At 45.2% G+C, this 71,340-nt stretch overlaps 2 protein-coding genes across 2 annotated transcripts in view; one reads left to right on the plus strand and one right to left on the minus strand.

Annotated features, from left to right (window-relative positions):
* Positions 1 to 4,877: 4,877 nt before the first annotated feature.
* On the plus strand, positions 4,878 to 59,097 carry STRA6 (signaling receptor and transporter of retinol STRA6). Its single transcript, XM_051982261.1, has 17 exons — positions 4,878 to 5,068; positions 20,173 to 20,239; positions 21,251 to 21,336; positions 22,000 to 22,109; positions 30,006 to 30,172; positions 32,887 to 33,009; positions 39,700 to 39,767; positions 40,169 to 40,245; positions 41,137 to 41,198; positions 42,865 to 43,027; positions 46,997 to 47,072; positions 48,559 to 48,692; positions 49,290 to 49,407; positions 49,526 to 49,627; positions 51,421 to 51,584; positions 55,701 to 55,847; positions 56,363 to 59,097. Exons 1-17 carry the CDS (start codon positions 4,956 to 4,958, stop codon positions 56,530 to 56,532), a joined length of 1,947 nt encoding a protein of 648 aa, XP_051838221.1. The 5' UTR covers positions 4,878 to 4,955; the 3' UTR covers positions 56,533 to 59,097.
* A 10,416-nt stretch (positions 59,098 to 69,513) lies between these two features.
* The window catches only part of ISLR (immunoglobulin superfamily containing leucine rich repeat), a 6,446-nt gene continuing 4,619 nt past the window's right edge, over positions 69,514 to 71,340 (minus strand). Inside the window, exon 3 of the mRNA XM_051982262.1 lies at positions 69,514 to 71,340. This exon is cut by the window's right edge and continues 574 nt beyond it. Coding sequence (XP_051838222.1) covers positions 70,651 to 71,340 — 690 coding nt within the window. The 3' untranslated portion in view covers positions 69,514 to 70,650.

Consider the following 71,340-nt stretch of genomic DNA (forward strand, 5'->3'; position numbering starts at 1 on the left):
AACACTGAGAAATGAATGTGAACTATTTGCATTTTTGTTTTTCTTTCCGAGTTGTTTTTACCTTCTGAATCCAATTCTCCCTGTGCAACAAGAGAACTGTTTGGTTCTGCAAATATGTATTATATCTAGGATGTACTGCAACATATCTAACATATATAGGACTGCTTGTCATCTGGGGGAGGGGGTGGAGGGAGGGAGGGGAAAATTTGGAACAGAAGCGAGTGCAAGGGATAATGTTGTAAAAAAATTACCCTGGCATGGATTCTGTCAATATAAAGTTATTATAAAATAAAAGAAAATATAAAAAAAAAGAAAATGGAATTCAAGTAAATCCACCAAACATTTATTAGGTGCTTAATATGTGTGAGTGCTGAGCAAGGTGATAGAATTCGTACTGGGGTTAGAGGTGGAAGGTGAGGGGAAACTCCCCAGGGAAGGAGGCCCTCTGGGGCCTTGGGTATTGGGAAAGGAGGACGAGGCCTTTGTTCATACCTGGAAGGAGGGAAGGGACTGGGGGAAACTGGACAGACTCATAATTATTCTGAGATTGGTCCTGGCCCTGAAGGTGGGCTGGTAACAGATCAAAGGTAGCAGGGGCACAGAAAGAGGAAGGTTGCTGTGTTATTGTTGCATGATACCATCAGCATATTATAGAGAAAGAACAAGGTCCGGAAGCAGGAAGATTTCCTGCTAAAGGATGGTGGAAACCAGCCTGGGGGTAACTGAATGCTGCAGAGGCCAGGACTGCTGAATCTGGGAACCTCCAGAATAAAAAGAAGTGCCCTCGGCAGCACATGTGAGGAAGAGCCTGGCACTTGGGGCAGTGGGGGCTGCGAGCCCTGCTGGGCCATGGGGCAGATTTGGGATGAGAGGATAAAGGAAGATGAGAGGAAAGACCCCTGCTTGTGCAGTGGTATACCAGATACAAGGAGAGAGGGCCTGGGGTGCAGGAGAGTTTGTCCCAGTTGGTGAACTCCTGGTGGGTAACCCTTTGGCAGGAGCAAGGGAAGGGGATTATGGAGGCAACAGTGACATTTAAGAGAATAATTCTACCTTCATGGTGCAGTTAAACTGGACAACTCCAGGAAGAAATCTGGGGTCAATCTGGGAGCAAAGAGGAACGGGGTCTTCCGGATGAAGGTGTGCCCTCAGGACAGGGATCAGATTCTCAGGGTACAGTTGCATCTGACAGCCTCCCATAGGAGATATAGGTTAGTCCAGTACAGTTGTATTGAGTGATTCCCCCTAAAAAGAGGGTGGAGGAGATGGGAGTGTGACCCTCATGATCTATGTCTAAATGGGACTCAGAGAACCCAAAAGCACTGGAAGGGGAACAGGGAGCAACCTACAAGAAATTCCAATAGCCAGTGGAATAAAAACCCCCTCAGCTAAGATATTTTAATATGAAGGGTCTAATAGAGAACTTTGTAGGATTTTTCTCTCCTTCCTTAGTTTCTGAAACGTTATTATTGAATACAGTTGCATCCCGTTGTTGGTCACCTTTCCTAATCAGAATTGTTCTAGACAAGTCAGACCAACAGACATATCTGCTTAAGATTTCTGTGGCTGGAGGCAGGGAGTCAACCATGATTCACTAGAGCTTAGCTGGGAAGACTGACTGGAATTCCAAAAAATTGTACTGCTCAGGGAGATGACAAGGAAACAGGGGAGACTTTGTAGCTCTAACTAGGAGACTGGGAATCTTCCTTTAAGAAGAGAGGGACCAGCAAGATGGCAGGTACCATTCATCTACTGGGACATTGTAGATGAAAATAGACTTGATGCCCTTGACAGAATCACAGCCTCTGCCACTGGAAGAGAATTCCCAGGACACTGAGAACCATCCTGGCCTGTTGGGTGGAACCTGGACTTTTTGTTCCAATGATTTGCTCCAATGAACCCTACCAGCAACATGAAATCGCTGCTGGAGGATTTGACTGCAATGCTTCCTATGTAACTGCAGCCCCAGTCAGTTGATCACGTTGAACTTCAGGGTATAATCAGTAAGGTTGGAACAGCAAGACCCACTTGCATTGCCGATGTTCAGGAATTGTGAGTCCTCAAGTGAAGTAATCCTTGTGAAAGCCTTAATGTGCTCTATAATACTGATTATTATCAGGAGTAGAGTATAAACTTGAGAGCAAAGCCTGCTTTTCATTTCATCTCTCTATCCCCATCATCTAGCAACATGCTTTGCATATAGATGTTTAGTGAATGACTCATTGACTGACTTGATTACAGGTAATTGATTATTGATTAATTTTGATAATATAAATAATTGATTAATACTTGCTATACTCTGCCATCAAAAGACAGACAGCAGGAATGAGATGTACACAAGTCTCTGCAATGTCCATTGCACTGATCATCAGAGCCCATCAGAATGGGCTCCTTCCTCCGGCCCTCTCTTTTCCTTCAAAGTCCAGTTCCAGCAATATCTCTACCCCAACCTTTAAAGTCAGAGGAAGAAGCACAAGATATTGAGTCCCAGGGCCAAGGATGGATTCAGACCCAGGTCACTGAACCTCCTTGAGCCTCCTTTTCCTTCCTGTAAAATCTCTAAGCCCCTTCTGGCTTTCTGTCTAAATCCTATCAGCCTTTCTCCATTTTTCACAGGCTTTGGATGAGGTTTTAGTTGGATTCCTTTTCCTTGCTCTCTCTCGGGCCACCATCTTCCTTTCCCCACTGCTCTCCCTTCTCTTTCCCCATAAGTTCCTCTTTCCATCCTTCTCTTTTCTCCTCCTTAGGTAGTCTCCCTTCTTCCCACCTCCTTTTCTTACTACTTATTCTCTACAAAGTTTTCTCTCCCCTTGCTGGTTTTCTCCCCCCAGCCCTCACACGCACACTCAGCCTTTTGGTGGTGATGCTCATGGGGTGGAGCAAATGGCTTGGGAAGGGGAGAGAGGGAGGAAGGACAAAGAGTTCCATTGCTCTTCCTTTGTGGGCGGTTCCTTGTCCTTCTGGTCTGCTTCTTATTTAAATCTGTTTTCTGCCTTGGGGGCGAGGGGCGGGGAAGGGAGGAGGGATGTCAGTTTATCTTAGACTAGTGGAAGAAACAAAAAGGTATTTGAGATTCTGAACCACCCTTGGAGGGAGAGCCCAAAAGGTGGGGCTCACCAACTGGTTTCCCTGTGTCAGAAGGTCCCAGGAGAGCTGATCTCCTCTTCTTGTACTTTCTCCTTAAGTGGATGTTGTAAAAGTGGTCACTACAGAGTGAGCAGCCGGAGGCCCAAAAGGTTCTTCTGTGTGCCTGTTATTCCGAAGCAGAAAATTTCGTCTCGGGGGATGTGGAGGCCAGAAAGTCAGACAAGAACCTTGGATTTGAGTAGGAAAATGTGGATAAAAATTCTATCTCTGCTGCTTCCCATCTGTGTGACCTTGGACACATCATTTAAACCGAGTGTCCTTAAAACTAAGTGTCCTTAATCTTTATCTATTAACATCAGAGAATGACTTATAAGGTTCTCTCTAGTGCAAAATCCTATGAATATTTTTCTGCAATACAGATCGGTCTTCTGGCTTGGGAAAGTCAAATTGTCCATGTCTGAGCATTAGTGTGGCCGTGACTTGTGGGTGCTTTTGATCAAAACAGTCAAAAAGTTTGCACTTAGCACAGTGACTAGCACATAGTAGGCACTTCATCAGTCATTTATTAAATGTCTACTATGTGCCAGGCACTGAGAATAGAGATAAAAATGAAAACCTCCCTACCTTAAAGATCATGTATTTTATGGGAGACACGTGAATATACAAGCCCCCCCACCCATCCACAGTAATTTTTAAAGCATATAGAAACAGTACCTATAAAGCAAATACAAGGGAATTTTGCACTGAGTGTGAATTCTTTGTGCATGGATATTAGTGTGGATGGATGAGTTTGTGCACAAAAAATGTTATCTTTGCAAACACATCTGCAGCTCTGTGTGCATGCTCATTTTGTTCATGGCTCATTTGTACAGATGTGTCCCGTGTCCTTTCCCCATAAAACACTGGCTTTAATCTGATAAATCCCTGAAAGCATTTGGATCGTAACATCTTAAATTTAGACCTGGAAGGCACCTTAGCGACCATTTTTCTGCCTTCTTCATTTTACAGCGCAGGAAACCAAGTCTCACTCAGGACTCTGCGTGGGGTGGCAATTTGCTATGTCAGATCCAGGCTAGGGTCCATGGACCCTAAATTCAAATTCATCTCTTTTTCCCACTACAATCGACTGTCCCTCCCCTTTCCCCTTAACTCGGGAGAGAGGGGAGAGTGGGACCGTCAACTTTGCGGCTTTAGCCCCTTAACGTTAGCCCCCTAACGTTTCCTAGGTAAGGTTCCCTTCCCCTCCTTGCCCCAGAGACCTATTTAACTCTGTTTCCCCTTCCTGCCCGCCTCCTGCAGCCGAGGTGTTTAGGGAAGGCAGCCCCAGGGCAGGTCGCACCCCCCCCCCCCAGGGAGGTGGAGAAGAGGGGGGAGCTTGGAGGGCAGAGGCTGGACCCGAGGCTGAAGCTAAACCCGCCTTAAGTTACTGTAATCACTTCACTTCTAGTCCCGACTGGTTTTCTCCCTGGGGCTGGGGGTGTGGGTGAGTATGTAGGGATGCGTGCAAGCTGAGTGGGACAGGGGATTGCCTCCCTGTTCTGTTTCCAGGAGCTGGGGAAGCTCCGCAAACTCCCTTTGGAAGTCATTCCCGAGCAGAGGGGATGATGGGTGGATGAGCCGGGGGGCTATCCCTGCCCTGGCTTGGAGAACAAACTTTTCCTCTCTCTAGCCCGGAAGGCATCCCCCCTCTCAGGACGCTTGCATCCCACAAACAATACCGTTTTTGTTTTCTTTTATTTGTATGCACACTTTTTTTTTTTTTTTTTTTTTTAAGACTACGGGGAGGTTTTTGCTTTCTTTCCAAAGCTCCTTTTAACTTTTTGCTTTTCGCTTTGTGTCTGGGGTCAAAAGGAACATCCACTGGGAAGATGCCATCCCTGGCATCGGCAAACCAGAGCTTCGGGGAGCCCGAGGATTATTCCTACGGGGAGTGGTACATTGATGGACCCACCTCAGGTGAAAAGGCACCGCAACCAGAGCCGTAAGTTTGGACACTCCCTTTCCTAGCTTCCCCGGGGGGATTGGCGTTCCAATAGCTCCTCTGCTCCGGGGTTAAGTAGCAGTTAGCGCAGAGCGAGGAATTCTAGCCCTAACTCGGCAACTGAATTGGCTGAATGATCTTGGGCTTGTCATGAACTTTTCCCGGAGTTTCAAGATTTTCCCATCTGTAAAATGGGTTTAAAAAAAAATTCTCCTCCACCTATGTCAAAAGGACTGGTATGGAGAATTATTGAATTGTAAAAGTTGAAAAAGTGTTTTGCAAAATATAGCAGGTAATGAGAGTACCCCCCCAAGCCATGTTTTATGTTATCCTGAGAGACCTTTTATTCAACCTCTTTAATATAATCCATCACCTCCTAGCTGGAAAGTTCTGTTGAGATTCAACTCTTTCTGTATTTATGATCGGGTAAATTGCCTCTTCTCTCTGGGTCTCAGTCTCATCCTCTATAAATGGGAGTGTTGAAATTAAGAGTCATAAGCCTCAGGTTAAAATCCTGCCTCATCTCCACCATCTGTGCGACTTAGAGAAAATCACTTAGTTCATTTGGGTCTCAATTTCCTCAATTGTGAAATGAGGGACTTGGACTAGATGATCCATGACCCTATGATTCCCAACGCCCCCAATGTCCTTTCTAATTCTGACAATCTATGTAGAAAAGTTTTATTCCGTGTAGAGAAAACTCTATTGAGTAATGTCTGGTTTTCTGCTAGAAAGTGGATAAGAAGAAGGGAGATTCAAGAAACAGCCTTGGAAGCAGAAGTAAATTATTCTGGAAATACCGAGGATCTTTTTATTTGAGGGGTCGCTTTCTTAGCTGTTATTAGTGTTATTCTGGGTCCCTGATCTTTTAATATGTAAATGAAACGATAGCTTTACTTTGTTAGAAAGCTGGATGGGAGGAGAGAAAGGTAGAAACGGCCTCATTTATCTTCACTCTGAAACTTTGATGTCATTATTTAGACCAAGCATGTCAGAAAAGTGAGGGCTACACCCGATAAATCATCTCCACTGGGGCAGGTCTTAGAGTAGGGTTCTTGTTCTCTTCCCATTCTTTTTCCCACAGCCAGCCTCCTGCCAAAGCCTGGCCCCCTCCCCACTTCGAAAATCTGTTTTATGAGGTAGGAAACGGCATAGGTGAGGTGAGGGAATTGCAGAACCAGCTGTACTCACATCTGCTTCACATCAGCTTGAACCGGAGAAACTAGAGATGGAAAAAACAACAACTAGTGAATGTTAGTCCCTGGGGCCTCGGGACTGGGTTATTCGGGCAAGGGAGATTATCCGCGGCTGGTTATGAGAGAGGTTTAATAGTTCCAAGAGGCTCCAGTCACCCTGCTTATTGGTGGGGGCAAAGGAAAGGCTGGATGTGGAATGGTGGCCAGGACTCATAAGCAGGGCTTTGTCCCATTCATTTCTCCTTCTCTTCTTCTGCCCTGGCTAGAATACGGGGAGAAGCTTGGGTTTGGGGAATAAAGAGAGGAGATGAATCGTTTGAATCAGAGTACGTTTTGGGAAGAAGCTAAAGGAGGAAAGAGAATGAAAGATGGAGAAAATGAATGCAGGAGAAAGTAGAATCTCGGAATAGAAGTTGAGAAAGGGGGAAAAACATTTCAGGAACAGGAATCCCATCCCTACAGGGCAGGAATTTCCCAAAATTTACCCCAATGCTATCCAGGGTTCTAGGCTAACTTTTGCTATCTGACCACAAATTTCTGTGGCGATATTACATCACCCTTAATTAAGAACCGAGGAGAGTTCTGTCTCTTCTTGGGCTGCTGGGAAACTGTAAAAGTCTAAGGAGCCTTGAAGAGAATCCAGTCTCCTACTGAGTCACTGAGAGACTCTGGGTAAACCAAATGCTTTTTAAAGGCTTTGTTTCCCTATCTGGCAAGCTGGCAATGTGGATATTGTATTAGGGAGTCACCTTCAGGGCCGGGACAAGGTAGGAGGGAGGGAGCTTCAATGGCATCCTTCAGTTTAATCTGGATGTCAAGGAGTTACCTCTGCCTCGGCTCTTCCTGGCTTCTAATCCATCAATGTCCCAATGCATCCGTGACATGTACCATATGGGAACACATTCCACTGATGTGTCTCCTCATCCCTCCATGATGCTTCATGTCCAGAAACCCTTCACAGAAGGCTCCGTCCCTATCCCCCAAATGCTGGGACTTTTTCTCTATGTCCCCGGATCATAGGACCCAGAATTGTAGGGGACCTTGTAGGGGATCCCTCATTTTGAAGATGAGAAATCCAGAGATATTAAGTGACTCATCAAAGATAAGTCAGAATTTGAACTTGGATCTTCCGACTCCAAAACTGGGTTTCTTTCTCCCTATATCACATCTGATTCTCCTTGCAATTACTGAAGCAAAATCAAGAAAATTAAGTCAAGACTATGACGGGAGGGGTTGGGGGTCGCTGGCTGTTGGATGAGGAGGGATTGATCACAAATGTGACAGTGGGAGTTTTTAGGATTCTTAAGCATCCTGCGAGGTATGTGCCGTCATTAAGTAACAGTCTGAAGATGAGGTCGTGACCGGAGTCCAGTCACTTTGCCAGCTTTCCAGCATTCAGATTCCCCCCGCTGCTCTTGGGAACAGGCTGGGATCCTGTGGGTTTTACCCCTGCTTGACTCCTTTTTTGGAGAGGAAATTCAAATGAGTCAGACAGGTGGACACTGAATAAAGTGAATCAATGACGGCCCAGCCCTGACCTTGCCACTGATCGCCATTATCATGATGGACCTTGACCATGACCTTGTGAGTAGATGCAGCCCCATTTTTGCAAATGAAACCAAAGAAGTGAAAAGAAGGCGGTTTTTTGGGTGTTTTTTGCCTTTCTCTGTATCCCCGGCACTTTAGCAAGTGGCTGGCGCTAGGAAGGGCCACATAAACATGCCCTGACGGCCTGGGCTCCTGGCTCTGCGCTTTCTATAACAAAGTCAGGCTTCCAGTTAACGGTAGTAGTGGGACTCCATCCTTGGTCTTCCGCCTGTTAAGTCCCATATTTGTTCCACTACACAAAGTGATGACAGACGATGAAAGGGGATTGAGGGGGGGAGACTAGGGCTCCATAGCTCTCTGTGAGGCTTGGAAGCAGCAACAGAGAGCCCAGGGCTGTGGAGCGTATCCCATTACCAAAAATGCGTGGTGGTGGCCAGATCCTGAGCTTACGTTGGACTTAAATAGAGGGGATGTGGCTCAAAACAAATGAATCACTGGCCTGGGACTATGATATTTTGTGGTTGCAAGGAGACATTTAAAAAAAAAAAAGGATTATTATAATGCTGTTGGACCTTTGGGAATCGGCTTCTATCACTACTTTTGCTTCTCCCCAGCTGTGATTTTGAAAGGGGCGTGTAATCTACTGATTTCTTTTTTTGGGGGGGGAGGTTCACAAGTGACTGAGGGCAGTGAGGTGCAAAAAGTCTTTCTCGATCCACCTTAATCTAAACGTCTGTCATTCCTCTGAGATGATTTATGCTGCCCCCATTTATCCGGCTGTTATCCTATTTTTGTGTAGTTTGCAGATTATCTCTTGTGAACTCCTCCAGGCCAGGGATTTTTAATTTTTTGACTTTTGCCTTTCTTTGTACACCCAGTACTTTAACACGTTATCTGGCACAAAACAGGAGCTTAATAAATAAAACTGGCTGACTGACTGGGTTCAGATCCTGGCTGTACTTGCCCATAATAAAATGATTTGGGGCACCATCATCAGAAGGCAACATGATTTTGTGCCTCAGTTTCTCTAGTTGTCTAGTTTAGCATTTTTCTACCACAATTAGGTCATAGTTGATCCTCAGAAAAAGCCATCAAAATACGGAAAAGTTACTATTCCCTCAGCATTCATAGACAGTTAGAATCACACAATCATATGATCATAGACTGGAAGGGACCTTTGAGATTTTCAAATGAAATCCTCTCATTTTACAGATTAGTAAATCATCCAGAAAAGTGAAGTGATCTGCTCAAGATTACACAAATAGTAAGTGGCAGGTTTAGAATTAAAACTTGGTCTTTTGACTCGAAGCACCATGTTCTTCTTTGTCTACCTTGCTTGATCAGCTATTCTTTATGCATTTCCTTATACTTATCATTTCTTTTAGAAATGGCAATGGCATTTTAAAAATCTTTCTTTGTATTTTATTTCTCAATATCAAGCATTTATTTTTCTTTTGCTCCATTCTCTCTCATTTTAAAGACAAACAACCATAGTCTAGCAAAACAAATTTCTACCTTGTCCATACACAAAAATGTATAAATGGTTTCATATCCCAAGTTTATCACTTCTCTAACCAGAATGAGGAGCAGAGTTTATCACCAGTTCTTTGGAATCATCCTTAATTGCTGCGATGATCAGAAATCTGTCAATGTTGCTTGTTCTTATAATATTTTCATTCAACAAATTATTTTCTTGATCCAACATCTGCCCTCTTCTCTCCCTTCCCTTCTTCCTCCTCTTCTTTCTCATTCTCTTCTTCCTTCTCTCTTTTTCTCTCTCTCTCTCTCTTCCCTCCTTCCCTCCTCTTCTTGCTTCTTCTCCTCTTCCTCTTCCTCTTTCTTGCCTCGGCTTTTTTTCTTCTCCCTCTCCCCTCATCCTTTCACTATCTTCCTTCCTTCCTTAGGCTAGCAGGAATCTCAGAGATCATCTAACTCAGGGATTCTTAATTCATGGTCTGCAAACCTCCAAAAGACCCATGACTAGATTTCAGAGATCTATATGAATGTGGATGGAAAAAAACCACACCTTTATTTTCAGTGGCTTTTGAATCTTTTGTAATCATAAGTATTTTATTTTATGGATTTAAAACAGATACATAATGATAATTGTAAAGATATATATAAAGGAATTGCACATGTTTAACATATTGGATTGCTTGCCATCTAAGGGAGGGGGTAGAGGGAAGGGAGGGATAAAAAATTGGAACACAAGATTTTGCAAGGGTGAATGTTGGGAACTATCTATGCATGTGTTTTGAAAATAAAAAGCTTTAAAAAATGGAGAAAAGGAAAATTCAGTAACACTGAATGTCTTATGAGCAAATTTACATTTTCTGAAGCATCTTATCTGCCACAAGGACATTTTTTCTTACTGTATAAGAGAATTTTAAAAGTTTAATAAAATTATTAATTTTATCAATGGAACATAAGAGGAAAATAAATTCAATGAAAAATAAGTACATAAAAATGATTTTCCTATAACTTTTTTCTTTAGGCCGGATGATTTGTATCTCGCTTATGCTCTTATCACATTATGTTTTGCTATAATAAGAAAAAAACAAATGCACATTTATTTTAATAGATTCATTATTTGAGAAGGGGTCCACAGGCTCCCAAAGAAAAGGAAGACTCTCTGATCTAATCCAATGCTTATTTGACAGGGGAGGAATTGGGAGCCTAGAACAATGAAATGAATCATCCCCATCTCCAGTAGTTGAGAGTCAGCCATATGTATATGTACAGGAGCCCCAAGTCCTGATTCTAAATTTTTTTAAGGTAATTAGGCTTAAATGATTTGCCTAGGGTCACGTAGCTAATCTCCATTCTGGATTTGAACTCAGGTCCTCCTGTTTCTAAACTCAGTGCTCTAGCCACTGTACTATCCAGTGGGTCCCCGACTCTAAATCTGATTGTCTTTCTAAGTACCACACTGCCCTTGGTATCTGTCCCTGCCATGGAGGAACTAAAATTCTAATTTAGAGGTATGATGTCTTGTAAGATATTCTCCTAATCAGAGCCATAGGAAGTCCAAAGATTTCCTGTGAGGTCTCTTCTAGTCATGGGATCTTAAAATCCTGGAAAATAGCAGTTTCCCTGCCAGGGAGCCTAGATACATGCTCATGGTTCTCTGTCCTAGGCTGCATCCCTCATCAAGCCCTTAGGAAAACCTAGCCCAGCTGCACTCCAGGTGAGATCTGGGATGACTTGGCAATGGCCATTAGCACAAACTATTTCCTTCCTTTGTGATGAACGCAACGCTGTTGAGGACTGGACAATATTCTCTAAGTTCATAGAATGAATGTATTGCCCTGCTCTGGGGTCTGCATTTTAAGAAAAGACCTGCTGGATGGGGGCAGGGAGAGGAAGAAGGGAAAGGGGGTTGTTCTGTGGAGGCCCACAGACCATCTGCATAATACATGCTGGGATTTATAAGGCAGAGAGTAATTTCTGTAAATCCAATCCTGCTTCCCTCTGGGGAGACAGACTTGTGGTGAACATTGAGCCTGGTTTTTTTCCCTTGAATGCCTTCTTCCTGCGCAGAGAAACCTGCCTTCCTTTCCTTAACTCCTTTTATTCTGTGCTGGGATGAGGGGGAGGTGGGAAAACTCAGCCAGAGGGCTTTTTAATAGGTTTCATAGTAAAAAGAGCAGAAACAGGATCTAGTGCTCAGGGGGATGTTGGGAAGCGTCTCATCTCAACCCTCATTTTACAGATGAGTGAATGGATGGCTATATGAATGAATGAAAGAGCAAAGAAATGAATGAAAAAACCTGTTTCATTTATTAAGCACTTACTTTGTACCATAATCTGTGCTAAGTGCTGAGAATACACATTTTTAATTAACTTTTTTTTAAAACTGGCCATTTATTTACTCAATTGGAATTTATTTTTTCCAATCCCATGATAGACACTGAAAAAAAAAAAGCAATTACTACCCTGAAGTAGCTTACACTCTAAAACATAGAAGAAAGTGGTTGCCAGGGAGGGGTAATTTTGGTTTGGAAAGTTACAGGGAATCTGATTAGAATCAGAAGAAAGAAAGTTAACATATCCTTTCCAGGATTAATGGCAGTATTGATTTGATTATAGTTCTAAAGTTCAGCCAGGCAGCTGGCAACAAAGTAGTGGGAGAGCTGAGTGGGGTTTGGCCAGGGCTGATCTGAAATAGTGAGTCCTGGGAGGGATAAAACAGATGGCCCTTGGAGAGGTTCAAATGATTCCCCAAACTCAAGTCTTCTGGATCCAAATCAAGGAGATGATCTATGTAAGCATTTGCAAATTTTAAAGTGCTGTGTGTGTTAATGATTATCGCTCTTTCTTTTGTATCATGATTCTTTCTTTGTACACAGACCCCAAAGTGAATCCAGAGCCCAGGGCCCAACTTGACTTTCCAGACTTCTTACTCGCCCTTACCTGGTTCTATTGGGCCCTGGGTTCTAAAGCTCACCTATTATCATCCATCTTTAGTTTCCTGATTTTCAATGTCCTGTTTTCCACTGGGTCTTAGTGATAGCTAATGGCTTCGTAATCAGATAAAACATATCTTAAAGAACAGGACACTGAACCTAGTATAACGAACAGTGCTTGGCACATGATAGGCAGCTAACAAATGCTTGTTGATTGTTTGAGAGCAGAACGGTTTGATGTCACAGAAGTATTAAGTCCCAGAGTTAAGGTTCAGACAGAGGTCTCCTGACTCCAAATCTTACCTCCTGCTCTTTGTGCCATCTATTCCATCCTTTGCTTGAGAACTCCAGGCGAAGGAAGCTCCTGAAGCAGCTTTGGGCAGCTCACACTGGGCAACTTCATCCCATTGTGGTGATGGTTGTTCATCCTTTGAACCATGACATCAGGGAAGTGGTCCCATGACCATGATTTGAGGGAGGAAGGGAGGAATGGGCAAGGTCACCTGCCTCATTTTCCCCTCCAGAGCCTTCTGGGCCCAGTGTCATCTGTAGATCAGGATGATTGGAGATGGTCCTGGTTGAAATTGGAGACTTGAGCCTTTTTAAGCTAATATCTTGTACAGCTCTCAGTTTGACTGAGGTCATACTCATTCAAGTGATGAAGACTAAATAGAAATTGAGAGAAAGAATGGCCTCTTTCACTTATTCCAAAAAATTTAAGTTAAGTGAATGAATGACTGACTGAATGAATGAATCTGGGAATGTAAAGTCGGGGTTTCTGGCCAAAGCAGAAAAGTTCAGTCTGAGTTGATCAGGACCCAAATAATGACCAATTGAAATTCGGCCTAGGACCTACTGGAGGCCAATTAGAATCAGATTGGTTTTAGTTTAAAGCCTGATCCTTAAGAAAGAAATCTAGCTAATAAACCCCAAGATTTAGGGGGGGATTCAGAGGTAGAAAAGACAAAGAAAAATGCTTTTAAGAGCATTTTTAGATAAGCATATGGTACCCTATGTGGACAGAGGGAGGAAAGGAGGGAAGGATAGCAAATAATCAATAACTCAAATAATGCTTGGAAGGTGGGTGAAATTCTATTTATCTCAGCTACCATAGACACTTCCTAGTGGTAAGATTAGTCCCTAAATCATAAGTTTCTCCTTAACTCCTTCTCAAGGTACTTTGCTGCAAAATTGTCCTAGGAACTGATGTCATCTTAACCTTTATTTATTTTTTACCTAGATTTATTTGAAGCTGAGACATTATTTTTACAAACATGTCATGGGAGTGACTAAAATAAAACACATTTAACCCAGAGGGGAAAAAAGTCTGTCTCAGGAAAAGTGACAAGGGCATAGCCAATATTTTTCTGTCCTACCCCCTCCTTAGGGATATAAAACCTCTTCTTTGAGGAACTATAAAGCTGTTTTCTGACTTCTGCCAGTCTTTTAACACCAGAAGTACCAAGCATCCCTCCAAGGGCAGGACAGTGAGACTCAGGGCTGCTTGTGCTACAGGATGGCCACAAATAGAAGGCAGGATAGAGAAGAAGGAAAGGAAAGAGGACGGATGGAAGGAAGGGAGAAAGGAAGGGAGGGAGAAAGAAAGGAGAAAATGAGCATCATTAAGTGCTTATTATTTGCCAGGCACTGTGCTAAGTGGTTTACAAGTATTATTTCCTCACAACAACCCTGAAGATGTGTGCTACATTTATCCCCATTTTACAGTTGGGGAACCTGAGGTACACAGGCCCGGGTCACACAGCTAGCGAATGTCTGGGTCAGATCAGAACTCGGCTTCTGGACTTCGGGCCCAGCACTCCGGCCACTGCACACTCAGCTGTCTCTCAGGGCCAGTGATAATGGACAGCAGGGCTGCTGTAGCCACCAGGTCCTGGGTATCCATCAATACACATCGTTAGCCTTTTAAGTCGCTCATCTCAGTCACTTCTAGCACTCTGTGTTTTAAACCATCACTCTCTGCTCTAAAAGGCTAATGTAATACAGCTCATCAAATGGCTCTGGCCACCAAGCGTGGGGTTTCTCTGTCCCCCCCAGGAGCCTCCCCCTGCCTTTCTCCACCATCTCCCCCTCAGCTGCCCGGGGGCCCAAGTTTCGGAAGGCCCACTAATGGCCCATGATCCTGTCGTCCCTTGCCCCCTAGTCTGATGAAATAATAATAAAATCCCCAAACCTCGGAGCTAGAAGGGTCCCTAGTACCTCTCCATCCAGTAGAACAAATCACAACAAACCAGACAATTGTCTCAGTTCCACGTGGGGACATGTGGCCTGGAAAACTCCCTTCCTCCCAACACAGCCCATTCCATTTGTGACAAGTTCACAACTTTAGATCTGGGAGAGACTTTTCTCACTCACCTAACGCTGCCCGTCCCGTTTTACAAAGGAGGAAAATGGGGCCCATTGAGATTGTTCCCTGTCCAAGGTCATTCAGCAAGTGGCAGAACCAGGAATTACCCAAACTTCCCTGACCGAGCCCAGCGCTCCCCCCGTACAGCTGGCCATGAGACGGGCCTGACTGTTTGTTGTGTGGCAGAGTGGACAGCGGATAAGAGATTTGTTCTAATTTTGCCCTTTGGGGCTAAAAAAAACAAATCTAATCTCTCTTCATGTCAGTCCTGGTAAACAGTCATCACATGCCCCAAGATTTCTCTTCCCCAGAGATCAGGGCAAACACTCACAGTTCTTCCAGGGAGTCCTTTCCATACTCAGGCACACATTCCACTTTCTCACCGCCCCAGACCAAACAAATAATCTGACTGAGATCTGAACAGGACGGAGCAGGATGGGACTCTCCTCCTACCTCACCTCAGAGCATTGGGACAGGGCAGCAGCAGCCTTGGGGTCTGGCCAGGCAACTACTGGCAGTCAGATGCTGGGGAAGTCATTCAATTTCCTGCCTCAAGAATCGGTAAGCTCTTACAGACAACTGTGTCTGGCTTTCCCACACCAGAAGTCCCCATATTTACATTTACAAAATCACAATCTTTCATGCATTTACTTAAGATCATATTTCCCTTTTTTTTAGACGTCATATCACAATGTGGATTCCCACTGAATCTGTTGTTGGGATCATTGTCTAGCTACTTTTCTACCATCTTTTACTTGGACAGTTCATTTTTCAAACCCAAACACTTTAGAGAATTCACTATTAAATTTCATCTTATTAGGTTAAGTCCATCATTCTAACCTAGGTCTTTCTGAATTTCAAATCCATAATCCAAGATATCTTTCCTAGCTTTGTGTTAGTCACATATTTGGTAATTAAATACTGTCCTTGCCTTTATCCAACTCATTGCTAAATATGGTGAGTAAGATAGGACCAAGCATGGATAATGGAACATTTTATCAGGGATTTCCCTGAAGGTTGACAGGAGTCCACCAAAAAGTCATTTTAAAGATTTGTAATATGTATGTGTACATATTATGTGTGTATATATGTATATAGTGTTTATATTTATATCTTATATATAGAGAGAGACATTTGTTATTCAGAAATTTCAGTTGTGTCTGATTCTTCATGACCCCATATGGGGTTTTCTTGGCAAATTGCTGGATTGGTTTATCATTTACTTCTCCAGCTCATCGTATAGACAAAGAAATTGAGCCCTCCAAGAAATCTAAGCCCAGTTCCCCGTGGTGCCCCTCTCTATGTCCCCCTCTCAGCCTTATTTCCGAACTAAGCATCTTCGTTTCCTTCAATACTCTTCACATGACATGATATACCAATATACCATCTGCAGTCTGACCAGGGCACAGAGCAGGGAAGATCTTCCTCTGGACTCTCTCCGTGCAGCCTAAGATTAAATTACCTTTTGGTTATCACATCATACTCTTACTTTATATTGAGTTTACTGTCTGGTAAAAGCCACAGACTTTTTTTTCTTTTTAACATGAACTGTAATTGTCTACCCATATCTCTCTCCTCACCCCTTTATATATATACAATTGAGTTTTTTCAACCTTTGTTTACAATCCCTATTGAATTTCTTCTTCTTAGATTCAGAATATTATTTTAACCTGTTGAGATATATGAGGAACACAATTCTGTTATTCAACGGCCCCTCCTGGTTCATGCCATCCACAAATATGAGAAGCGAGCTATCTATGCTTTTATTCAAGACAATGGAAAAATTGCATTTAATGAACACTTCTGTGATGCTCACCTAGAGATCTCCCTCATAGTCAATATTTTTCATCACTTTTTGGTTCTGTCCAGTCACGTTTGAAATGTGCCTCCATATACAATCTCTCAAGCACCTCAGTGGTAAGGAGCTCAAATACAATCTTAGACAGTTAAGAGCTGTGTTCCCCTGGGCAAGTTATTTAACCCCAATTGCTTCTAAAAGCACCCCCCAAAAAAAAAAAACTTAATCACTCTCACCTCTCCTATCTTTTCATCTGACCATGTCTCTTCCATCTGGTCTATGGAATTGCTGATAAATCAGATAAATTTCAACTCTGGCAGCTGCAAAATTCGTGTGGCAGGTTGTGTTGTTGTTGTTGTTTGTCCTTCGTTCTGGAAGAGGACCATGACATCATGGAGGTGATGTTCAAGAGGATTGGATTGAAGTGAGGGAGGGCTGGGCCCCTCCAGAGTCCCCTGGGTCCAGTGGCCAGATATAATCAGGATGACTGGAGATGTTCCTGGATGCAATGGGAGACTTTGCCCTTTTTAAGCTAAGTTCCAAAGATCTCAGTTTGACTGAGGTCATACCCATTCAAGTGATCAAGACTAAATAGAAATTGAGGGAAAGAATGGCCTCTTTGACCTAGTCCAAAAAAATCTAAATAAATAAGTGAATGAATACATCTGGAGGGTTTCTGGCCAAAGCAGAAATGACTGCTATTCACATTCAATCTGAGTCAATCAGGACTGAAATGATAACCAAATGGAACTTGGCCTAGGACCTACTGAAGGCCAATTAGAATCAGATTGGTTTTGGTTTAAGACCTGGTCCTTAAGAAAGAAATCTAGCTAATAAACCTCAAGATCTCTTGGGAGGATTCAGAGATGTAAAAGAGAAAAAAAATGCTTTTAAGAGTCGGTTCTTGGTCATCCCATATTAAGTCCTACATGATCACTGCTTCTCTGGTTGCAGACAGACAGGAGTCCTAGAGAGACCTCTCTGCTGAGTATCTCTCTCCCTGAAGAGCAGAAATCAAAAATGCTAGCTGGAAAGGAATTATAAAACTACTGACTGTGGGAGTATCGGGGCTGGCTGACTCTGTAGGTGATGAGATGGTGGAGAAATGTCCTTCTCTGGATTGATCTACTCTGAATTTTATCATGAGGAAAACATTAAAACTTCCATTTGCACATTGCTCTATGCTTTCTAAAGCATTTTCCCATCTGCCATTTGGTCTTCACAGTATCTTTGCAAGAGTATCAGGGCAGGGATTATTATTATTATCCCATAACACGCTTGAGAAGACTGAGACCCAAAGACAGGAAGCATCTTGCCCAAGGTTATGCCCCAAGAATGAGTTAGAACAAGGCTCACAGCTGTGGAACCCAGACTTCCCGAGTCCCCCCCCATTGCACCAGATGTCCCCCAAAGGCCTATGAAAGTATTTGTTACGGGCACATCTGGAATGTTAGGAGCATCTCAAGTCCAGACTGTAGATACCTGCCTGGGGTGGGGGACAAGGACAAAGGGGAATCATTGGTTTGGTGTGTGAGCGGAGCCCATACAGTGAAGGATAGTGGGGGAGGGAGAGAACAAGCATTTATGAAGCACCCACTGTGTGCTAGGCGCTGCACTGAGTGCTTCACAAATGTCTCATTTGATGATACAAGGTGTAAAATGCAGGAGGATATGGGAGTGATCCCTCTACATGGGGAGATGTCACCAATTCACTGCAATATAGCAGGAAAAAATACCGGATTTGGAATCAGAAAACGGGTTTCAGTCCTGCTCTGCTTATCGAGTAAACCTCTGCCTTTCTGAGGCTCAATTTTCTCATGTATAAAATGAGAGAGGGGTTTGACATCTCAAATCCCTTTGGGGTCTAAACCCTATGGTCGAAGGGACACTCCAGGGTCAAGTCCCTGTCCTTGAGGAAGATGAGACGGGGGAAGTTCCACTGCACAAACCATAGAAAAATAATTCTTTTGTAAGTGATGAAGTTTGTCTTTCATACTCCTGGCATCCCCTGCTTCCTGCCTCCTCCCTGGTCTGTACAGTCCCCTTCCTATCAAAACCTGCTCTCAGGAGTTGTTTGGGCATCATTCACTGTGACTCAGGCCCTGGGCTGTGACTCCGAGGGTGCCAGAGTCCCCCTTGGGAAGTCTCAAATCCTAGACTTTTCAACGTTCAAGCTGGTAGGAACCTCCGAGATCCTTGAATCCATTTGCCAGCGGGGACATTGGGGAAAGAATCTATCTGTAGGGATATGTTTGGTAAGCATCAAGGTAGGCGGATGGTCTTTCTTGGGAACCTTAGAAATCACAGCACCGGTTATGGAGAAAAGGAGTTCCTAACTCCTTCCATCCCCTCCTAAAATCCCTGCCAAAGGAGGGGGCCAGATGACTTGCTTTGTCAGCGCTCACTCCCTAGTATTCCCCTGTGGGAGAGAGGGGAAGGGGTGGTTCTGGCTGCAGGCAATGAGGTGCCGATGTTCCCGGTTATGGGCTCACAATGTTCTCCGTCTCTGGGGCCAGGCTGCTGGAGGCCTTCCCCTGCCCTCTGCGTTGTAATTTCCCAAGCGCAATGTGAAGATGTCCTGGTGAATGTGCTCCGGGATCCAGGGCAGATGAGGGTGGGGGAATTAAGAATTGGGGCAAGAATGGGAGGTGATGGATGATGGCTCTCTTACAGCCTTCTCTCCTCCATCGACCCATCCAGTCCAAGGCCTCCTCTTTTCTCTCAAGCTGTGTTCCTCTCGAGCCCCCTCTGCCCCAATCCTTCACTTTTATAGAAATAGTTGGATTTAGGAACCCATCCAAGGACCCCGGGTCTTGTTCTTCCGAGTCATTTTTGCCAGCTAGGACTATTGAGCTATAACTGCCAACTCTACGGAGCAGCTTCTGTGTCTACAGAGATGAGGAGGAAAAGGAAGAGGAAGAGAGATTCTCTCACTGTGTGATCTCACAGGCTAGTTGGTGATGTAGAAAACCTTGGATCTGGAAGCCGCCTTAAGAGAATTATCTCATCTGACCACCTGATTTTATAGATGAGGAAACTGAGGCAGAGAGGAAGGAAGTGACTCAAAGTTTTATAAGTAGGTCTTGAAGCCAGAAGACATAAGTTCTTTGGAGGCAGAGAAACTTCCATTCTTGCCTTTGTATCGGTAGTTCCTGGCACGTCGCAGAAATTTAATAAATAACCAGTTAATTAACTTGATTTCTTGCCTGCTGATCGTCAGCTGTCCCCTGGCTCACACAAAGGGCGAGACGCGCTGGTGTAAGGTCCCGAGTGAGAATGACGGTCAGACTCTGGGGGCTGCAGAAGGGTGTGAACCCCAGGGAAGGCTCTGGGAGGAGATGATCCTGAGAAGGGACAGATTTTAGAACGGGAGGACACTGGGGGAGTGCCGTGAGGAAAATGCAGAGCCCGCAATAGCTCTGTTTGTAGCATCATGGGAAGTAGATTGACAGTCCGAAGGGATCGTAGCGGTCATGGAGGCCCATTCCTCCATTTAACCTCCAAGCCAACCGAGACCTGGTAGAGGGGAGGCGATTTCCCCCAGTGTCAGGTGCAGAATTTGAACCCAGATTCCCTGATCCCAGATCGGACGTTCTGTCCCCCTTGGGGAGGGTGAAGGACCCCACGGGGCTGGAGCATGTTGGGAGCCGTGAGAGAGGAAGGTGGCAGGGGGCTGGGAGTCCGGGAAGCGTTCCCAGAATTGTGGCCCGCAGGCACTTGTCTCTTGTTCTTGGGGCTGGGTGACTTCTGCTCACGTCTCTGCGTCTCTCTCTTTCTCGCTGTGTCTCCAGAATTATCCCAGCCTGCTACCACAGCTTCCCACCCAGCCTTTACCACACCTGCCTGGCCCCGCTGTCGGTGAGTATTCCTGGGCCTGGGACCCTCCAGAACCTGCCCTGGCCCGGGATGGGGCCTGAAGTCCTGCAGAGGGGGTGCTGAGGGCCTTCCACTCGCTCACTTGCCCCATCACCTCCTGTGGCATCAGAGGGACCCAGGGAAGTGGAACAGTCTTTGTTCTCGAGCCTATAATTCATTAGGGGAGGTGGCGTCTGTCCATCTGTGCAGACGTGTAAGCGTAGGGGGGGAACACATCAGCAGCTCAGAGGCGGGGGAGGTCTCGGGTGGAACTTGGGCTGAAAGGAAACAGATCCGAGGGGAGAAGGTGAGGAGGGAGGCAGAGATGGAGCATTACACTGAGTGGCAGGGAGAAGGCTGAACAGAGACGCTACGTTCCCCCCAACTCCCTCCTCCTCTCCATCCCTCAGGATCCTCTTCCCTTTAGATGGGGCCCTATGAAGCTAAACTATGAAGTTTAGACCTATATGTTAGGCTGGCTCCATTTTGAGGAACGACACTGGGCTTAAAGGGGGATGATCTAGGAGAAGGGAAAGAGTTCCTGGGATAAGAGGAAAGAACCCACAGTAGGGTCCTGAGTCCTTGAATACTTTAGCATCAGGGCCTGGTTTTCTGGGACAGGAGTGGACAGTTCAAGGTTTGTATAGGATTGCCCTTCCTTACTTCTTTTATGTGGTATCTCTCTTTATTAAAATATGAGTTTTTTGAGAACAGAGACTCTTGCCTTTCTGGGTATATTCCCAGTGCTTACTTAGTGTGATACGTGGCATTCAGTAAGCACTAAATAAATGCTTTTTCATTCATTCACTCACTCACTCTGTCCCCACTGATATCACATGAATTGTTACCAATCTTAGGAGTCTCTTGTCTACTCTGGATGACTACTTGTCAAAACACTGCACAGGTGATTCCTGTTCGGTACAAGTAAGTCTAAGTAAGCTCTCTTGCAGCTCTGAAGTACTGGGATTCAGGGCTTGCAATCACCCCGGGGGGACTTGCCTCTCTCTCTTGCAGCTGGCCACCGTCTTGGTGCTGTCCCTGCTAGTGAAACGCCGGAAGCTCTGCCTGAAATGCTGGAATGGGACCTTTGGACTTCCAAGGTACAGAGAAAGCTCTGGGATGGAGGGACACAGCTAAGAATCTGAACCTGCAGGACCAAAGACCAGAGATCATGTAGTCTCCAGCAGAAGAAGGCCTGGATTTAAGATCCAAGGCTAGGGGTTAAATCCCCACTCTGCTAGCTGCTTTTTGGGTGACCTTGAATAAGACTCAATTTTTTAATCTATAAAATGACAATGATAATACAGATCACCCGTCTTCAGGGATATTGGATCAGAAAGTATTTGATGAGTACGATCTGTTATTCAGAGCATTGCTCAAAGTTCACTGCCATTGGGCACCTCTCAAAAGTTAGGGGAATTTGAAGGGAGACAAGGATCTGTGACTGTCGAAGACTTGCCTGCATCCTTTGGTCCTGCAGACGCAGGTACATTCATTTGAAATTCCTAGAATCGCTTACAAGGTTTAAAAACCCTGAGGGGGGAGAGCAACCCGGAGTTAGCTGTGTGTTCCAGGGCATGTGACTTCACCTCTCTCAGACTCAGTTGCTTTAGATAGAAACAGCCCCGTCCCAGAGGGGGGTGGTGGAAATCTGGGGAGATAACAAGAAAGGTGTGAGCATCCTGTATCTAATTTAATATTTCTCTTCATCCCTGCTCCTATCCCCCAACCCCATCCCATGTATGTCATCCATTTGGCTGCAGTCCTGTGGATTTCTTGGCAACAGAAAGTGGCCGGCTGGTGCCCGTGGTTGTGTTTGGGATCCTCCTCACGAACCTCTACATGCTGGGTTTGGATGAAGACTTTTTCCCAGGTAGTCAAGGCAATACTCTGTGTGTTTGTGTATTATGTATATGTATATTTTATATGTATATATTTATATATATGTATATGAATGACATCCCTATGTTAGAGTTAAGCTACAGTGCACTTGACTGAACAGTCTTGGAATGTACTGCCCCAGCTTGGGCACAAATAGTCCATTTGAACACTTGGGGTGGATTCTCTAACTTCTTCAAATCTGCTTTGCTTGTAGAACACAGCACCTTCCCTGATGAGGGCACTTTATACAGGGTGACTTTGTACTAGGGGTCACTTCAGGGATGACCATCCTGTGCCAGTAGGATTAGGGAAGGTAAAACACAGAGGGACCTACCTATAATGGGAAAGAAGGCTCTGCTTGTAGGAGATGATGTGAGATGCTTGGAGAAGGCCTCCTTGCCAAAAAATAGTTCCCTATTTACCTGTTACAGTGTCTGAAATCTCACCATTAATACTTTCTACCCTCTTTGGGTTTAGCGTTAGAATAACGGTAATAATCGCTGATGTTTATAATGTTGAAAATAACTTACATATTGATAATAGCTATGCTATTATATAGAGCTAATGATATTATATGGAATATAATGCATTATATGTTAATGAAATATATATTATATATACATGTTTATTTATAAAGTTATTTGAAAACTTAAAATGCTATGTAAATACTAGCTATTAAATTTATTATTTATTATTATAACATTATAAATGTTGGATATAGGTAAGTAAATGGAGAACTAGAAAGGTAGATAGATAGATGCTACTTACAACATCCCTATGAGGGAAATGCTATTATCATCCCATTTTACAAATGAGAAAACTGAGTATGAGACATCTGGAGGAAAGTCACATATCTAGTAACTCTCCGAGCCAGAATTCAGACGCTAATTTTTATGATTCCAGGTCCATTGGCTATCTGGTTGCCTCTAAGTTATCCTGTATTATCCTTTTTTAAAGCACTCTCTTTTAAACAAAATTCTGGGGAAAGGTGAGGAAGTGTTACACTTAGTCACTCCTCCCTTGATGCTTTGAATTCCTTCTCCAGACTTTTGCTGTCAACTCCTCCATGTCACTCACCAGAGTGCTAGGAGTAGGCAACGTTGCCTCTCTAGCATAAGCTGCCTCTCCAGGCTTCCCTGGAGCAGGATGAATTAAGGTATTACATTTCTAGTGATTTTTTTCCCATGAAAAATAAATAAATGAGGAACTGGTGGAGCCTTGATTAAATGTCTCAAATGGGAACCAGAAGACACTGGTAAAGCCAGCAATTAGGCAAGAGTGGTCAATGAACTAGAAAGCCAGGTTTGTCTTGTTCAGCCTACAAGTAGCTGATCAGATTTGGTGATTAGCCAATAACAATTTGGATGATGCAAACCTGCCTTTCCAGATCTATGATCCAGGGACACTGAGTGAATACCAACACATGGAATCATTTTTCTGGCCTCTGGCCTTTTATAAATAGTCCATTTCAGGCTAGAGGAAGGTAGTAAGATGTGTCCAGGAAAGGGATAGGAGGGGAATGTGTAAGAAATTCCTAGAATAGGGGTAAGATATCTCACCTCTATTTAGGAGAGCTATAATCATAAATGTCAGTCTCCTGGAGAGCTGAGTTTGAAAGACTGCAGGCCGGGGGGAAAGTCATTAACCAACTCACAAGCATTTAGTGAGTCCTTCCCAGCTACGTGCTTGGTGGTAAAGAAAAAGGTATCTGCTGACTCAGATACCTGGGGAATATCAGTGAATGTTAGATTGTAGACTGCAGATGGGTTTGGGGTCAGAGAATCTGATTTTATTATTGTTCAATCATTTCAGTCATGGATGACACTTTGTGACCCCATTTGTGGGTTTCTTGGTAAAGATACTGGAGGGGGCTTCTCATTTCCTTCTCCTGCCTATTTTAAAGATGAGGAAACTGAGGCTAACAGGGTAAAATAACATGCTCAGGGTCACACAGCAATTTTCTAAGACTAGATTTGAACTCTGGTTGTCTCTCGGCACTCTATCCACTCTCCCCCAGCTGCCTTTGCTTTTGCCCTTTATTAGCTGTGTAACCTTGGCTATATCAGGTAAACACAAGGAGCCTGTTTTCTTCATATGTAAAAGGAAGGCATTGAACTCAATGATTTACAAAGCCCCATCCAGTTTTATATCTATGATTTCATGAGCATAAAGGGATGGAGTAGTCAGAGGGAGCTTCCTGGAGTAGTCACATGATATGGAAAATGCATGAGATGGCTTCTCTCTGCCCATTCCTGTCCAGAGCTCATCTGGAGTACCTGTCCAGTGTACCATGCTGGAGCATGATGCTAGCCAGCTGGAGTACCCGTCCAGTTGTGTCATTGTAGAATGGTGTGAGCCAGCTGGAGTACCCGTCCAGTTGTGCCCTGTTGTAGGATGGTGTGAGCCAGCTGGAGTACCTGTACAGTTGTATCACGGTGTAAGATGGTATTAGCCAGTTGGAGTATCCATCTAGTTGTGCCCTGTTCTATGATGGTGTTAGCCAGCTGGAGTACCCGTACAGTTGTGCCCTGTTGTAGGATGGTGTTAGCCAGCTGGAGTACCCATCCAGTTGTGCCCTGTTGTAGGATGGTGTGAGCCAGCTGGAGTACCTGTACAGTTGTACCATGTTGTAGGATGGTGTGAGCCAGCTGGAGTACCTGTACAGTTGTACCCTGTTGTAGGATGGTGTTAGCCAGCTGGAGTACCTGTACAGTTGTACCATGTTGTAGGATGGTGTTAGCCAGCTGGAGTAGTGTCCAGTTGTGCCCTGTTGTAGGATGGTGTTAGCCAGCTGGAGTACCTGTACAAGTGTACCATGGTGTAGGATGGTATTAGCCACCTGGAGTAGTGTCCAGTTGTGCCCTGTTGTAGGATGGTGTTAGCCAGCTGGAGTAGTGTCCAGTTGTGCCCTGTTGTAGGATGGTGTTAGCCAGCTGGAGTAGTGTCCAGTTGTGCCCTGTTGTAGGATGGTGTTAGCCAGCTGGAGTACCTGTACAGTTGTACCATGGTGTAGGATGGTGTTAGCCAGCTGGAGTACCTGTACAATTGTACCATGGTGTAGGATGGTGTTAGCCAGCTGGAGTAGTGTTCAGTTGTGCCCTGTTGTAGGATGGTATTAGCCAGCTGGAGTACCTGTACAGTTGTACCATGGTGTAGGATGGTGTTAGCCAGCTGGAGTACCTGTACAATTGTACCATGGTGTAGGATGGTGTTAGCCAGCTGGAGTACCTGTACAATTGTACCATGGTGTAGGATGGTATTAGCCAGCTGGAGTAGTGTTCAGTTGTGCCCTGTTGTAGGATGGTGTTAGCCAGCTGGAGTACCTGTCCAGTTGTGCCATGGTATAGGATGGTGTTAGCCAGCTGGAGTTCTTCTCCAGCTTATCCAAGTTGTGGAGTAGAAGTAGCAAGTAGGATGGTCCAGCTGCCTTACAAAGTAGGGGGTTCCCCTTCCTTGAGGATGCTCAAAGAGAGATTTCTGTGCAGAGTTGGGCAGATTGGACACTTACGTCTTAATCTCCTTCTGTCTGGGAGATTGTGTAGTTGAGGGGCCTGAGCTGGTCCTTGAAGGGCATGCAGACAGAGAGGATCCCAGAAGCCATCCCAAACGGGGGACTATGGCATGATATGCATTGGGGAAAAGCCAAGGGAAAATAGGTGCTGAGGATTGCAGAGAGAAATGTGTTGCTGAATGGGCATCTCAGACTATTGAAGACTTACATACCATCCTGAGCTCAGCTAGTCAGGTATGTGAGGTCTTGGGATCAGCCTTTCACTGAATTAGCACCTTGCAAGAATCCTTGTTCTAAATACAGAGTTCTGGCCCATAACACCTCCTGCTTTGTTTTAGAACACAGGTGGTCACGCCCTCCCTGACTTCTCAAGGAGGTGAGAAGCCCAAAAAGAAAGTGATCATGCCCTTTCTGACTTTTCAGAAAAGAGGCTGAGAACACCAAAAAAGGAGGTGATCGCATCCTTGCTGACATCTCAGGAAGGGAGATAAAAATACCAAAGGAAAATGGGGAATAAAATCAGATTAGTGGGTTTCTAAAGGGTCTTACTTGAAACAGGTATATATAAATCCATCAACATGGGAGGTATTACACATAGTAACACAGGCTAGTAATGATGTAACAAACAACATGAATCAACATTAGAAATTATACATATCTGTAAGTCCTAGAATAGTCCAAACCAATCTATTGTCCATTACTTAATGTGTCAGAGAATCTTCTGATGCCCGCAAGTTTTGAAGTCCTGCAATAGTTTTATCAACGATTTTTCATCTCAGGGAATCCAATGATTCCTGCGGGTTTTGAAGTTCTATAACAGTTTTATTATGTCTCAAGGAATCCATTGATTCCTACTGTTTTTGAAGTTCTGTAACAGTCTTATCAACAATTTTTCATCTCAAGGAATCCAGTGATTCCTGCCGGTTTTGAAGTTCTGCAATAGTCTCATTATCAGTCATGCTCTTTCAGTGTCAGATGAACATTGGACACTGCCCCTCTATCGGGTTAAAAAGCCTGTGTTTTCCCCAATTGTAATCCATTTCTGCCATCTGATTGCTTTTCAGCTGATTGATCATATCAGAATCTTGAACTTCTAAAGATTCTCTAGGTATGAATTCGGCTGCCATCATGCCCCACCTGTTTTTTGTTTGAAATCTTGGAGCTGGATATCATCTCTCATTTCCCTGGGTCAATCTACATTCTGAGGCCCAATGGAAGCCTCTGTTGAATTTTGAAACGGGGTTTGGGTCTTGTTCTCCCACCCTGTTTTCTCACTTTATCTCTATGTCTACATTGAGCTTTCAGATGCCCTACTTTACCACACTGAAAACATTGATAAGTCTCTCTGGAAGCCCCTTGCCAACAGGGACCCTGTCTTCCCATGTTCTGCATCACAGCCTGGGTATAATAAGCATTTGTGCCCATTGTGGCACAGCGTCATATGACCTCCTCTAAAGGAACATACTTGTATAGTCCCAGAATAATTATTTTGCAAACCTCATTAGCATGTTGTCTAACAAGTTGTTTGATCATTATTCCTGTAGCTGCATTTTCATCAGTAGTTCTTGTGACAGTCTGGAGATGTCCCACAAAATCAGCAAAGGGTTCATTTGGACCTTGCTCTGTTTTTGTGAAGGCTTCCTCTCGATCTTGCTTTCCTGGGAGGGAGCTCCATGCTTTTATAGCAGCAGCAGCAATTTGCTCATATGCTATCAAAGGGTAATTAATCTGTACTGAAGTGTCTGCATACTGACCTATACCAGCTAGCTGCAGTCAGCCAGGTGGAGCCAGACAAAAGCTACAAGTTTTGTCTAGGTTCTAAACATGTCCTTGCTATAGATTTCCAGTCACTAGGGATTAGAATTTCATAAACCAAATTCTCTAATACCATCTTAACATAAGATGATATAGCCCCATAAAGAGTATAACTCTTTTGGAAAATCTTTGATAATTTACAGATCAAAAGAAAGTGTATCTTCTCCTTTGTTGACCTGAAGAGTCAAATTCTTCAATAACAGGGTATGCATTTATTAAATCAGAATATTTCTGATCCTTCTTCTTTAGCTTTAACTAGTGCCTTTTGTAATCCTGTCATAGGCTGCTTCATAGGTAGTGCTGATGGTGTCACTGCTCCTCCCCCTCCTTCCTCATCATGAAGGGTTAATTGAAGAGAGTAGGTCAGGGGATGGAGAATGCCCTAATGGTTCCTGCTATGAAGCACCACACTCCTTAATTTCATCACACTTGTACTTACCTCCATTCTTGTCTAATTCTTTATGCTTTTCATCTAGTTTGTCAGTATCCTCCCCCTCCTGCACTTTCTTCTTTTTCCTTATTCTAATACTTATATAATTTCCTAAAGCCAATTGTAATAAGTTATATGTATAGAGTGTTTCTTTAGGGATTGAATCAGTACCATTATCATTATAGCATTCACATAGTTGCTCTTCTACTAATGTCCACTCGTCTGGATCTAATTCTTTTTCCTTAGAGAGCCAAGGAGATGTGTATTTTAATATTTTGAAGGGCTCAATGATCTGCGTCCAAGTGACAATTAAACCTTGGTTTTTTATTAGTTTAACCATGCTCTCTACACATTTTCCTTGAGGTGGAAATGGCTCCTTTTCAAACATCTGTCCCATTTCAGCTGAAACACTACTTTAGCCCTTAACAAAGTTTCCTTCTTGTCTATTTTTGTACTTACTCTAATTTCTGGGTCACGGAGACTTTTCCACTGAAATCAGGATGTGTCAGTCTGAACTCTGATTGTAAATCCTTAGTCCCTATTCGGGCGCCAAATATAGTGTCCTTGTTTGGTTTTCTGGAGGTCTTGGGAGCAGCCTTCATTTCAGTTCAGTAATCACCACAAGAACAGCCAGGTGTTAAAGTCCAAATCCTTTGTTATCTCCTTCACATTCTAGTTTCCTTGCTTGGGGCCCAGGCCAGCTTTCTGGAGAGCCTTTCAAACCTGCCTTGGTCTCAGTGGAGGAAGTGAAGGAGGACAGGCCAGCCACCACAGTGGTGTGAGATGGAATGGATCTCTCTGTCTCCGAGGCCTTGTGCTTCTACCACAAAGGTGGATGAGGGAATGAATGAGGGTCCCTTCCGAGTCTGTCTGGCCCTTCTGAGTCTGTTTCTGGCTCTGACTGAGTTTGTCGCAGCTCTATATGCTCTATTTTGAGTATAAACCAATCATATCACTAGGAAACCATTATTTGTTGTAAGAGTAAATCAATCATACTGAACTTAGAGAACTATTAAGCACCATGCTAAACTAGACAACCATTGTATTTATCAGTTCCGCCGAAAGTAAGAATCTTTGTTCTAAGTACAGAGTTCTGGCCCATAACACATGTGATTATCCCACGGGGTAAGGGCTCTGCTAAAGACCCAGGGACCTTCCTGGAGGGAGGTGACATATTGGAGGTGAGGTTTGGCTTGCAGCTTTGGGCCCCTTTTCGGGCAGAAGGAGGCTGCCATCTGGGGCAGAAGGCACACAAGCCCAGTTCACATTCTTGCTTCACTAAATCAAAACACTAACTTCAGAGCTCACAGCATGAACTTAAGCAAGTAATTTCACTTCTGGGAGCCTTGGTTTCCCTGTTTTTGAAATGAGGCTGATAGTCCCTCGCATATACCAGAGAAGTTCTGGAAGCCTCAAGGGGAGCGGACCCTGTTCATTGTCGGCTTCCTCTTACTATTTGCCAACTAACTTCAGGGGAGCTCGGCTTGTTTCAGTCCCTTCTCCCACAATCCCTCAGTGCAGCTGGGAGCCAAATAGAATTGATTTCTTCATTACCCACTATTCTGTGTTACCCAGTTGCTTCTCCCTGACTAACTCTGCAGTCAGCCAGGAGGGGCCAGTCAAAGGCAGGGGCTACATGGAGGAAACTAGGGGAGAGTTCTTGGTCTCTCTGCTTGGAGCTCTCCCCACCTCCCAACATGGTCGGGGAGCCAGGGATCACACACAGGAGACGGACTGGAGGCAATATGTTACCAAGTATGGAATGAGATGGTTGGCTCAGGATCCTGAAAGAATTCAGCAAGAAGGAAGGGTCCAGGGGAGGCGGCGATGTGGGAGTAATGGCGGGCAGGTTGATGGATGCGAGAAGCAGGGGGAGGGGTGATGGTCCAGACATGGGAAAGAGTGGAAGCCCGAAGTAGGATTTAGGAGGTTGGGGGCTGAAGGCACAAGGACCCTTCCTTCCCACAAGTTCCTTTCCCTGCAGGCCAAGGATATGGGTTCGAGAGTCTCTCCCTGGGCAGGGTAGCTTTGTTCAGCCTTGCTAGGACCCTTACGAGAAAATGAGTAATTGTGGTGGGACTTCTCACCTACGTTTCTTGTCGCCTCCCCCCCACCCCGTCTGTTTTCTCCAGGTTACTTGAAAACCTTAGGCTTGCTCTACTACCCGGCCCTCTACTACCCGCTGATGGCCTGCGCCACAGTCAGACACCAAGCCGGATACATCCTGGGCTGCTTACTCTCCTGGGCCCACTGTGGGGTCCAGATATGGTATAAAGTGGAGTGTCCTCAGACCAACAAGGTAAAGACCTGCTTTATTTGGGAACTGCCCTAGCAGAGATCATGCTACTTGCAAGGACATGGAAGGATCTGAAAGGCCAGGCTTTTGGTTGGAATCACAAAGCCTGGGGTTCTAATCCTCCTCCTCCTCCTCCTCCTCTTCTTTGTCTTTCTCTTCTTCCTCCTCCTCCTCTTCTTTGTCTTCCTCCTCTTCTTCCTCCTCCTCTTCTTTTCCTCCCCCTCTTCTTCCTCCTCATCCTCTTCCTCCTCCTCCTCCCCTTTACTTATATTGGCTACAAGCTACAAGAAAAGGGGGCTGAACTAGATGGTCCCCAAGATCCTTGAAGGAATTGGGGGGCTCGACGGTACAGCACTGGGTTCAAATACAGTCTCATAAATTCATTGGTATGTACACTGTCCCAAAAATCTTAATGCAATTTTAAGCTTTGGAAGTTATTTAATCCACTCAATCTGCTTACCTCGGTTTCAATTGGAAATAGAGATATTAACAGCACTTATATCTAGAGTTGTTGTAAGAATCAAATGAGATATGCTAACAACATAAAAAGCACATAGAACAAATGTTCCTTCCTCCTAAAGTCCAAGATCCCATGGCCCTTGGAGTGTAAGTAATCCTGGGACCCCTCCAGGTACATCACAGGCCTGCACTAACTACTCGTGCAACCCTGGGCAGCCCACTGGCCATCTCTGAGCCTCAATTCCCTGGTCTCTAAAACAGGGTGATAATATTTGGGTCGGACACTTCTACAGCATTGTTAGGAGGAGAATGCTGGTAAGTCTTTTTAAAGCCCTGGAAAGGAGAGGTACAGTGCAATGGAGCTTTGGGGCTGGGGGCTCTAGCCTGGGTCCCCGGGGGTAATGGCTCCCTTTACTGCGATATTGATTCATCTCTGTGTCCAGCTCTCTCTGCTGTGGGAGAGACAGATGGAGGAGGAGAAGAGAAGGGAAGAGGTAGAGGGTGAAGAGGAAGAGGGAAAGAAGGGAAAAGGAGGCAAGAGGAAGAGGAGGAGGAAGGGTGAGGAGGAAGGAGACAAAGAGAGGAGGAAGGAGAAGAGAGAAAGAAAAGGAGAGGAGGAATGGGAAGAAGGAGGAAGAGGGGAGAGGGGAAGGAGAAGGAGGAAGAGAAAGGAGGGGGAAAGGAGGAGAAAGGAGAAAGAAAGGAAGGGGGTGGGGAGAAGAGGAAGAGAAGAGGATGGGGAAGAGGAGGAGGGGAAGGAGAAGGGAGAAGAAAAGGAGAAGTCAAAAAAGGAAAAAGAGGAAAAGGAGGAAGAGAATGGGGACAAGGAGGAAGAGAAGGGGTGGGGGAAGAGGAGGGGAAGGAGGAGGATGGAGAAAGAAAAGGAGGAGGGGGAGAGAGGGAAGGGAAGAGGAGGAAGAAATGTCCTGCCCTTAAGGAACCTTGGGAAGATGAGGAGTACAGGAGTTCTGGGGCACAAACATCAGCCTCCAAGGGGAGTGAAGATTCAAAGAAAGGGGCTGTTACTATGGACAGGAGAGGTCAGGGAAGGCTCCCTGGAGGAGGAAGGACATGACCTGGCCTTGGAAACTGGGGAGGCCGGGAGAGGGAGGGGAGGGATTGCACTCGGTGCGGGCCGAAGTGGGCTGAACAACAGATGGAAGGCCCAGCTGGGAGGGAAGCGTGGTTCTGGCTGGGGGTGGGCTCGGGAAGGGGAGCACAGCCAGAGAATCGTCCTGAAAACAGTGAGGAGTCACTGGGGCTCCTTAAGGAGCCTGACTGAGTAAAAGTTGGCAGCTCACTCTTACACAAATCAGCTCATTCCTCTCTTCTTCCGGTGACGTTTTTTTAATTGAAAAAACCCTGTTTGAAACCCAGGCTGTCATCATAAATGTATGCAGGGTGCCCCCAATCCTGCCCCAGCTTTGGTTTAACGGCCTTTAAATAGCGCTCGGCTCGTGTTCGGCCCCTCGTAGGTCCTGGTAAATACTGATAATTGATAAATCGATTTATTGAATAACTGTGATCACCGCATTGCCCTAAGGCAGGGGTCCTCAAGCTTTTTAAATAGGGGCCAGTTCGCTGTCCCTCAGACTGCTGGAGGGCCGGACTATAGTAAAAGCTAAAACTTTGCTTTGTGGGCCTTTAACAAAGAAACTTCACAGCCCTGGGGGAGGGGGGTAAACGTCCTCAGCTGCCGCATCTGGCCCGGCCGTAGTGTGAGGACCCCTGCTAAGGTTTGGGAGCACTCCCTGCACGTACATGCATATATATACACACGAGTTCTGATGGTGAGATGTGTGTGGATAAATAAATAAGTAAATTACTCACACACCTCCCCACCATAGCTCCTGTTTCTATGGTACTGGTTCCTCTTGTCCCCATTCTGTAGATGATTAAGCCGAGCCCCGGGGGCCCCGGATGCTCAGAGTCACTCAGTTCTTGAGGATTTTCTGACCCTTAAGCCCCGAGCCTTTTCTGTTGCCCCACGGCCGGACCTGTCTCCCTCTCTCCAGCTTCCCTTCTTCCCATCTCTCTCCCCTTTATGTCTGTGGAGGCCAGTTGGAGACTCCAGGGGGAGGACAGACATAGGAAGCGGGGCCTAATTACTAGTCTTCCTGGGAGGAGGGAGAGGAGGGAGAGGAAGGAAAGGAGGAGGGGGAAGAGGGAGAGGAGGAGGGGAGGGAAGGAGGGGGGGCTGAGGGCTCCAGGGGAGGGGGGAGGCTTGGAGGTGACTCAGGGAGCCGCGGGTCTGCCAGATCTACAGGTACTACTCCCTGCTGGCCTCCTTGCCTCTCCTTGCCGGCCTCGTGTTCCTGAGCTGTTGGTATCCGGCGCAGCTCCTAAGAAGCTGGACTGGAAAGATGGCGACCGGCGCAGAGGTAATGGGGGGGGTTAATACTGCCCCTGTGCCCTTCCAGGCGGCTGGGGGGGAGGCGGGGGAGGGCTGAGCTGGGGGGGGGTAACTCCCGAGCCACGTTTCTGTGCCCCCCCCCCCGCCCCTGGGAGGGAGGATGGGATCATGGGGATGGGAAACCACAGATTCCAACCCCTCCGACTCTCAGATCCGTGAGCTTCCCATGACAGCCAACCAATAGTAGCAAGCATCTATTAAGCACCGACTGCATAGTCAGGCACTCTGCTAGCTTTTTTTTAAATGACAACCCACAAAAGTCAGCGAGCCATCAGAAATAACGGCTGCCCTTTGGTGGTGGTTTGTCCTCTGTTCTCGAAGAGGACCCTGAAATCATGGAGATGAGGCCACGAAATGGGAGTGAATGGGATTTAAATGAGGAGGCTGCCCCAGCTCCACTTTCTCCTGGCATCTCCCTTATCTCTGGGCCAGCTTGGGGTCAGGAGGGCCTGGATTCACATCCCGCCTCACTCCTAGCTGCGTGGCCCTGGGCAAGTCAGTTAACGCTGATTGCCCCAACAACAACCTGATCCCTGATGCTCCCCACAACACTGGGGATGGGGACATTGTTATCCCCATTTTACAGAAACTGAGGCAAACGGAGGCTAGGTCACAGGGCCAGTGGGCATCTAAGGGCACACTCGAGCCCATGGCGATGAGACATCCACCCATGACACCGCTGCCCTGTGGGTACCCAGATGCTTTGAGTAGCCCTAAGTCACTCCTCTCTTTTTTAAACGACGGCTGCCATCCCTACAGCTCAGTTCTATGGCATGAATGGCTCAGCCGTCCCCAGCCTCGGTGTGTTCCACGACCGGCACTTTGGTGCCCCCGTCTCTGTCCTGGGGTCCCTCGTTTATGGGGGGCTCTCTCCCTGACCTGTGACCTCTCATCCTTGGGGAGCTCCCACCATTACTTCTCCACCCCTCCCCAGAGCTGCTGGGGGAGTCACATAACTGGCTGATCCCCCTCACTCCCCATTCATCGTGACCTCAGCTGGGCCTTCCTGCTGCTCCATAATCCTTCTATTTTCCCTCATCGATTCCCATCTCGCTCCCCGCAGATGCAATTCCAAACGCTTTTCTCCTCTCCTCCCCACCCCCAAACTCCCAGAGGATGACCGTGTTCCCCTTCCCTCCTCAAACTTGGGATCAAGGTCACCCAGCAGGAGACCCCTCAGTTCTCCTGCCCGTCCTCTCCGCCTTCCCTCCAGATAAGAAGGATCCTCGGTCTTTGCCCCATGTTTATTCTGCCCTCTCACTCCAAGAACTTGCTAGCCAGCATCCTTACTCTCCCCTTCATCTTCAATCTCTCCCTCACCACTTGATCTTTTCCATTTGTCCACAAGAATTCTCAGACCTCCATAAGTCCCTAAAAAGTCCTTTCCTTGCTCCTTCTGCCCCATTCGATTACAAACTCATCCCCCTCCTGCCTGTCACTGTCGGATTTCTTGTAAAAGCTGTTGATAGAAGATGTCTCCAATCTCTCACTCTCTGTTTTCCCTTCATACTCTTGTAATTACGCTTAGGCAGCTCTTAATTGCTACCTTCAAGCTCCCTAATGACCCAATCACTAAATCCAAAGGATTTCTCCCTATTCTGCAGCAGCAGCCGTTGATACTTTGTCTCTGCCCTTCCTCCTATCTTTTCCTTCTGTGGCTTCAGAGATATCCCATGGGCTGGGTTCTCTAACCTCACAGACTCTTCCAAATCCCATGGGATTGGTTTTCCAACCTTATAGATCCTTCTGCATCCCACAGTTTGGTTCTCTAATCATAGATCCTTCCACATCCCATGACTTGATTCTCTAATCTTATAGATCCTTCCACATCCCATGGCTTGGTTCTCTAATCTTATATATCCTTTCACATCCCACGGCTTGGTTCTCTAATCTTATAGATCCTTCCACATCCCACGACTTGGATCTCTAATCTTATATATCCTTTCACATCCCACGGCTTGGTTCTCTAATCTTATAGATCCTTCCACATCCCATGGCTTGGATCTCTAATCTTATAGATCCTTCCACATCCCACAGCTTGGTTCTCTAATCTTATAGATCCTTTCACATCCCACGGCTTGGTTCTCTAATCTTATAGATCCTTCCACATTCCATGGCTTGGATCTCTAATCTTATAGATCCTTCCACATCCCATAGGCTTGGTTTTCCAATGTTATAGATTCTTCCACATCCCATGGACTTAGTTTTTCAACCTTACAGAGCCTTTGATGTCCTATGGGCTTGGTTCTCCGGCCTTACTGATTCTTTGACATCCCATGGGCTTAGTTCTCCAACCTTGAAAATCCTTCACATCCCATGGGCTTAGTTCTCCAACCTTATCTATCCTTCCACATTCCGTGGGCTTGGTTTTCCCACCTTACAGATCCTTCTCTGTCTCCTAAGCTGATTTCTCATCCTCATTCCAACCTCTTAATGTCAGTATATCCAAAGAAGCCAGCAGAAGTGTCTGCTCAGTTTTATATTGTTCAGGAGAGGAAAAGTAACTCCCAGCCCTCCTGGGATATTGCTGAAATAGCAGACTCAGACACTTTCTAATTAGGTGACCCTGGCAAAGCCACTTAATTCTGTTTGCCTCAGTTTCCTCATCTGTAAAATGAGTTGGAGAAGGAAATGGACAGCCACTTCAAATATTTCTGCCAAGAAAACCCCAACTGGGGTCCTGAGGAGTTGCACATGACTGAAATAACTAAACAACACTGTTAGCCAGATAATGTACTAGATGCTAGAGATAAAGATGAAAATGAAGTAGTCCCTGTCCTCAAGGAGTTTCTATAAAGAAGAATGGCATATAATTAACCTAGAAGGATACTTGGAACCAGAGGCTGGAGGGCTTTAAATGCTAAATAGATGAGTTTGTATTTTGTACTGGAGGCAGTTGGGAGATCTTGAATAGGGGGATAACAAGATCAGATTTATGCTATATTCCCTGAAATTAGGCATCTTTGTGGAAGATGGGTTGGAGAGGAGAAAAATCGGGTTCAGGGAAGATCAATTTGGAGTCTCTTGCATTAGTTTGGACTTAGCTTCTTAAACTGTGGTTTGTGACCCCACATGGGGTCTCATAACTGAAGGTGGGATTGCAAAATTATGATTTATTATTAATAAATATTTAATTTCTATACCTATTTTGCATACTTGGGGTCGGGTAAAATTTTTTGGACAAAAAGAGGTCATAAATGGAAAAAGTTTAAGAAGCCCTGGGCTAGGATTCAGATGATGAGGGTCTAAACAGGGTGGTGATTGTGAGCAGAGAAGAAAGGATGGGTACCTGGAGATGGGATGGACAGGCCTGGATGCTGCTGAGATGTGGAGAAGGGGAATGGGTGAGCACAGAGAGCAGAGGATGAGTCTAAGATTGGGACTGGAGGGAGGCTGTAGTCCTCTGTGACCTGGGTCAGGTAGTACTACCTTTCTCAAGAATTCTGAGCTGTGTGAAGGTGGGAAGAGCCATTACTTATCTCTCTAGGGCTCTTTATTGGGAGTTCTTTTTATTATTTCTGCTTTGGAGAGAATATAAGGACTCCTTTCTCTTCCTTTTCTTCACTTACTTCCCTTCCTGATCCAGAGGGGATAGAAAATCCCCACTTATATAAACCCCTTAGTGCAAGAGGATTAGGTTTCCAAGGCCTGTATTACAAGAGCTGACCCTGAACTATGGGAATAAGGGATTTAGGGGATGGAGGAGCATGCAGGGTTGCTATGGCAATGCGATATAATCTCATGTGTTTGTTTCTGATTTGGGGGACAAAGGACCAGGCCAGACAAAGTAGGGGACCCACCCTGTGAGCCCCAGGCACGTCTCCCAACAGCAAAAAGTTCTGAATGGGATTTTGCCAAATCCTCTTAGCCTGGGGTTCTTGCCCGGCCTCGGTGGAGATTTTCCATGCCAAGAGCAGGAGACCCAGAATGACCCCATTGCCTAACGCCCTGCCCTGGCTACTGAGTCCTGCGGCTAGATGTGGACTCCCACAGGAGGCTGACTCACCTTCAGGGAGCAGCCTCAGCCTTCAGCTCATGGCAGGAAGGGGGTGGTGAATAGCAGAAGCAGCAGGACTTGATAAAGATAGATACTGGGAAGAACTCTGGCCACCGGAGCTCTGAAAGTGTAAGCTGTGGGCTGGGGTGGGCTGTCCTAAAAGTTTCCCTTTGCAAAAGAGAAACACGTGCACTCATGTATACACGGACTCGCCCAGTTTGAGCAGAATCTCGGCATAAAGGCGGGGGAAGGAGCAGATGATATCTAGGGATTAGCCATAAAAATACCTTGTTTGCTATGAATTTTAAAAAACTGTTCTTTTATCTTTTTAGATAAAAGATGAAGACTGCTATATTTTCAATGAATGAATGAAACTTGACCAAATCAATTAATCAATATAGTACAATCAATTAAGGACCTACTATGTGGAAGGCACTACTAAATTGTGAGGATACAAAATAAAGGCAGTCCCCGTCCTCATGAAAACTCAGTTGGGGAGGGAGCATGCAGATAACTATATATAAACAAGATATAAACAGGATAAATCGGGGGGAACCTTTACGGAGCAGGTACAAAGAATAAGGAGACCTGAGAAAGGCTTCTTGGAGAAGATGGGATTTTATCTGAGACTCAGAGCAAGTCAGGGTAGCCAGGAGGTAGGGCTGAGGAGGGAGGAAGTTTCAGCTTTTAGGGACAGTCTGTGGAAATACTCCAATTCAGGAAATGGGATCAGCAGAGGCCAGTGTCGTAGATTCATAGAGTTTGTGAAGGGGAATAAGGTGTAAAAAGACTGGAAAAATACAAAGGCACCAGGGATGAAGGTCTTTAAAAGCTAAACAAATATTTACCTTGGGCATAATTGAATGGGAGTGGGAACAAATGATATGATCAAATGAATTCTTTATCATAATAAATAACTTTCTTTTGAATGCCCATGATAATGATAGGAGTTTAGGTCCAGACCTACTATATTTGGAACTCCCAGAATAGAAAAACCTCTCCATTCATAAAGATAGATAATCCCCCTGTAATTTATAGTTTTAAAGGTTTGCCGGGGGCACCAGGGGGCAAGTGACCTGCTCCTTTTCCCATATATATTCTTTGTCCAGGTCCAGGTCCTGGTTCCTGGGTCCAAGGTTGGTCCTTTATCTACCATCTCATCATAAGAACCGAGCTTGGGATGTAGCTCTTTTAGATTTGCAAAGGTTCATATCATTACCTCTAGTGATCCTCCCAACAGTCCTAAGAAGTAGACATTTTTATCTCTATTTTCAGATGAAGAAATTGGGCTTGAAGAAATCCAGTTATTTGTTCCTTGTCAGAAATAGGAATGGGAAGTAGAATTTGCCAGCCTTGGACCCACTAAGCTGAACTGCCTCTGGCTGGGTTCCCTGGTCCCATCAGCACAGCCTTTGTCCAGATGCACCTGTCTCCCTCCCCCACCTCTTAGTGACAGGTGTTCCAAGTTCGGGGGCTGGTCTGACCTTGTGGGCATGATCCTGTTCTCGTGTTACTGAAGCTGGTCCTGGGATGGCTGGTGTGTTGAGGGTCTATCCCCAAAGCCTTTCCAGCTCTAGAGCCCTGGCGAGAGCTATGGCAATAACGATATAATCTCGTGTGTTTGCTTCCTGATTTGGGGGATGAAAGGACCAGGCCAGACAAAGTAGGGGGACTTCTCCATTGAGAGCCCAGGGTCACTCTGAGTTCTAGGAAAGGTATGCAAAGCTGGCTGTGATTTCAAAGGATCTGGATTCAAATCCTGGCTCTCTCACCTTCTGCCTCTGATTTTGAGGCAGTCACTTCAAATTGCCCGTGGTCTCCAATGGAGTCAGAGAAGTTCAAAGTGGATCAGGACACAGAGAAGGAAATGGAAAAGAGCAGAGAAGGCACTGCTAGCTCAGGTGGGACAGGGCATCTGCCTGGCCAGGGTCCCCACCTAAGGCTCGACAAGCACTGTCTCTTCCATCAGACTCGGGAGTCCCAGAGTGGGGACCATGTTTTCCCATCATACCAGGAGCTCCCTGAAGGAAGAGACTGAGACCTCAGTTTCCACATATTTCAAATGATGTGATGGGAAAAGATGAAAGCTAAAATTATTGTCATTTCCAAATCCTTTGCTCTCTGGAGGATTAGTCTAGGGGCAACCAGGTGGCAGTGGGCAGAAAGAAGACTTGTCTTCCTGAGTTCAAACCCCCAGCTTCAGCACTTACTAGCTGTGTGACTCTGAACAAGTCACTTAACTATTTGCCTCAGTTTCTGCATCTGTCAAATGAGCTGAAGAAGGAAATGGTAAACCTCATCAGTAGCTTTGCCAAGAAAATCCCCAATGGGGGTCATGACTAAAAAACAGCTGCACAAAATGACTACTCTCTGGTTTACCATCTTTTTTTATCACAATGACCCCATAAAGTAGGTAGTACAATTATCATGCCCGTCTCTCCTGTGAGAAAACTGAGACAATGACTTGACCGTGGCTGGGCAGCTAGTAAAGGGGCTGAACTTGGTGGAACCCAAGAAATCAAGCCCTGTTTCCCCCTGCCCCACTAGAGAATGTAAAGAAGTAGCGACATGATTTTTGAAAATTCCCAATCGTCCTCAGCAGGACCTTTAGCCTTTCTGTGCCCAATGATGTCCCTTGTGGGTTCTGTGCTCTTTCTGCAGGAGGTGGAGGAAAGCTATTATGGAGACTATCTCAGGCGCCTCCTCAGTGAGAAGAAGTCAAAAAGCAGGTAGAGCGTCTGTACCTTCCATCACCCTCCCATCATCAGGAGATGGCTGATTGAGAGAGGCTGGAGTGGAGGCGCTGGGAGAGGGGGCAGCTCGGGAGGCTGGGCTGGCCCGAAGGGACCAGGGCTTTTATCCGGCATGAGTTAGAGTCTTCACCTAGGATCAAATTTCTACTCCATCAGATTCTGGGGGGGGGGTCTCCTGAAGAGACTTCCCCATCCTCCCAGGGGTCCCTGAGGCAGGGATCTGAGTCTGTTTCTTCCGCCTTTCTTGAGCCCAGTGCAGAGCCCCTGCCCCACCAGGACTCCCCATCACCAGGAGTACGACCTGCCTGTCCCCTGGAATTGTTTCCGTTAAAAAGTCATTTTGTGCCGAGCTGTTCTTGTCTGTTTCTCCTTTCCAGCTCCCCGGAGACTGATCGGAGCTTCCTCTCGCGGGCCCTGCTCTATTTCCTCCCTCACATCTCCGTTCAGCAGCCAGGTACTTGTGTGTCTGGGGCACTGGTCACTGGCTCCTGGAAGTCTCTGTTGGCTGGTTTCCTCCCCCCTCCTCAACCCCATGCCCCCCACTTCCAGCTCAAGAAGCCATCTGGGAAAGAGCTGCTGCCTCGCCTGACATGGGCATTGCCCACTCTTCCTTCATGCTCTCCCAGCCTTCCCAACTTCCCCTTCCAAACCTGGGGGCCTCCTTCCTCCCCTGAAGCTGAGCTGAGGCTGATGAGAGGGGAGGTCGCCCTCTTAGGATATGATGCTAACGCAGACACATCATTTACCATAAAAGTGTGTTTGTATTGGGAGGAAAGGGGAAAACTTCCTGGCAGAGCTGCCCTTGGGGCTGGTCTTTAAACAGGGAGCCCGGCAGGTGAGAGGGGGGAGGAACTGCAGACATAGGTCAGATGTAGAGAGCCTTGAACCCCAGGCTCCAGCCAGAGCAGGATAGGAAGCAGCCTTCATCCTTTATAATGGAAGAAAGGTCTCGAGGTCTAGGAGATGCCCACGGGCCACTGCCATCCCCCTTCACAGAGCCGTCTTTAAATAAGCCTCCCCCCATGGGGGTCTTCCGCAGACTCCTGTCCAGCTTGGGAGTTTGGGTCACTTCCATGTCACTGTGAGACGCTGGAGATGTTTCAGGCAAAAGGTGGCTGGGGAAGGGAGTCAGAGGAGCTAAATCCTTTGTGTTCCATTGGCTACTAAAGTGACCTTGGCAAATGACTCCTTTCCTTATGCTAAAGAGCGCAGGCAGGTTGGTGCAAGAGTTAGGGCTTGGGATGAGGGAGACCAGAGGCGTGTCTGGGTTGGGCCTGTAGGGATGGATGGACCTTTGGAAATGCCGTAGTTCTAATCACTCTGACCTTTCCTTTGGGTGCTGTAGGTTTCCAGCTTCCCCTGCAACTCATCCTTTCGGCTGCCATGGCAGTGGTCACAATTTACCAGGTAACCCTCTGCTCCCCAACCCTTACATCTCATCTGTCCCCCTTGTCCCCACCACCCATCCTACCTCACCCATCCCCTAAGGACGTGACATTCTGGAAAGCAGCATTAATGGAGATAAGGCAGCCTGAGCTTTTTACAAAGTCAACAAGTATTGATCCCCCTGGGCACCGTGACCCAACTTCATGTGGGTGTTTCACCACCAAAAATTCAGACAGTCTCAGAATCTCAGAGGGGGCTCCAATTCACACCCGACCAAACTCATCTCCCCTCTCCCTAAGAAGTGGTCACTCGGACTTTGGCTGATGAGAACAGAACAAGAATATTCTGAAGCTGGAGGAGTAGGTCTTCAATCAGGGGCTTGTTAATGTGGGGATTTCTTTAGAGTTTGGGGCCACTTTTCTTCCCTCAACACTCAGATGCTATGATTGTTACTCTCTTCGTGTTGAGCTTAAATCTGTCTTTGTGTGGCCCTTTGATCCCAGTTCTGCCTTCTAGGGCCCTGAAAAGCAAATTTCTGCTACATGAGATAATATTTGTGACGTGTTTAACGTTGCCTAGCATATAGCGATTTTAATTCCTTTCCTTCAATACTCTAAGACTGCTATTCAGTGAATAGAAAGTTGGGCTTAGAGTTAGAAAGATCTGAATCCAAACCCTATCTCAGATAATCAATAGCTGTACGCCCCTTAGCTAGTCGAAGTCTATCTCAGCCTCAGTTTCCTCAACTTTAAAAGGGGGATAATTATAGCACCTGTCTCTCAGGGTTATTGAGGGAGCAAATGCGATAACTAGTTATATATATGTAAATATATAATATATAAATTATATAACCCTAAAGTATTTTATAAATGCTAAGAAGCCGTCATCATTTTTTTTGAGACTTCTCTTCTCCAGCCTAAATATCCCTTATTCCATCAATAGATTTCCTATGGTATAGTCTCAAGGCCTTTCATTATGCTGTTTGCCCTTAAGCTCATTAATGTTCTTCCTAAAATATTTGCCCAGAACTGAATATACTCTAGGTATGGTCTGACCAGGTCAGAGTGCAAAGGACCATCACCTGCCTCACCAGAAGCCTCCTAATTGCTCCTTAATCACTGGTGTGGGAATTATCACCAGCTCCCCTTCTCCAGGGGAGGAGAAGAAAAAGAACTAAAAAAAAATCACAATTTGTGGACATTTACTACAAAGAAAGAACAATTCATCCCTGTACTTAATTCACCCCCATAACAGATAAGCATTTTTCCCTAAATAGAGTCCTCAAAAAGCCCTCTACAGTCAGAGCTTCTAATCTGGATTTTCGGAGGCCCAGATGGCCAGTGTAGAGAAATGAACAGTCGGTGGGTGTTAACACTTTCAAATACTTGCAGTGATCTCCTCGTAGGATAAAAAATTGCTTTCTGGGAGAGAAACAATAGTGTACTGAGAGAGACTAACTTTCATGAACAGAGAAAGCCTTCTAATTAGTCAAAGATTGATGCTCAGCAGATTCTACTTCTGTATTTGTGGTTAACAGTATAGATAAACTTCTGGTTAGCTCCGGAGGAGATGAACATACATAATGGGTTGGTGGGATCTGAATTAATGCACTTTGACCTTCCCACGAGCCTGTTGATTTATAGAACCTTAGGAGCCAGATCAAGATAACATTGTCATTGCTTCCCAGGTAGCCCTGCTGCTCCTGGCGGCTTTTGTCCCCATCATCCAAAAAACCAGGGCAGGAATCACAGTAGAAGTCACCTACCTGCTGGCTGGCTTTGGAGTGGTCCTCTCAGAAAGCAAGTCAGAAGCCATAGAGCTGGTGAAGTACTACCTGTGGACTCTGGAAGGTGAGGAGGTTGGAAATCCCAGATGGGATGCTTAGGCATGAGAAGGGAAGCAGGGACCATCTTGTTCCTTCTCTTGTTTCAGGGTGGGGCTGATCCCGGATTCAGCCCTCTTGGGAAGGGATGGCCCTTCAGGTTTCAAACCCCCTGAAGGAAATCTCCTTCTCTCTCTCTCTCTCTCTCTCTCTCTCTCTCTCTCTCTCTCTCTCTCTCTCTCACACACACACACACACACACACACACACACACACACACACAGTCTCTCTCTCACCTTCCAGTCTCACTGATTCACTTATCCAGTGCATGCGTCTAGGGGATGGAGAGCCGAGCCCGTCCCTCAGTGTGGGACGCTGTGTGACTTCTCTCTTCCCCACTCTCTTTCCCCCACATAGTCTCCTGAATCAGCTTCCTGCCTCACCCCTTGGGTTTGACAGTGAGAATGGAACATGGCAGGGATGGGATTAGAGGCAGCACAGATGGACAGGGGAGATCCCCTGGGACTCCCCCAAGGTGTGAGAGCTACAGTAAAGAGCAGACATCCAATGGAGGCTGATGACACTTAGGCTAGAATGTTTTGCAGAAGCAGGAAGTGGGACAGGAGCTCACCATCTTGGAGCATGTGACTGTATCCCGGGTGGTGAGCAGTTGGGTGGTGAGAGTGAGGGGCACTGGGTATGATAAAAAGATCTGGGCCAATTATATACGGCAGGAGGCTGCCAGTGGGGGGGTCTGGGTCTCTTCCCCTTATGTCTTTATTGGACAGTATTTATTCACAGCTGATTCTTTACATCTTGGGTTAGGGATCAAGCTCCTCCACAATGAGTGGTGACGAAGCCGTGTTTCAGATCAGGGGTGCCTCAGGGCAAGCATCAGTTCTCTGGCACTAGGGGAGGAAAAGAAGAAAATCCTTATGGTCCAAGTACCAGGGACCAGCATTCAGCGATAGCTGCAAAAGCGGGGGGAGGTGCACGAGTCTCAGTGCCACACTGCAGATGGCATGTGCCCTGGGATGCCAGCTTGTGCCACAGTGGAGCAGATGGTGGCTCCTCATAGACACATGACTGGTGAGGGCTTGGGCCAGGAGGAGAGACCCCACAAGAGCCCGCCTGGAGGCTCCCGTAGCCATTGTCCCTCTCCTCGGCTCCCTTATACCAGCGATGGCATTTTTCCTAAAGTCGGTAGGGATAGAATGGACTCGAAAAACTTCTTTCTCCTTGGTATTAATCCCACTCCTCTCAAAGACCCCCTTTGCTTCTCCTCCTTCCTCTCCCCCTCTTTTCTAGTCTCTTGCCCTTTCTCTAGAGCTGGCACATAACGGGTATTAATGCCAATCTGTGGTTTTCTAGCAGGTGTGTCAAGGTATGGGGCCGGGGCTTGGGATTGGGTCAGGGTGACACTTTACAAACACAATAACCATGGACCCAGTGCCCAGGACAAGGAAGAACAATCGGCTAGGTGAACTGCCTCTGGGTCCATTGTCAAGATCAGTTAGTTAGCCGGAGCACCCCAGGCCAAAGTGACATCCCTCTTCCCCCTTCCCTACTGTAGCAGAGAGAAAGGGAGGGACTGTCCTAAGCGGAGGTCCTCGGAGCAGTTCAGTTCCCCAGAGCATGTGATTCCTTTCCAGAGCTCTCTCCATAGAAGTCCATTTACCAAGAGAGTCCTTTCTGCTGTAGGTAAACTGCTAACTCTGTGGCCTGGGCTTTCCTAGCCCCTGAGCCTGCTCGGCCTCTTGGGGGCAAAGACTTGCATATTCAGGTGGCCAATTATCTGTCCCATTTCTTCCCCTTCTACGATTCCTGCATTTCCCGGCTCCAGCATCCATTCCTAGCATTCGTTTTCTTTCCCCCCCTTTGCAAATACGCTATACCACTAGTGGGACTTTCCTGGGTTCATTGACAGAAAAAATTATCTATAAATTCAGACATAATCTAGAAAGAAAAGACAATTAGAGATACATGGAAAAGAGTGATCTTATAGCACTAACCCGTCCTGAACAGGTGGCTAAAAGTTCCTTGGCCTTCAAGCTTCAACCCTATGTTTCTCTAGACTTAACTTAGATATTTTCTTCCCATGAGTCACAAAGTGAAAATGGCTCTTCTCCAGAACAACATTCATCCCTTTGGGATTGGTCCATTTGGATGCTCAAGAATCATTTGTTTTGATGTTCTCCCCTCCCCGCTCCCATAGACATATTCCTGTTTACCTGCTACTTTAGGTGGCCTTCTCTAAGAAGATAGTTCAAATGATGTCCAACTTTAGAGTTAAAGATAATCTATGTACTCAGGGTCATCCAAACAGCCCCCAAGGCTCCATGAAGACCCTGCTTTTCTTTACAAACACTTACTTTCTGCCTCAGTATTTGATAAATCCACCCCAGACTCACTAGTTTTAATTTCTTGTGAGTCTTATCTCCCATGCTAGAGTAAACTGCTGAAGTGCAGAGATTGAGATTTATTCCCCTTTGAGTCTCCTGTGGCACCTGCCATAGTACTTCCTAGAGAATAGGGAGTGGATCCTGTGATATCAGTAGTGATGGAGAATGGCATCTTCTTTGCAAGTTGCTGAGAAAACTGAAAAATTGTGTCATGACTCAAATTTTCCTCGTTTTGAGGTCTTTCTCTAATCATTATATTACATTGACTTGCCTTATAATACACTAGTAAATATTTATTGTGCTTAATAAATAGATATATACCCAGACTTGTGTGTATTTATATACATATAATTTATGTGTACATAAATACATACATATGGTTATATATCCAATTATTAAGATATAGATATATATCTTAATATATTATTATATTATATACTTATATATTTAAAGAGAATATATTTTGTAGATTTTGTGTGTATTATGCATATAAATACATACATAGATATAGCTGACATAGATAAATAAGACATATAAATTTAGATACTTATAGATAAATGAAGGAAATATAGATACATATCGAGAAGCTACATTTTAGCCAACATTTTCTACTATAATGATAGCATGGGGGCTTAAATGAACAAATGGCTTTTATTGATAATAAACTTGGAAAATACACTTTTTCCTCTGTTGAAAATATTAGCTAATGTTCCATCTTTAGCCATCCCTATTCTCTGTCTCTCCCCCACCTGTTCTGTGTCTCTCCTGTTCCTTTTATTTCCTGTCTCTCTGCCCCTTCCTCTCTTTCTCAGAAACATTGACTGAAATATCTCAAGATTCCCACCTTCAAGGCCCCCTGCAGGAACACTCCTTCCACTGATGCAGCTGGTGGCTCTTTTGACTTAAATGATGCTCTTTGAGGTCATACCTTCCCCTGCAACCACACTGATGAGAAGTTTCTCCATATTTAGGTGGGTGGACCCTCAGATGTGTAATGCATCCCTAGAATCCATCCTTGAAATCTCTCTGGTTTCCTAAACATCTGCCTATGTCATATTTGGTACCGGCTGAGCATTTGAGAACCAAGATCATCTCAACACTGGGATGATCCATTGCATTAATGAAGGACAAAATACATATGACAGAAATAATATAAATGTGCAAAAGGCATGTTTATTCTAGAAAGGGTACTATCCTCAAGCAGAAAGGACAATTATTACATAGGTTTCAATTGGAAAAATAAAGTCCTGTTAGAATTTTTTGGGGGAAGGGGATTTTGTTATTTATACAGCATCTTTTGAAGTTGCTTGACTCAGCCTAACACTAGAATAGACTAGCATTATTTGAGCATCTGCCTATGAAAAAAGCAAGGGAGAGTGCCCTGGAATGGAGAGCCAGGTGGGACTGGACATTTCACTATCTATGATCCACAAACCATGTCTACTTCCTGGCAGTTCGTGGTGTTTCTGTTAATGGTCATCTCTGCATAAGGAATATGAGATTTATGGCAGCCGTTCAGCGGATGGGGGAGGTCTCACTCGTGTCGCTCTCCTTTTGATTCTGGCTGCTGACCCTCAGGCCCATTCTTTTTCCAGTGTGCTATGACTCTGCCCTGGTCCTGTCCTGCTTGCTCACCTTCCTCATGCTGTCAAAGTCACTGATGACCCACAGGTGAGTGTGGTTTGGAGTCGGGAAGAAGGAAGGGCAGAATCTCATTGGCTTATGGAACTGATCAAGCTAAAGAGTGATGGAAACTCCCTGACCTCCTGAGAGCTTAGAGGGAGGCAGGGGACAAGGGGAAAAGGGATGGACATGGAATTCATGGACCAGAGTATGAATTTCCATCATTGACTGCCTCTGTGGGCAAGTCACTCAAACTTTTTTATGTCTCAGTTTTCTCATCTATAAAAATGAAGAGATTGGACTAAGTGACCTTTAATTAATTCCCTTCTAGTTCAAAATCCATGATCCTACAATACTGAGAAGAACAGGAACTTGACAAGATAAATTGGAAATAATAATAGAGGGCAGGCATTAGCATGCAGCGGGATCAGGAGCAATTCCTAGAAAAGGCAGGATGGTGAATTTGGGGAAGGATTTGAATATAGAGAATGTTGGCAGATTAGAAATCGAAGAACAGGGAAGGGAGGAGAATAGGACGAGCAAAATGAACAAAAAGAAAAGCATGGCGTGTGAAGGCATCAGTGAGGCAGAGCTGTAACGAGGATGAGCAACAAGAGCTTTTTTTAAGACACAGAAATATATAGGGCATAAAACTTTAATTCATGCATTTCTTTGACAGCATATCATCCACTGGAATAGCTGATTTCCCCTCTTACTTAACTGAATTTTAATTACTTCTTGTTTTAATTCCATATCATAATTTATAAAGCTTATTTAATGGTAATTTTCCTGTTGCTCACATTCAGCACCTTATCTTTTTTTGAGTCTTCTTATACTTCCCTTTTCTCTGAGCTCTTGCCGTTCCTCCTTTTCCTGACTCCTCTCTCCCTTCCCTATACCTGGAATGCTCTCTCATCCTCATCTTCACCTCCCAGCTTCCCTCCCTCCCTTCAGGTCTCAGCTGAAGTCCTGCTGTCTACAAGAGAGCTTTCCTGACTCCCCTTAATCTTAGTGCCTTCCCCTGAGATGATTTTCAATTTTCCAGCCCATATCTTGCAAACGTTGTTGTTTTTAAGTCTCCCTCACTGCACTGTAAGCTCCTTGAGGGTTTTTGCCTTTCTTTATACTCCTAGACCTTAGCCCAATCTTTGGCAAATAGTAGATCTTTGATGATTGTTTGTGGACTTGAGTTGACATCTGTAAAGAATTTTGCAGACTCCAAAGTACCATCTAGTTGCCTAGTGTTCCTGTTGCTGTTGCTGCCTTGCTCACAACATTACTGGGGAAAACAATTAGTACGGAGAGCTCTATAATTTGTAACTGAGTATTATTCCCACTGTTGTTTCTTTGGGGATACCAGGCTGGTGGCTTCCTAGGGACAGGGTAAGAGGAGCTCGGCAAAGGGTGTGGGCGAGAATTAAAACCCAACAGACTTCCCTTCTTCCTGAGTCGGCCGGATGGTGGGAAGGCTGGGCCCTCTCCTGCTCCCTTTCCTTGCCGGCCCCGCCAGATCCCCAATCTCTCTCCCCAACAGAGCTAACCTGAGGGCTCAGCACCGTGCTGCCCCCCTGGATGGAAGTCCCCCGCCACAGAGGCAGGGTTTGAGGGCCACGGCCATCTTCTGCTGGATGAGCTTTACGGGTTACCAAGCAGCCTTCGTCTGCCTCGGTGAGCCTCCCCTTCTTCCTGGGCTTCGAGCAGCCCTGAGTTCCTTCCCTACAAGAAGAAGAAGGGGGAGAGGGAGGCTCTATCAACAGGCCTCTCCCCATCCTGTGCTTAGCTCAGTGCTAAACTGTGGGGGTGACAACAGGAGAAGACATCCCTGTTCTTGAATCTTAGACAAAAAATCAGAACCCTTAGCCGATATGGCAGTGAGTGCTATGTTCCAAGTGAGAAACAAGAATAATAGAATTACCAGAGGCCAAAGGAGGGAGGGGTCTGTGTGGATCAGATCAATCATGGAAGGCTTTCTGAAGGAGGAGGGACCAGCGCTTCAGGATGAGCCAGTGGGAGGAGGGAGAAGGAATTTAGCTGAGAGGGATGGGGGCCGCCAAGGAGAAGATGCAGGGTTCCCAGGGAGGATGCTTCCCAGGAGGGCATTAGTTTGGAAGGGGCCCAGCTGTACTGGGACTTGGTGGATGGAGAGCAGCACATGATCGATCCTAGGGAGAGGAATATTCACAGTATAGCTCCCTGAGCAGTGACTGCCAGGGTCTCAGCCTTTCCCTCCGCGGTCCCAGACACTGCCTCTTTTACCTCCTCCAGGGCTCTTTCTCCAGCAGATCATCTTCTTCCTTGGATTCGTGGTTTTCAGCTTTCTGGTTGTCATTCCCATCCTGTACGGCAGGAATCTCCTGCTCTTGCGTGTGCTGGAAAGCATGTGGTGAGTGAGGGGCTGGGCTGGGCTGGGCAGGGCTGGGCTGGGCTGGGCAAGCCAGGTCTTTTGCAAGTCTTTGGGCTGCTCTTTCCTTGGCCCCTCACTGTGGCTGCTTTCCATTTAGGCCTTTCTTCCTCATGCTGGTGCTGGCTGTGATCCTGCAGAACCTAGCTGCTCGCTGGGCCTTCCTGGAGAACCGGCATGGCCAACAAGAGCTGACTAACAAGTAAGAACTCTCCTCTCTCCATCTATCACTCTATCCCTCTTCCTCTCTTTGTCTTTCTTCTGGGCTTCTCTTGAATTATCTGTCCTTTCTCCTTTCTGTCTCTCTCTTTCATTCTCTTTGTCTTTTTCTCTCCATCTCTTTCCTTCCCCTTATCTCTGTCTCTGTATTTCTTTCTGTTTCTTTCTCCTTTCTCTCTTTCCCTCTCCTTCTTTCCCTCCCTCCTTCTCCCCTTCCTCTCTATTTATTTTAACATCTATATAGACAAGAAACATCTAATAAGTAGACTATACAAAATAAAAATGAGAGGCTAGAACAAAATTTGTTTATGCATCAGGTGAAAAAAAAAACCCAAGACAAAAATAGCTATTATACAAAGCAAAACTATCTGTCCTTTTCCCCTCCATCTCTTTCTCTGTGTCCTTTCCTTTCTCTGTCCTTCCCCTTCCCTCAGTTTCTCCTTCTTTCCCTAACCCATTCTCTCTGTCCAGTTTTTTCTGTTTCTTCCTTTTTATTCCTCTCTCTTTTCCTCTTTCACTGTTCCTCTGTCTTTCCTTTTAATCTTCCTTTCCTCCATCTCTCTCACATATTTTTTCTTTTTAAAAAAAGCTTTTTTATTTCCAAAACATATGCAAAGATAGTTTTCAACATTCACCCTTGCAAAACTTTGTGGGTGTTTTCTCCTCCCTTCTCCTCATAAGCTCCCCTAGATAGCAATGAATCAAATATGTGTTAAACATGTGCAATTCTTCTATATACATTTCCACAATTATCGTGCTGCACAAGAAAACTCAGATCAAAAAGGAAAAATAATGTCTCCCATATTTTTTCTTTACCCTTCCTTATCTTTTTCATTTTTGATTAACAAAATTATCATTATTTCTACAATATGGCTCCCTAGAGTTTTACCTTGTGCTTTTATATCTATTATTGAGGGGATAGGGAAAGTGGACTGAATAAGGGGTTGAAATACCTAGATTCTTGTGCTAGTCCTAACTTACTGAGAGAGCCTATGCAAGTGAGTCCCAATTGCCGCATCTGGAAGATGGGAGGCTTCAACTAGATACCTCTAGTATCTAGAGACAGAGAGAAACAGAGACAGTGAGAGACAGAGAGACAAAGACAGAGAGACAGAGAGAGACAGAGACAGAGAGACAGAGAGAGACAGAGAAAAACAGAGAAACAGAGACAGAGACAGAGAGAGACAGAGACACAGAGAGAGAGCACTGTGGGGGTGCTAAGATCCTAGCTCTATGGTGGTTCACACCTGGAAGCAGGAAAGGCAGGTATCATTATTTTGATCTCACAGATAGGGAAACTGAGGTCAGAGAAGTTAAGTGGCTGAGGAGTTTGGACTAGATGTGGACTCTGTGTGAACAGAAATGGAAGACTCACCTCTAAAGCCAACCTCCGGCCTCCCATTCCAAGCTTTGTTCTTCCTCTTCTGTCCTTTTGTCCCCTTTCTCTGCCCTCTCAGAGAGCCCAGAACTGAAAGAGGGGCCCTTATTTGTGTCCAGAATGGGTGCCCACCTTCAGGACAGAATGGAAGGGGGGCCCCCCATCCGTAGCCATCTTCTCCTGTGGATTTGTGGTGCCCCAAGTGTCCACGCGGGAGCTGTCTGGGCTCAGTCCTGTTCTCTCAGGCTCCTGGATTGCACCTTTTGCCCCAGCCAGGTGGAGCTCTGAAATGCTCTTTTTTGGCAGGGACAGAGGCGCATTCTAGGGTCCTGGGGTGGGGGCTTTCCCAAGGGAGGAGGCGGACCGCGTCATGCTTTCTCCTGTGCCCTCCCCATTAGGAAGGCTCTGTTTGCCATCACTTTCCTGCTCTTCCTCGTTAATGTGATGGTGGGCATTACTGTGGGCATCTGCCGGATCGTGGTCTCCGCCCTCTTCAATGTCGTCCACTTCTGCCAGCTGGACCGCAGCCTGCTCTCCCGTGCTGTGGACACTTGGGACCCAGGTAAGGGCAGTTGTGGGGACGGATCTGAGACCCCCGGCCACCAAAGTGGGGGAGCCCGGCAGAGAGCTCGGGGGGAGGGGCGGGGGCCTCCCAGACACGGAAGGACAAGGCCTGAGCTTTGGGGCTGAGCGCAGCCTCTAGAGACCCTCCCCCTCTGCAGTTGTTTTCTCTTTTAAGATCAGGGCAATGTCCTGCACAGACCATCTAAAACCTCGTGGGCTAGCGTGTCTGTGGGCACTCAGTGTGTGGGGTGGGCACATGTGCCCTTGTCTGGGAGACGGAGTGTCTGGGCTCTTGCTTGGGGTCATAGGCCATTACCCCCAAAATGTACAAAGTGGGGAGTCACACAGCCAGTTACTGTCTGAGGCAGGATTCGAATACAGGTACTGCGGACCCTGGGCCCAGAACCCTGCCTGCGGTTCCACGCTGTTTGTGGGAGAGTTAGCCCGGGAACCTCCTTTATATGCAGGCGGGCTGCAGAGATGGCGGCCTCTCTGTGCTTAGGCTTCCTGGGCTGCTCATGAAAGGGGCCTGTGTGCGGGCAAGCCCAGTGTGGGGCGGCCCTGTGACAGAGAGACAGAGACAGAGACAGAGAGAGACAGGAGGAGAGAGAGAGACAGAGACAGAGAGAGACAGAGAGAAACAGAGACAGAGACAGAGAGATACAGAGACAGAGAGAGACAGAGGTAGAGAGAGACAGAGAGACAGAGACAGAGACAGAGAGAGACAGAGAGAAACAGAGACAGAGACAGAGAGATACAGAGACAGAGAGAGAGAGAGACAGAAAGAGACAGAGAGAGAGAGGCAGACAGAGAGTCAGAGACAGAAACAGAGAGACAGAGAGACACAGAGACAGAGAGAGAGAGAAACAGAGACAGAGACAGAGAGAAACACACACACACAGAGACAGAGAGAGGGGGGGGAAGGAGAGAGAGGAAGAGAGAGAGACAAAGAGACAGAGACAAAGACACAAAGAGGAGGGAGGGAAAAAGAAAAAAGACAGATAGACAGACAGTGGTCAGGGAACTGACATCAGTAAGATCTGAGTTCAAATCCCACTTCAAATACTTACTAAATGGTTGATCTTGGTTGAGTCAGTTGCTATGCCTCAGCTTCCTTATCTGTAAAATGGGGATTAATAATAGCACCTAATTTTTATGGGGAGGAATAAGATCACATTATTTAAATATTTTGTGAACCTGAAAGTTATATATATGTATGTATGTATGTATGTATACATATATATGCTAGCACTTATCATTATTACCTACATAGAGTATATAGGTATATTTCATTGAATTCAATCCAGTTTAACAAGCCATAATTGTGGTGTAATGGGGTCACATCCCAGCTCTGTCACTATCTGTGAGATCTAGCTCCATTCATTTTATCTCCCTGGAATCAGTTTCTCCATTTGTAAATTGAGGGGATTGGACTAGATGACCCCTTTGCAGCTTTAATTCCATCATCCTCCTAAGCATCATCATTGTTGTGGGCCCTATTGGGCACTGGGGAGCAAGGATCAGAGAAAGCATTTTTTTGAGAGACAGAGAATTTTATTCAAGGACCAGATGCCAGTGGATCATAGAATTATATGTATTAAAAAGCTATAAAGAACAAGACTCATCTAATTTCTATGTGACAAACCTTCAAAAAGACATGGTGATGTCCCTCCCAAGACTTCTCTTCCCCAAGCTGAGTGTTACCATCTCTTTCAACCACTTTTTTTAAAATAACTTTTTTTTGACAGAACCCATGCCAGGGTAATTTTTTTACAATATTATCCCTTGCACTCACTTCTGTTCCGATTTTTCCCCTCCCTCCCTCCACCCCCTCCCCTAGACGGCAAGCAGTCCTTTACATGTTAAATAGGTTATAGTATATCCTAGATACAATATATGTGTGCAGAACCGAACAGTTTTCTTCTTGCACAGGGAGAATTGGATTCAGAAGGTAGAAATAACCTGGGAAGAAAAACAAAAATGCAAGCAGTTTATATTCATCTCCCAGTGTTCTTTCTTTGGGTGTAGCTGCTTCTGTCCATCCTTGATCAATTGAAACTGAGTTAGATCTTCTCTTTGTTGAAGAAATCCACTTCCATCAGAATGCATCCTCATACAGTATCATTGTTGAGGTATATAATGATCTCCTGGTTCTGCTCATCTCACTTAGCATCAGTCCATGTAGGTCTCTCCAAGCCTCTCTGTATTCATCCTGCTGGTCATTCCTTACAGAACAATAATATTCCATAACGTTCATATACCACGATTTACTCAACCATTCTCCAATGGATGGGCATCCATTCATTTTCCAGCTTCTAGCCACTACAAACAGGGCTGCCACAAACATTTTGGCACATACAGGTCCCTTTCCCTTCTTTAGTATCTCTTTGGGGCATAAGCCCAGTAGAAACACTGCTGGATCAAAGGGTATGCACAGTTTGATAACTTTTTGAGCATAATTCCTGATTGCTCTTCAGAACTAGATGTGTTCACAATTCCACCAACAATGTATCAGTGTCCCTGTTTTCCCACATCCCCTCCAACATTCCGCATTTTCTTTCCCTGTCACTCTAACCAATCTGACAGGTGTGTAGTGGTATCTCAGAGTTGTCTTAATTTGCATTGAGAGAAAGCATTTTTAAAAGGGAAGCCCTAACTCTGAGATATCACTACACACCTGTCAGATTGGCTAAGATGACAGGAAAAAATAATGATGAATGTTGGAGGGGATGTGGGAAAACTTGGGACACTGATGCATTGTTGGTGGAGTTGTGAACGAATCCAACCATTCTGGAGAGCAATCTAGAATTATGCCCAAAAAGTTATCAAACTGTGCATACCTTTGATCCAACAGTGTTTCTATTGGGCTTATACCCCAAAGAGATACTAAAGAAGGGAAAGGGACCTGTATGTGCCAAAATGTTTGTGGCAGCCCTGTTTGTAGTGGCTAGAAGCTGGAAAATGAATGGATGCCCATCAATTGGAGAATGGTTGAGTAAATCGTGGTATATGAACGTTATGGAATATTATTGTTCTGTAAGGAATGATCAGCAGGATAAATACAGAGAGGCTTGGAGAGACCTATATGGACTGATGCTAAGTGAGATGAGCAGAACCAGGAGATCATTATACACTTCAACAACGATATTGTATGAGGATGTATTCTGATGGAAGTGGATTTCTAGACAAAGAGACCTAACTGAGTTTCAATGGATAAATGATGGACAGAAACAGCTACACCCAAAGAAAGAACACTGGGAAACGAATGTGAACTATTTGCATTTTTGATTTTCTTCCCGAGTTATTTTTACCTTCTGAATCCAATTCTCCCTGTGCAGCAGGAGAACTGTTCGGTTCTGCAAATATGTATTGTATCTAGGATATACTGCAACATATTTAACATATATAGGACTGCTTGCCATCTTGGGGGGGGGTGGAGGGAGGGAGGGGGAAAAACGAAACATAAGCGAGTGCAAGGGATGATGTTGTGAAGGATTGCCCTGGCATGGATTCTGTCAATACAAAGTTATTATTAAATAAAATAAAATTAAAATTAAAAAAAAAAAAAGGGAAGCCCTACCCCCAAGGAGATTACCTTCTGCGGACTGGTATGGAAAAGTCCTCACCTTGATCTGAGGGGAAGAGAGCATTAGTATCTGGGGAGATGGAGAATCTCTTGAACTTGGGACTCTAGGGCTGAGCAGGGAAGGGGAGCCTTCCTTGGCAAGAGAGGATGTGACTTAGGGAAAGCCCTGAGAACGGTTCGGAGAGAGCCCGGGACCCCGGGCTGCCAGGGGAAAGGGAGCCCTATGACCGGAGACGGGAAGGGCAGCCTGGGACCAAACCCAAAGTCTGGGATTCAGCCAGGGAAGCTTTTAAGGGCGTGGGGGTGTGAGAAAATAATTCCAGCAGCTCGATGGAGAAGGTGGAGAGGAGGCAGATGGGAGGCAGGAAGGCCATGTAGAAGGCTACCCCAGCAGACCAGGTGAAAGGCTAGGGCCTCCCAGGCAGGGATGTTGGGCCTGTGCAGGTGACCACAATGAGAGCCCAGGTGTCCGCGGGAGCCAGCCTCTCACTACGGGCTTCCTTCTCTTTGCCTTCCTTCCTCCCTCAGGCTATCGCACTTACTGCTATTACTTGAAGATGGAGGTCAGCCAGTCTCATCCCATAATGAAAGCCTTTTGTTTCCTGCTCTGGCAATTACCTGGCTCCCGGGGACTGGCTGGAACCCAAGCTGCTCTCGTACCCAGTGACATAGAAGGTGAGAAGCTGGCTTCCCTATCCCCATCGCGGGAGGAGGACCAGAGTTTCCTTGCTACTCCCTGTCTCCCTCTATCCCAGAACTTCCTCCCTTGGCTGGCTTCCTCCTGCTGCGGGAACTTTGGAAGAGTCCTTGCAAGTCTGTCTCTGGCTGCAGATTTCTCCCTCCTCATTTGGGCCTGGCTGCCTGGGGAGGGCTCCAGGTGGTGGGCCTGACAGAAGAGACCCTCTCCCCTTCCATATTTCAGCGCACCTAAAGAATAAAATGTTCTGCTTCAGTCCTTCCTGGCCCAGATCCCAAAAGCACACACTGGAAAACTCTGAGTTCTGTTATGGGACTTTATGAGACAAAGAGGTCTATAAGCTGTCCATGAGTCAATCCTTCCTGCTGTTCCTGTCTCGGGCCCTATCTTTTCCCAGTCTCAGGAAACTCAGGAAGGGGAGGCAGGGGCCAGGAGGGGCAGGAGGGAAGGGGGCCAACACTGTGCAGTGATTCGTGCGGTCTGTCTCCTTCAGGGATCCATATGACGCCAACCAGGAGCCCATCCGCCAGAGCCAAGCAAAGCCGTGTCCGCTGGGGACTGGCTTATACCCTCATCCACAATCCATCTCTCCTGGCCTTCCGCAAGAAAGCCCTGGCTGGCCCTCTGGCCAACGGGAGCCAGCCCAGCCCTCCCAAGCCCTGATGGACCTGCAGCGCCGGGAGGATAAAGGAGAGGGGACCACCGGGAAGTGTCTCTGTCCAGGGGTCCCTGGCAGGAGCCTAGCTGACATTTTCCTTCTTTCCTCTCCCTCCTTCCTCCTGGATTCTTCCCAAAGTCACCGCTTTGAAGTTCTTCCCTGGAGATGTGCTGGACTCCTCCCATTGGAGGGATGGGCTCCCAGAGCAACTCCTGAATGCTGATGGTGCATCATTTCGGTAGCAGCTTCTGTTTGTTGTTGCCTTTTTGAGGGGGTGAGGAGAGACAAATAATTTGCTGTGACTCCTGAGAAATGTCGGCATCCTCAGCTGCCTAGAGCACACATACATACATACATACATATATGTGTGTGTACATGCTCACACACAGCAGAATCTCATCTCCAAGTCGCAGATGCCTCGGAAAATTAATACTTCTGCGTCCCATCTCTTCTTCCCTAAACCATCAGAGCAGATAAAAATCCATAATCTTCATGACTCATTTCCCTCTATTCTTCCTTCTCATTCTTTCACTGATCCATTCAGTCAACAAACATTTATCAAACACTTACTAAGAGAGAGTCAGTGTTGGGCTCTAAGGGTCCAAAGTTAAAAAACAGCTCCTGCCTTCAGAGATTACATTCTATTGGGGATAATTACACCATTTACACATTACATCACATAATCACTAGTACAATTACACCATTTACACAGATAAATTCAAGATGATCGGAAAAGAAAGAGAGAAGTTAGAAAAATGGCATCTGAGTTAAGGAAGTTTCTAGGGTACTTCCTTCTCTGGAGTCACCTCTTTTCCTTCTGAGACCCAGCCCCAAATGAATTCTCGGGGGCCTCTTCATCATCCTTCTTCATACCACCCCCAATCAAGACTTTACTAAGTACCCAGCAAGTTAGAGAGCAATGACCCTTGCCCACTGGAGAGTACCCAGGACTGGGATCATGTCTGAAGATCCCATCCAGCTTTCTATTCCAGAAAACCCCTCTACCGGCCAGTGGCTCTGAATGGTCCCCAGCTTTAAGCTTTGTTTGATTCTTAGAGGCAACTAGGTGGCTCAGATCGCTAAATATAATCCTGGGCAAGTCACTGTTTGACTTAATCCATTGGAGAAAGAAGTGGAAAATCACTCGGATCTTTGCCAAGAAAACTTCATGGACGGGATGGTGCACGGGGTCATGAAGAGTCGGACACACTGAACAACAATAAAAGTCTGATTCTTGGAGCTCTATCCAAAGACTTCTTGAGATATTTTCTCCACCTCCACAAAGCACCTTCTAACCCCTGGGATCCTAGCCCAGCTGTCTGGGACTCAGGCCCTAAGTGGTGTTTGGTTTGGCATCCATCTTCCTTGCAAGGGATCAGAGCTCCCACCTCCTTCTCGAGCTCAGTCTCCAGTTCCAATGACCATCTTTGTCCCAAGAAGGTTTGGAGTATTCGTGGCTTGGCCCCCTTTCTGGGGAAAAGCCAAAAGTTATCACTTCTCCTTTTAGTAAATTCTTCTCCTCTTGTCCAATCAGCAGCAAGTGGGTCCAGAGAGAAAATAAAGACCATTCCCACGTTCCACAATATCCCCAAGCATCTTGTGTGAGTACACAAGAAAGAAAGATTTCTGTCCATGACACTTGGAGAACTCCATGCACATGTGATATGTTGAATATGATTTCAGTACAGACTGGTTTCCTCTCTACATCAAGGGGACTGTGGATTCAAATCCTGCTTTGGTCATAGGAGAAATAAATTGATTGAAGTTAGCCCTTGACATTTTCCAGGTACCAGTGAATTTATGATAGGTTTGGATCTAATCAGGTATATAATGTGGACCAAACTGGAGGGTTTGGGATGTTAACATGGTATCAAATACTTAACCCTTCTTCTCATTGTCTCCTAGCCCCACTCTCCCAAAATTGGACTCTAAGGAATTCTTAGAGGTTTCTCCAGAACCCTCCTAAGGCCTCCAAGGTACCATGGAATAGAGAGGAACTCTGTGCCCATGGCCTTTGGCATCTCAGAGCTACAGCTCTCTCTTTATACCTGGCTGCTTAGTATGAAGCAAAACCCCAACAATCTGAGCTTTCTGAAGATAGATCTTGGGAGTAATAAGTTCCTCCTCAATGGAAGGCTTCAAGTGAAGGCTGCCTGATTCCTTTTTGGGGAATTATTGTACATGTGAGGGCTGGCCAGAATCCCCGGAGGGTTCTTACAAGCCCAAGAGTTGGTGCTGAAATCCATCTTCCGCCTCTTATCACTCTCCCTCTTACTTCCTATCTTCCTCTTTGAAACTAGCAGAAACCTCACTTCTAAGACAGGAAAGCATGAAGCTGGTCAGAATTTTTGCTAACTGTTTGGCTACTTTGACTACTAGAGAGTGCAGGGGAATTTCCTGAGGTGCATTTCCCATCTCAGAGTATATGTTACCCTCTGGTTTGCTGTTACAGAACCTGGGCATGGCCTGGATAGAAACTTGAATTCTGAATATTTAGAGTGTATTTCTACCGTTGCATTTTATGAAGGAGATGGATATATTTCTTCTAATAAATGACTCCAAATGAACAACCTCTGATAATTTATTTTATTATTATTATTAAAGTTTTTTATTTTCAAAACATATGCATAGATAATTTTCAATATTCATCCCAAAAAATCCTGCGTTCCAAATTTTTCCCTCCCTTCCTCTAGATGGCAAGTAATCAAATATATGTTAAACTTGCGGAATTCTTCTTTAGATATTTCCACAATTATCGTGCTGCACAAGAAATATCAGATCAAAAAGAAAAAAAAAATGAGAAAGAAAACAAAATGGAAGCAAACAACAAAAAAAGATGAAATTACTATGTTGTGATCCACACTCAATTCCCATAATCCTCTCTCCAGGTACAAATGGTTCTCTCTATCACAAAATCATTGGAACTCGCCTGAATCATCTCATTGTGGAAGAGAGAGCCACGTCCATCAGAATTGATCATTATATAATCTTGTTCCTGTGCACAAGGTTCTCTTGATTCTACTCACTTCCCTTAGCATCAGTTCATGTAAATCCCTCCATTGCTCTCCAGAATGGTTGAATCAGTTCAACAACTCACCAACAATGCATCAGTGTCCCAATTTTCTCACATTCCCTCCAACATTCATCATTATCTTTTCCTGTCATCATACATATCCTGACAGGTATATAGTGGTACCTCAGAGTTGTCTTAATTTGCATTTCTCTGATCAATAATGATTTAAAGCACCTTTTCAAATGAGTAGAAATGGTTTCAATTTCTTCATCTGAAAATTATCTGTTCATTTCTTTTGATCATTTATCAATTGGAGAATGGCTTGAATTCTTATAAATTTGGGTCAATTCTCTATATATTTTAGAAATGAGACCTTAATCAGAACCCTTGAATATTAAATATTTTCCCCAATTTATTGTTTCCCTTCTAATTTTGTCTGTCTTGATTTTGTTTGTACAAAAACTTTTTAACTTAATATAATCAAAATTATCCATTTTGCGTTCCATAATATACTCCAATTTTCTTTAACCAAAAATTCCTTCCTTCCTTCACAGATCTGAGAGGCAAACTATCTTTTGTTCTTCTAATTTGCTTATAATATCATTCTGTGTCTAAATCATGAACCCATTTTGACCTTATCTTGGTATAGGGTATTAGATGTGGGACAATGCCTAGTTTCTGCTATACTAATTTCCAGAATTTTTACTAAATAGTGAGTTCTTATCCCAGAAGCTGGGATTTATCAAACATTAGATTACTATAGTCATTGACTGTTGTGTCTGGTGAATCTAGCCTATCCCACTGATCGACTACTCTATTTCTTAGCTAGTACCAAATGATTTTGATACCTTCAGCTTTATAATATAGTTTTAGGTCTGGTATAGCTATGCCACTTTCATTTGCATTTTTTCCATTAATTCCCTTGAAATTTTTGAACTTTTGTTCTTCCAGATAAATTTTTTCCTTATTTTTTCTAGCTCTGTAAAGTAATTTCTTGGGAGTTTGATTGGTATGGCACTGAATAAGTAGATTAATTTAGGTAGTATTGTCATTTTTATTATATTAGTTCAGCCTACTATGAGCACTTGATATTTTTCCAATTGATTGGATCTGATTTTATTTGTGAGGAAATTTTGTCATTGTGTTCATATAGTTTCTGACTTTGCCTTGGCAAGCAGACCCCCCAAATATTTTATATTATTTTACAGTTATTTTAAATGGAATTTCTCTTTGTATCTCTTATTGCTGGACTTTGATAATATATAAAAATGTCAATGATTTATGTAGATTTATGTACATTCTGCAACTTTGCTAAAGCTGTAGATTGTTTCTAGTAGTAAGATTTTTTGCATTAATATTCATTAGGGAAGTTGGCTTATAATTTTTTTTCAGTTTTGATCCCATCTGGTTTAGATATCAGCACCATATCTGTGTCATTAAAGGAATTTGGTAAGACTCCTTCTTTTCCTATTTTTCCAAATAGTATGCATAGTATTGGAATTAATTGTTCTTTAAATGTTTGGTAGAATTTACATGTAAATCCATCTGGCCTGGAGATTTTTTCTTAGGGAGTTCATTAATAGTGTGTTCAATTTCTTTTTCTAAAATGGACTGTTTAAGTAATTTATTTCTTAATTAATCTGTTAATCTGGGTAATTTGTATTTTTGTAAGTATTCATTTCATTTAGATTATCAGATTTATTGACATGTATTTGAGCAAAAAACTCCTAATTATTGCTCTAATTTCCTCTTCATTGGTGGAGAATTCTCCCTTTTTCTTTTTGATACTAACAATTTGATTTTCTTTTTTTTTTCTTTTTCTAATCAAATTAACTAAAAGTTTACTAATTTTATTGTTTTTTTCATAAAACCAACCCTTAGTTTTGTTTATTAATTCAATAGTTTTATTACTTTCACTTTTGTTAATCTTCCCTTTTATTTTCAGAATTTCAAATTTTGTATTTAATTGGGGATTTTTAATTTGTTCTTTTTCTAGTTTTTTAGTTGTATGACCAATTTATTGATCTTCTATTTGTCTATTTTATGCAGGTAAGCATAAGATAAATGATAGAGATATAAAACTTCCCTTACAAACTGCTTTGGCTGCAAACCATAAATTTTGGTATGTTGTCTCATTATTGTTATTATCTTGGATGAAATTATCAATTGTGCCCATGATTTGTTGTTTCACCCATTCATTCTTTAGGATTAGATTTAGTTTCCAATTAGGTTTTGGTCTATTTCCCCATGCCTTTTATTGCATGTAATTTTTATTGCATCATGATCTGAAAAAACTATTTCTGCCTTTCTGCATTTGATTTTAAAATTTTTGTGTCCTAATACATGGTCAACTTTTGTGTAGGTTCTACATATCACTGAGAAATAGTATATTTCTTTCTGTCTCATTCAATTTTCTACAAAGATCTATCATACCGAACTTTTAAAAAATTCTATTTACTTCCTAACTTCTTTCTTATTTATTTTGTGCTTTGATTTATCTAGTTCTGAGAGAGCAAGGTTGAGATCCCCCATTAATATAGTTTTGCTGTCTAATTCTTCTTGCAGCTCTCTTAACTTCTCTTCTAGAAAGCTGGATGCTATACCACTTGATACACATATGTTTAGTATAATATCACTTCATTATATATGGTACCCTTTAGCCAGATATAGTTTCCTTCTTTATCTTTTTTAATTAGATCTATTTTTGCTTTTGCTTGATTTGAAATCAGGATTGCTATCCCTATTTTGTTTTTGTTTTTTTTACTTCAGCTGAAGCATAATAGATTCTGCTCCAGCCTTTTACCTTCATCTGTATGTATCACTCTGCTTTAAATGTATTTCTTGTAAACAACATATTGTAGGATTCTGACTTTTAATCCAATCTGCTATCCCCTTCTGTTTTATGGAAGAGTTCATCCTATTCACATTCACAGTTAAATGACTAACTCTGTATTTCCCACCATCTTATTTTCCCCAAGTTATACGTTTCTCTTTCCTTTTCCCCTTTCCCTCCTCCCAATATTTTGCTTCTGACCACCTCAAACAGACTTCCTCTTTTATAGTCCCTGCCCCTTCCTTATACCTTTCCCCTTCTATTTTGTTCTCCTTTTTAATAGCCTCCCCTATGGGGTAAGATAAGTTTCTCTGTGAAGCTAACTATGTCTAATATTCTCTCTTTGAGCCAAATGTAATGAAAGTATGATTCATCCGATGCTCACTCCCTCCCCTTTTTTTGGCTCTTCACGAGAAATAATTTAGCCTATTTTATTTCCATTTTCCTCTTCTTCTAGTACAATACTCTTTCCACCTCTAGTTTTTTTAATATCATAATAAAATCAAATTATACCTGCAACCTCTAAGTATACTCATAACAGAGATACAGTTCTCAAGAGTTGAACATGTCATCTTCCCATATAGAGATGTAAATTTTTTAATTTTTAAAAGAAACAGGTTTTTTTTTTCCTTTCTTTTTCTTTGTGGTACTGGGTGGGCGTGGTCAAGTCTGATGTTATTCTGGGGTTCAGAGGCTCACTATTTGCCTTTTGTATTTGTGTTGGATGTCTCGTGGCTAATCTGCTGATCCACTGGCTTTTGAATTAGGACAGAGTAGCCAATTGTGCTGTATTTTGGCTAAGAGATTTCCAGTGGATTCCCTGACACACTTCCCTGGGTCCCTGTGCTTTGCCAGCACTTGGCTGCCTCCCCCAGCCATGCCTGATTAAAACAAACCTTTTTTGAAGTTCTTCCAAAATATCTTCTGCTGACTATTTGTTATACTCCAAATATTTGTGGATTCTGTCACTCCAAAACCAGTTCAGAGGCTTGATCTGGTGTTGATCTGAGGGATACTAGGAAGATCTCAGATAAAGATCTGTCTACTTTCCACCATCTTGGCTTTCCCTCTCTCCATTCTTCCCTCCCCTCCATCATTTCTTGGAAGGGCCACCCTATCAATCAACCAGTGCTCATCACTCATCTGCTGTAATAGATGACCTTTACTTAGATCAGGGTTTGCTAATACTTTACATAAATTATTTCACTTGACCTTGCCTATCAGTTTCCTGAGATAGGATACTGTAGGAGCAGACAGACAGATAAGTATTTCAGTGGACAGAACTATGGACGTGAAGGCAGCTTCAGTGGTGGGAGCAGAGGAAGGAGAGCATTTGGAGACTGGATTATGAGAGATTGGGTTAAAAAATGTGTAATGTTTAAACTGAATAAAAGACTTAGTGGGAACATGACAACTGCCCCCCAAGTATTTGTAGAGCAGTTATGTAGAACCAAGCTTCTTAAACTGGTTCTCAACCCTATATGGGGTCTCATAACTGAATCTGGGGGTCACAAAATTATGCTCTATTATCAGTAAATGATTTGTATGCCTATTTTATATACCCCAGGGCCTCTTAAAAATTTCTCAGGCAAAAAGAATTCATGAGTGGAAAAATGAGACCTCTTGGTCTCAGGGCAGATCTCAGTGATAGGCAGAAGTTACAAAGAGGCAGATTTGGGCTCACTCTGTCCCCAAACTTGTGAACAATCTGAACTGTTACAAGATACTAGTTGTCTGGAGTTCCCGTTCATGTATAGGTGGGACCAAATGACATAGTCCATTATATAGGGAAGAGGAAGAAAGTGAGAAGAAACTTTCTGGGGTTGGAAAGCCCCATGGACTCAGGTGGGGACCATGTGGATGGGGAAACATTCATCACCAACCAGAACTGGGATGATGTTGGCAATAACTTTCATTAGCAAAGGTTCCCAAAACACTTTCCTCAGCCCTAGATTAAGTGATACTCTCTATATTCTGAGGTTCCCAAAACACTTTCCTCAGCCCTAGATTAAGTGATAGTCTCTATATTCTGAGAGGTTCAGCAATGGAATTCATGGTGTAACAAGATAGAAGAGGGCAAAGGAAGCAGGATCTATGCAACAATGGGAATAGCTTAGGAGGTGGAGAGTCAGGATATGGAGACTCTTTTCTCCTTGTTTCTAAGCAAAGTTCTTCTCCTTTCCCCTTGTAAGTAAAGAAGACTTTCATTCTGTGGCCATCATGTTCCCCACTCTGCTCTTACCTGGAACTGGAAGAAGTGGAAATCCTGGAAACAAAATGTTACCATTGAAACGAGACCCCAGGTATCAGTGAAGCTGATTGTCCTTTTACAGGCTGGGAAGCTGAGAGTGGCTCGTCTAAGGTTGCAGAGTGGATTGGGATCCAGGGGCCCTGAGGCCTTGTCAGTGGCCCTTCCACCATCCCATGTTTACGAGGAAGGAACAGACCATGAGACGGGACTGCAGAGGCGAGGGGGGGACTCAGCCAGAAGCTAAACACAAAGGAGGAGAATCACAGACTCTCAGATTGAGAGCTAAAAGGGGCTGAGAGATTGTCTAGCCTGAGCCCCTCATTTTAGAAACATGTAATTAGAACCTAGTGGAGGATACTGTAATCCCCCCTCCCTCACCTGCCCCCCAACACACACACACACAACACATATACACACAAACATGTATACATATACACTATACATACATATATACACACAACACACAATACACAATACACATATGTACACACAATACATATACATACACACATACACACACACACCCCTTAGAGAGCTGATGTGGGAGAAGGGAACCCAGACAACACCCATTTTATAGGCTAGGTGGGTGTTGGAGAAAACAAGAGTCTAGTGAATAGAATTGTTGGTTCAGAGAAAACCCCTGGAACAGGGCCGTGTGGAACAGTTAACCAGTCTGCACCTCTGAGGATCAGATGTCTACCCCAGCTAAGCCTGGTTCCAGAGACACTGCAAAACCTGCTGGGATTAACTGTTCTCTACCAGATGTGAGGAGCTACTTTCGACAGGCACGGTGTGGGAGTATGCTTCCCTGTCTACCTTTAATTTTCTTCTCCCATTCCTACTCTCATTTTAAAATCTGTTGATGCTTAGAATCTGGACCACAAGTCTCATTCTGAGCAAGGTCTCAGTTCTGTTTTTAATTGCTGAAAAAAGGGAGAGGAGGGGGGAGAAGAGAAAAAGAAATGAGAGGAGAATAGGGAGAGAGAAAGAGAGAAAAAAAGAGAAAAGAAAGTAGGAAAGGAAAGGAAAAGGGGTGGCAGAGAGGGAAATAGAAAGGTAAGATGGGAGTGATTAAAGAAAGGCAGGAGAGGAAGACAGATGAAGAAAGGGATGGAGGAAAAAGGGATAAAAGGAAATAGGAAAGGAAAGAAAGGAGGAAGAAGGAAGAGAAAGGAAAGAAAGAAAAGAATAAGTGGAAAAGAGTGAAAGATAAAGAGAGAGAAGAGAGAAAAGGGGGAAAGGATGTTCAGTGAAAAGGAGGAGAGGGCATAAAGAAAGAATTAAGAACCAGAAGAGGAGATGGGGAGAGAGAGAGAGAAAGGGAAAGGAAGAGCAAAGAGAAAGAAGGGGAGAAATAAAGGAGGAAGAGGGAAAGAGATAGGGAGAAAGGGGAGAGAAAGAGAGGAAGTGAGAGGGAGGAAGAGAGAGAGCACAAGAGAAAGAGAGACAGAGACAGAGTGACAGAGAGAGACAGAGACAGAGACACAGAGAAAAAGAGATTCATAGTGAGCAAGATAGAGAGAGACAGAGACAGATACAAAGAAACAGAGAGAGACAGCCAGCCAGAGACAGACATACACAGAGAGACAGAGAGAAACAGACAGAAGCCAGAGACAGCCAGAGAGACAAAGGCTGTGAGCCCTTGACGACTTAGTGCCAGCTGTGCCCTTCCCTGCCTTCTCCCAGCTGCATCAGCCCCAGCCAGGGTAGTGACCTCTGCCTTCCAGCTCTAGCTTCTCCCTGAGTTTTGTAACCCAGGCAATTAAAAGCTGTTGAAACTTTTTGAGTTAAAAGCAGGGGCAAGGACTCGATGAAAGGCCGTTTGCTGTTCTCTGGCAGAGAAGCCCTTTTGAAGTCAGTAATGAAGCCCTAAGAAAACCGCAATTAAGAGCAATGGAGGGAGAGTGAATGAGGAGGGAGGCTGACGAAAGGCAGAGGACAAAGGCTGAGGAGGGGAGGAAGGGAGGAGGGAAGGAGGCTACCAACAGGACTTCTCTTCACCTGGGAGTCACACATCTAAGGATCTATCGAAAGGCCCCAGATGGTTCCAAGACAGCTGAAACTCCCTGCCTATGGCCTGGAGGTCTCCAGCCTGTTGGAGGTGGGACAAGCAGGAGGCATTCTGGACAGATGTTCCCTGGAAGAGTGCAGGAAGGGTCAGACCAGGGGCTTAGGTTCCTTCCCGAAGCCCCTAAACTCAGGGCAGGCTTCCCTCGCTGTCTGGTGTATGCAATGGCCACAATCCTAAGTCATACTTATCAATGCAAGTGTTGGAAAAATTTTTTGCCATCACTTCTCAGGAACCTTACATGAGCCCATCAAAGTTAAATGGGCTGACCAACGAGTTGGGGATTAAATCTTGTCTCCCAGCAGTCCTTTTGCAGAGACAATAGTCCCTGACAGTCTCCTGTGCTTGGCCCTTGGGCCTGGGAAGCTTCATGTTTTTATCAATGATTCAGATGAAGGTTGAGATCATCAGGCTGGCAGGGGACAGACACAAGCTGGGAGAGAGAGCTGACACAGTGGATGACAGGGCCGGCATCCAAAATGACTTTGACAAGCCAAAGCCTGGAACTGAATCTAATTAGATGAAATTTAAGAGTGTGTAAAGTCTCAGAATTGAGTTAAAAAACTAAAAAAGCTTCACAAACACAATATGGGGAAGACAATACTAGTGTGTTATGTCTGAAGAAGATTTGGGAGTTACATTGTATGCAATATAAATCAGCACCGTGGAAATGAATGTCTTAAAAATGCTTTGGATACATAGGGATGCTTGAGATTATGGGATCATACATAGAAGGGACTTTGGATATCATTTAGTCTAACATCCTCAATTTCCAGATGAGAAAATGGTAGCAAAAAGAGCATCTCCAAAGTCACATTGGATCACATCTTATTGACCCCACACCTAATACCCCAGCTTCTGGGAATCAGGAGTCCCCTTGTACTCAGACTAAATCTGAAGTGTTGTGTTCAGGTATGGGTGGAACATTGTAAACCCATACAGCCCTAGCACCGTGCCCCAGTCACTTCTGCTTTCTCTCCCCTTTCCCTACTACCTTTCACCTTCTAGGCTCCTCACATTCCTAACCCTATCTCCCTGTAATTATCTCTGATCTCATCACCTTCACTCCTTCCCTCTCCTTCTCTCTTGTCTTAAACAAATACTGAACCCCTCCTAAAGGGGGATCCTACTCGTGAATCCTCTTATGAAGTGAGGCAATTGTGTTGCAGCCCAGTGACTCTCAAAAATGGGTCCCCCAGGAAACCCTAGAGTCCCTGAGGTCCCTTCAGAGTGCTGCAAAATCAAAACCATTTTCATAATAATACTAAGATATTCCAGGTTTCTGTATAGTATCTCTCTTTTCTCTCTTTTTCTCCCCCCTTCTCTTTTCCCTTCTCTTCTCCCTTCCTTTCTCTCTCCATCTCTCCCTCCCTCTCCTCTCTTTTCCTTTCTCTTCCTTTCCCTCTCTTTCTCTCCTCCCTCTCCTCTCTTTCCCTCTCTCTTCCTTTCCCTTTCTCTCTTCCCTTCCCTTTTTTTCTCCCTCTCCCTCACTCTCTCCCATATAAACAAAAGCTTTTTGGAGGGGCTCTCAATAATTTTCAAAAGCGCAAAGACATCCTGAGACTCAACAACTTAAGAATCATTTGGTGTAGTGGACAGAGTTCTGCTTTTAGTCAGGAAGTTCAGATTTAGGTCCCACCTTTACTCATCACTAGTTATATGGTCCTGGGCATTATTTACAGATAGGAAATCTGAGGCTCAGAGGGAAGTGGTTGCAGTCTTGGACCACATTAAGCCTTTTTGAAGCAATATGGAGCCAGCTGGACCGCCATTTCTTGGTCCCAGACCCAGTGGGAAGCCTATCCTACTACCCTCAGGAGCCTCACTGGATGGAGAACCCAAGGCAATGAGAAGGATTTCAGTGGCACTTTTAAGGCTGGATGTGTTCAGTGGAACCCCAATCTGGGATTCTGGGCCCACAGCTTACAATTATTCCGACCATAATGCTACATTTAAAGAAGGCATCATGCTTTTTAAGTCATTTTCCCATTTGTTACCCTTAGACATGTTTAGAACATAAACTCCTTGAAAGCAGGAGATAACAAAACTATCTCCAGGATCTAGTTTAGGCCCTTGCATATAGCAGGGACTTAATAAATGCTTCCTGAACTGAACCTGGCATTTTGTATGCAGGTGAGCCCTGTTTCCCACACTCACTGGGCCCTTCACACGCTGACCACGGGCACTGGGACCCCTTTCTCCCTCTGAAGAGTCAGACATTTTTGCCTTTTAGCTCTTTCTCTTTATCTTACTGCATTAAGTTGAGGAAGGGCTAATTTGTCGAGCTTAGCTGTTCTCCAAGCATCTAGCACCTGTATAACCAGCCCACCGAAGGCTCATGGTCTATCGGGAATTACAACATGTCCATGGATAAGTGAAGATAATCTGGGAAGGGAGAGAGCATCTTCCCCTCCTGTGGTGCATCGAGTTCAAGGGCACTTCTGGGGTTTTTCCAAGGTGACATGCATGTGCTAATGTGTTCACATTGCTATTTATGATTTCCTCTTTGGACCGGTGAGCTCCTGAAGAAGTGACAGAAGGTCATAGAAAACCTATCTTGAAACCTGGCCTGCTTCATGCTTCACGTCATGCTTTATTTCTTTGGTAAAGGCATCTGGGACCAGTTGGGAAATAAATCAATCTTCTCAGCTTCCCAATCTGTGAAATGGGGATATTATATTCACAAGATAGCTGGGAGGATGATTTGCTTTTACTAAAGATCCAAGGGGCATTGGAGAGATGGCCCTTCTTACGTTGGATATCCCCTCTCTCATCTTCCATCCCACCCCACCCCCCAAGAAAATGTCACAATGTAAAACACTCATGGAAATACTATTTATTACAGCAAGCAACAACTTGGCCCTCTTCTGTTCCATCACTCAATGGCAGAAGGTGGGACAGGGTCTCTGGGAGAATACATCTATATGAGGGAGGAGGCAGGAGGGCTGAGGAAGGCCATAGACAGGTGATGATGAGGAGGAGGGAATTGCAGACACAGCCTCCCTTCTTCTCCTGGTAGACAGAGACAGGATCATGTTAGTACGAGCTCCTTTCCTTCAATCTGAGGGGGGAGATGCTTCTCAAGCCCTTATCCCTGTGGGTGGGAGGGTCCCTCAGGTTGAGGGAGGAGGAATGGACAGGAGGGGGCCATGAAGGGAGAGGAGGTACAGGTCAGGCCCATCAGCGTGGTTTGAAGTCTTCCCTCCTCTGTCTCCTTCGTCTTTGCCCAAAGTGGTCTCTGCAGCCATCACTCAGTGACCCCAGCAGGGCCATCCTTGCCCACTGAAATGAAGTGAGAAGAGCTAGGAAGAACCCACTTCTCCTAAATATTCCCTCCATTGCCTATTAAAGCTTCCTTCCTTCCACCCCAGATACTGTCCAAGTTGGAACATGAATCCACTTGAGGAGGGGAAACACTGAAGCTGTTATTAATAGCACCTTGGAATAAATTGGTCCCTAAGAGCTGGCCCCAGCTAGCTGAGAGGAAGTTTGGGGGCTAACTTAAAAGGGATAAGGAGGAAGTGATTAAAAGCGGGGGCTGAGAGATTGCAAAGGCGCCCAATTCGGGTTTGTTGTTGGGGGTTTTTCCCAGTTGAACTGAAGGCACATATCAAGGCTTACCCTGTTCTGTCTCTAGTTGGCCCAGGGGCTTTTCAGGATGTCTCAGCCAGGAGTGAATAAATTTGGTTTAACGGGCCTATTACGGAGCATTTGGGGCAAAAACTGGATACCAGAACACCGGGAGGAAGAGCTTATTTCACCTTCTGGAAGCCACGCAAATTATTCCCTTCCAGTCCCTAATAAAACTAGAAAGGCCTGAGAGTGTCGTGGGGATGGGTCCCAGTGAGAGGGATGGATTTGGATGAGGGAGAGCTCCGCAGATCCTCTAGCTAGATGGAGGTATTGAGGGGAGCAGAATACTGAAGGGCGCAGAGAAGAAAGAAGGAAAGGGGAGGAGTTAGAAGGCCAGGTGGAAAAGACCCAGGAAGAGAAGCCAGGGGCCCAGCTGCCCGAGGGAACTTGCCCCGTTTTTCTTGGGGTTTGTGCTGGACAGGTAAATGATGACCACGTTGTCTTCGGGCCCTGACGGCTGCACCTCGTTGTCCACGGTGTAGCAGCCCTTGCCCTCCACGGCCTTGCCGTGGAACTTGCGGCCCAGGGCATCCTCGCTGGCTTCCCCCGGAGACGCCAGAGCCACATTCACCGAGCCCTCCGCGCTCCCCAGCTCGTTGGTGGCCCGGCAACTATAGGTCCCTTCCTCCTGTTTCCCAAAGCCCGGGATGAGCAGACTTCCGTTGGCGAACGCCTGGAACCGGGGCTGGGGGGACCCGGGCACTCCCGGGACGCGTCCGTCTGGACCCACGTTGGGGCTTGTGATCTCCACCTTTCCGCCGGGCGTCTGGATCCGCCACTGGACCTCAGGCGGGGGCTGCCCGTCGGTGTCGCAGTGCAAGGCCAGGACAAAGCCGTCCCGGAGCTCGGCGCCGTCCTGGTTGGGCTGGTAGGTGAGCTGCACCGTGGGCGGGGCGCAGTGCAGCGGGGGCAGCCGGCCCAGGGGGATGCCCTTGAGGAAGGGGGGCGAGGAGCAGGCGATGTTGTCCTGCTCCGGGATGGAGACCGCCGTGGCCACGGCCCACACCTTGAGCCA

Source organism: Antechinus flavipes, chromosome 2 (assembly GCF_016432865.1).
Source record: "Antechinus flavipes isolate AdamAnt ecotype Samford, QLD, Australia chromosome 2, AdamAnt_v2, whole genome shotgun sequence".
NCBI classification, from domain to species: domain Eukaryota; kingdom Metazoa; phylum Chordata; class Mammalia; order Dasyuromorphia; family Dasyuridae; genus Antechinus; species Antechinus flavipes.

Bases quoted from the DNA above. Each gene is read 5' to 3' on its own strand.
- STRA6 (XM_051982261.1), top strand. From the start codon at position 4,956: ATGCCATCCCTGGCATCGGCAAACCAGAGCTTCGGGGAGCCCGAGGAT. The intron at 5,069-20,172 runs GTAAGTTTGGAC...CTGTGTCTCCAG, and splicing joins AAGGCACCGCAACCAGAGCC to AATTATCCCAGCCTGCTACC. The intron at 33,010-39,699 runs GTAATGGGGGGG...CTCTTTCTGCAG, and splicing joins AGATGGCGACCGGCGCAGAG to GAGGTGGAGGAAAGCTATTA.